The 70,499-nt window shown below is 48.5% G+C and overlaps 3 protein-coding genes across 3 annotated transcripts; 1 reads left to right on the top strand and 2 right to left on the bottom strand.

Moving 5' to 3' along the window:
- Positions 1-14,534: 14,534 nt before the first annotated feature.
- Positions 14,535-21,356, bottom strand: Rsad1 (radical S-adenosyl methionine domain containing 1). Its single transcript, XM_038326380.1, has 9 exons — positions 21,113-21,356; positions 20,562-20,695; positions 20,254-20,458; positions 17,760-18,125; positions 17,495-17,558; positions 16,939-17,086; positions 16,540-16,594; positions 15,581-15,684; positions 14,535-15,356 (listed from the first exon to the last, which is right to left on the bottom strand). Exons 1-9 carry the CDS (start codon positions 21,245-21,247, stop codon positions 15,239-15,241), a joined length of 1,329 nt encoding a protein of 442 aa, XP_038182308.1. The 5' UTR covers positions 21,248-21,356; the 3' UTR covers positions 14,535-15,238.
- Positions 21,357-27,026: 5,670 nt separating this feature from the next.
- Positions 27,027-68,330, bottom strand: Acsf2 (acyl-CoA synthetase family member 2). Its single transcript, XM_038325171.1, has 16 exons — positions 68,087-68,330; positions 41,104-41,299; positions 40,637-40,765; positions 40,353-40,406; positions 39,891-40,009; positions 39,600-39,765; positions 38,957-39,052; positions 38,657-38,814; positions 38,309-38,400; positions 37,564-37,640; positions 31,396-31,503; positions 30,189-30,340; positions 28,534-28,675; positions 27,779-27,889; positions 27,563-27,631; positions 27,027-27,291 (listed from the first exon to the last, which is right to left on the bottom strand). Exons 1-16 carry the CDS (start codon positions 68,212-68,214, stop codon positions 27,241-27,243), a joined length of 1,848 nt encoding a protein of 615 aa, XP_038181099.1. The 5' UTR covers positions 68,215-68,330; the 3' UTR covers positions 27,027-27,240.
- Positions 33,626-36,624, top strand: Chad (chondroadherin). The gene is made up of 3 exons (XM_038325172.1): positions 33,626-34,396; positions 36,086-36,249; positions 36,483-36,624. The coding sequence occupies exons 1-3, from the start codon at positions 33,626-33,628 to the stop codon at positions 36,622-36,624; spliced, it is 1,077 nt and encodes a 358-aa protein (XP_038181100.1).
- Positions 68,331-70,499: the final 2,169 nt, after the last annotated feature.

Below are 70,499 nucleotides of genomic sequence, written 5' to 3'. Positions count from 1 at the left end.
GTTTCCAGCGTGGACTTACTCCGGCCTCAGAGCTGACACAGTGGCCACTACTCCCGGGCTCAAATTCCTTTTCTCCCTCCCCCCCCCCCCCCCCTCCCTCTCTCTCTCTCTCTCTCTCTCTCTCTCTCTCTCTCTCTCTCTCTCTCTCTCTTAAACAAGCTTTTACTATGTAGCTCCAGGTTGATTCTGAACTAGCCTTGTAGTCCAGGCTGGCCTCAAACCCAAACCCCAGGTGACTCTGGCTTAACTTCCTCAGAACTGGGATTACAGATAAGAGCCACCATGCAGAATCCTTTTGGGGGACCACCTAGAATGAGTGTGAGGCTCATGGATTGCCTGTCCATACCTGAGCTATCATCTTTAGAGCTGGGGACATTGTCCACCCCAAGATTGCTGTCCCCTCCTATTCCACCCCATGGGTCAGTTCTGTTCGCTTATCACATGCCCTTCCACAGGTCCCATCTCCTTCCACAGCGGCAGATGTGCCAGGGAACGGGGCCCTGCTTTCAGATGCAGTGTAACCTAGTTCCTGGAATAGGATGGCACACAAAGACCATCATGGTGGGTGGGGTGGGGGAGAGGTGCTCAGAGAGGCATGGGAAGGTTCCATGGCAGCTTCCCCTGGCATCTGTGGGATCTGTGGGGCCGGGAGAGCTCTTCTCCCACGCAGTAGTAGCACCCAAGGCAAAATCATAAACCACACTGGAGTGATTATGAGATTCTCACTAAGCCTTTTCTAAGAAGAGAGTGCTCCAGGCAAACAGGGTTCCAGCCTCAGCTGCTGTGGAGGACATGCCCCAGACAGATGGACACTAAGTTCTGGGGCTCTGTGCCAAGGATATCCACAAAAAAAAAGCTTCTCTGCCCACATCCCACCCTCCACCCTCCTAGTTTCAGGACTGTCTGCTAAGGACACGTCTAGGCCATAGGAACAGGCTCACTTTGGGAAGCTTTGTCCTGAGGGGTTCCCCCCTGATGCGGGCACCAAAGGCACCAAGAGCACATTGTTCTCAAAGAGAAGGTCTGGGAACTGTGGGTGGGGAAGAAGCCTTGGCTGTCATTCCTGAGCTGCACAAAGCTGGCTGTGGTCTTAGCACTGTTGTTCGCGGCTGCATAATGAGTTCGAGACTAGCCTGGGCTACACGAGACCCCGTCTCAGAATTGAATACATAAAAAAGTCTTGGAGACAGGGAGATGGCAGTGTGTAAAGGCAGGTGCTGCCACACTCCCTGGAATCCACACGGTGAAAGGAGAGAACTGGCCACTGCACATCACCCTCGGCTCTCCTGGTGTCTAAGCAGCACACACAATGAATCGATGAAACTCATAAAAGGTATATTTTTTTAGAAATAAAAAAACGAGCCGGGCATGGTGCCATACACCTTTAAACCCAGCACTTGGGAGGTAGAGACAAGAGAATTTCTGTGAGTTCCAGGCTAGCCTGACCTATACAGTGAGATCCTGCTCAAAATAAATAAGTAAATATTTAGAGAAAATGAAATAATGAAAGCTCTGAACCTGAGCCTCTCTGCGTCTGTGTGACCTGGCCCAGTGTGTCCCCTGGGTGCTACTCCCTGTCTTACAGTGTAGGCTCAGTACTTATTTCATTGAGTTCCCAGGATCAGTTCAAGGAGAGGAAAAAAGGGTCACACAGAAGGACTCTAAACCCCGTACAGATGAAAAGGATTACAGCTAAGACCCAGCACACTCAGCCCCACTAGAACACGGCTCTCTTAAGCAGCCTGTGGACTTCCCAGAGATGCGCCTGTCTTAACTGCAGGAAGCTGTGAATGTGTTCCCTTGTACGGCAGAAGGGACTTGTCGGGTGTGATTAAGGATCCTGAGATCTGGAGATTATCCCAGATTATCCACCGACCCTTTTAATCACAAACTCATTAGAGAAGGAGAGAGAAGAGTCAGGGCCAGAGAGGGTGGGGCGGTGATGCCAGCACGCTGTGGTCGCCCAGGGCCAGGAAAAGCCACAGACTGAAGTTGAAGAAGGCCAGAACAGATTCTTCCTAGAGCCCCAGGAGGAACACAGCTCTGTTGGCAACTTGAGTTAACCACTGCAGACCTTTGACCTCTGGTTGCTAGATAAGCCATTGTGTTGTCTTAAGCCATAGTTCGTGGGCATTTGTTACAGCAGTAGCAAGAACTACAGTAAAAACGCCAGGCAAGGTGCTGCCGGCCTGTAATCCTAGCTCTTGGGTGGCAGCGACAGGAGGATCAGGGTTTCAAAGTCATTCTCAACTATATAACCAGTTTGAGGCCGACTTGGATCACATGAACCCTTGTCTCAAAATCAATAAGATAAAATAATCTTAGGCCTGGAGAGATGGCTCATGAGTTAAGAGCACTTACTGCTGTTAAAGAGGAGCTGGTTCCCAGCATCCATGTGGCAGCTCACAAACATCTTTAACTCCAGTTCCAGGGGATCTGACACCCTCTCCTGGCCTCCTACCCTAGGCACACATGCACATAGACATACGCAGGCAAATATACACATAAAACATGTAAATAAAAAATTTAAAATAATAGTAAAATAGTCTCTAAAGGCCACACCCTATTTTAATGTTTCTTTGTCTCTCTCTAGACTAGCCCATGGGTCTAGAGGAGTTCACACCAAATGGCTAACATTTCCTAGGGTTACCATGGACTCAGTGGTCTTATAGCACTTGATGTGCACTGATTCCCTTTTTTTAAAAAAAAACTGGATAATTTACAAATATTTTAGCTTCACCATTTTAAGAGTACAGTCCAGTATTTTTTTAGTTCATTCATGAGGTTGATGATCACCACTGCTATCCAGTTCTAGAGCATTCCCATCGCCTCCAAAGGAAACCTTATACCCATTAGTCACTCCCTAGCCTTCTTCCAACCTACTCTCCCCAAACCACTAATCTGTCTCTGTGAATATGCCTATTCTAGACATTCCATATATATGAAATCATACATATGTGACCTGTTTTGTCTTTGTAATGTGTTCAAGGTCCATCCACAAAGTATGTACTTCATCTATCGTTCTTTAAATTGCATTTGTGTGTGTGTGTGTGTGTGTGTGTGTGTGTGTGTGTACATTCCACAGCCACATGTGGAGGTCAAAGAAAAATTTGCAGGAGTTAGCTCTCTCCTTCCTTCTACCATGTGGGTCCCAGGGCTTGAACTCAGGTCATCAGGCTTGGTGGCAAGTGCCTTTCCCATCTAAGCCATCTCAAAGGCACTATTTTATCTCTTTTTATTGCTAAATGATATTCCATTATATGAATTCATTACATTTTATTATTTGTCCATTCATTAGTTGAGGACATGTGGCTATCACAACAATATTGTTGTGAACATTTGTGCACAAGTCTGTGTGTGATTGTGTGTTTTCATTCTCTTGGGTGTATGTCCAGAAATAAAATTGTGAGTTCTTATTGTAATTATAAGTTTAACTTCACTCATCCATCCATCCATCCATCCATCCATCCATCCATCCATCATCCATCCATCCATCATCCATGAATTCATCCATCCATCCAAGACAGGGTCTCAAATGTAGCTTAGACTGACCTTGAACTCATTATGTGATCAAGAATGACCCTGAACTTCTTCTCCTCTTGCCTGCACCTCCCCAGCGCTTGACTCACAGGTGCTGGGGTTTGAACTTAGAGCCCTAAGCATACTAGGTATGTACTCTATAAACTGAGCTACTTCCCCAGCCCTAGGCTTAACTTTCTGAGGAAATGCAAGACTGCTTCCCACTGCAGCTGCCCCTTCTCCAGGAGATTGTGTTGCCCCAGTTCCTCTCCATCATTAATTTTCCTTTTCCATATGTGGCTGTGTTCTCCCACTAAGTTAAATCCTCAGATCTCATTTTCCTTGTTTCTGGTTTTGGTTGTTCAAGACAGGGTTTCTCAGTAGCTATGGAGCCTGTTCTGGAACTTGCTCTGTAGACCAGGCTGGCCTCAAACTCACAGAGATCCACCTGCCTCTGCCTCCCGAGTGCTGGGATTAAAGGTGTGCAACCACTGCCCAGCTTGTCTGACTCTTTAGAGACAAAGTTTAACTGTTGAACCCTGGTTGGCATGGTATTCTCTATATCGTTTTTCCTGACCTCAAAAACTCCTACTTTTCTTGGCTTCCTATCTTTTTTTAAAAATTTATTTTATTTTTAATTAAGTGTTGGGGTAGTGATGATGTACTTGTGAGTGCAGATGCCCGTGGAGGCCAGAGGAGGGTGTCAGATCCCCTGGACTGGAGTTACAGGCAGTTGTAAATCACCAGATGAGGGTGCTGGGAGTGGAACTCAGGCCCCTGGAAGAGCAGTATGTACTCTCAACAAAGGAGCCATCTCTCCTGCCCCTACTGTTCATTATTATTAATCTGAAGGTGATTGGGAAAAGGGGGATTTCCATGACAACTTCCTTAATGACAAAAAGCTGAGACCCCGCCCACCTTTAAGCCCTCATCAGTGCTGCTAGAGTCCAGGGTTCTGGAGTTTTAATTACAAGAAAGCTCAGCAAAACACTCAGGCATGTGTGAGTTGGGCGGGTTCCAAGGCTGTTGTCAGTCTTTCTTGTCAGACTTTGGGAGCCGCCAGACCCCACATAATGACACGGAGACTTCTTATTAATTATGAAAGCTTGGCTGTAGCTTAGGCTGTTTCCAACTAGCTCTTAAAACTTAATTTAACCAGCTTCTATTAATATACATTTTGCCTCATGGCTCCTTATCTCTCCTTCATTCTGTACACTGGATTTGCTCTAGTCTCGCTGGTGAAATCTGCCTGGAGTTCCTAGCTCTGCTGGAAGTCCCGCCTAACCTCTCCTGCCTAGCTATTGGCCATTCAACTCTTTATTAAACCAATCAGAATAAAACAGTGACACATTTTCACACAGTATGATCAAATATCCCGAAACAGAGGGCCACCCCAGGCTGAGTTAGAAAGACCTGAAGTCTCTAGGAGGGAACCAACAGAGACAAAATCCAGAGATTCAGTAAAGGGAAGGCATGTCTTGAGGCATCAGAGGTCTGGGAGGCAGACGGGGTGGTCCCTGCCTGGATTGATCTGCCACCAGAGAAATGGGTCCACTCCTGTCAGACCTGTTGGGGGAAGGGAAGGACACAAATGTGAGGAGTCACACAGGCAGGTGCCCTGTGCCTAGAGGCTGCCCGTCACCTGGTGGCACACACCCTTTCAGATACCTAGGATACAACAAGTTCTCCACTGAGCCAGGAAGAAAATTTTTCCAGGTGTCCTGGGTCCCGGGTGACAGGGAAATGACAGATCTGTGTGTTGTCAGACACCAGGAATTCCAGCTGTAGCCCTGCATTCCCTAAGGCCACTATGCCCGAATACAGTGAGTAAGTGATTAACAGGCTGCCCTCAAATCTCTGGCATCTTGACTGTTTTCATTTAAAGACCTCTGAAAACCAACAGGTGCAAGATCACTTTGACCTCCCTTGTTCTTTTAAAATTTCTTTTCTTTTTTCTTTCTTTCTTTCTTTTTTGTTTGTTTGTTTGTTTGTTTCTCTGTGTAACAGCTTTGATTGTTCTAGAACTCACTTAGTAGGCCAGGCTGGCTTTGAAGTCACAGAGATCCACCTGCCTCTGCCTCCCAAGTGCCGGGATTAAAGGTGTACAACCTTCCTTGCTCTTAAAAGTAGCAGGTGAGGAATTAGCTCAGCGGTAGGCTGTTTGGCTAGCACGCGTGAGACCTGAGGCTCATCCTTAGTACTAGGAAGAAAAGGAAAAACAACAGTTAAAATTCCTGTGTGAGTCAGGCATAGTGACATACACTTGAACAGCACTCCAGAGACTGAGGCAGGAGGATTGCTCATCCAAGGCTACACAGCGAGACCTTGTCTTTAAAGGATAGTCCCTCTGTCGCAGAAGGGTCATTCTCACCCTCTAGGCTGGGAATGTGGGTCCCAAGGAAACCTGTGCAAACCTCCGCCCAGCTCACGCTTAGCATCCTCATTGCTTCCCCACCCAGCTCACTCTTCCAAGCCATGCTCCTTAGCCCTATCAGGTTTTCCTAATTTACTACTTTGGTCTAATTCAATCCTGGGTCTTCGGGCCTTCGGGTTCTTAGGCATTCTCCCGTGCCACGTTAAGCTGGTATTACTTTGTCTGCCTTCTCCTATTATCCTGCCTTATGTCAGTTTAATTCTCAGACCCAGCCCACAGACCTCAGGACAGTCTTTTCCTGTGCTACAGCTGTAAACACTGACAGTGGTGTCCTTCCTCCGCACGTGAGCCATGCCCATTTACACAAGGAACAGCTCCGGGCTCTTTCCACCCACCCATCCATCACTGTCACCCTTGCAACAGCTTTGGAGGAAGGTCCTGTCCCTGCTTCCACCAGTGAGCACAACCAGACTCACAGGATGAGTGTCTTCCCCAAGAGGACCCAGTTGCTGAGTAACTGGCCTCCCTCAGGAGTGTGGCTGTGGCAGTCCCCAGGACTGCTGGGGAGGCAGTGATCAGGGATGCTTCTCAGGCTGGATTCCAAGCAGGGGCTCTGACAAAGAGGAAGAGACAGGGCTACCAGCTCCTGGAGCCTAGCAGTCATGGCTGCCGGCTGCTCTCACTGACTACTCCTAGCCTGGGCAGGAAGCCATTGAAGATCCTGGCTTCTTGTGACTGTGTGGAAGGCTGGATTCTTGGGATCTGATGGAGCAGACGCGAAAGCACATCTTATGGAAGCCCCTGGTGCATAGACAAATTGGAGGACCTGGGGCTGCTCCAACTCCTTCACTAGTCAGGAAACCCGGAATTCAGAGTGAAGAACCCTTCCTAGGTACATAGGTGGGAAACGACAGAAGGGAATTCAGACCCAGCTGAACCTATCCATCAACAGCAGTCTTTCCTGGGAAGAGAGAGCCAACTGCCTTATCCTTAGAGGTAGAATGGACATATGAGCCTGAGAATGGCAGAAAAAGTCAGAAGGCAACAACAGATGGACTCAATTATATAAATATAGTTGAAATTTCTAGAAAACCCACTTCCAAAAGAGTAAGAATTTATGAGGGATAAAAAGAGTATCATGAAGACAAGCAAGACTATAAATTCCAGCTCTTGGGAGGCAGAGGCGGGAGGATCTTGAGTTTAATGTCAGCCTCAGCAACACAGTAAGACTCTGTCTCCAAACATACAAATGAAACAATATTGCAGCATATTGGAAGCAATATTGCAACAAACAAAGCAGAGTTAATATATTTGTAATTGTCTATCTGCCTACCATTGTCTATCTAGCTAGATATTCCGCCCAGCTTCATCAAGAAGGCATAGCTTAGGGCTGAGGATGGAGCCCAGCTGATGGTGTGCTTACCTTTACACAAGCCTTGATGTATAGCCACCAAGCATAGACGAAGCCTTGGGGCTCAGATGATCTTTGGTACCACATAAACCAGGCATGGTGGCCACGCCTATAATCCCAGCACTGCGGAGGCGGAGACCTAAGAATTAGAAATCCAAGACCGTCCTCAGCTACATAGCTAGTTGGATACTACACTGGATTGCATGAGACCCTGTCTCAAAACCAGCCCACCAGGTCCAGTGATAGTGGTGCACGCCTTTAGTCCCAGCACTTGGGAGGCAGAGGCAGGCGGATCTCAGTGAGTTCGAGGCCAGCCTGGTCAACGGAGTGATGAGTTCCAGGGCAGCCAGGACTGTTACACAGAGAAACCCTGTCTCAGAAAAGAAAAAAAGAAAAAAAGAATCAAAACACAACACAACAACAAAAACAAACGAACAAACAAACAAAAAAAACCCTACCAACCCCAAAACAAAACAGACAAAAAGGCTCAGTTCTTCTGCTGTTCTTGTCTTTCTTCGCTTCCAGAAACACAGCCACTCATGTCGCTGTCTCTGATGTGTCACCAGAGTGTCCAATGAAATGACAATACCCAACCGTCAGCACCAGAGAAAGGTAAAGAAACAGAACAAGAACGCCATCCGGAAGGACGGCATGGCGACACAGGGCAGATCGTGGATGCCCACCCCGCCACAGCACCTTTGTCAAGAGGCAGCCAGACCAGGATGTCATCACAGTCTCCATGATGCAGCCTACAAGATTAAGGACAACAAGAAATAGGACTTGGTGCTCACCTTTTGGCCCCCTGAGAATGTTAAGACCAAAATGGTCAATTCAGCCATCAAAGAGAATCTGGGGTGATGTGGGAGGGTCTTCTGTTTGAGTTGATTTCATTGGTTAATAAAGAAAACTGCCTGGCTCATTTGATTGGCCAGCCCTTAGGTGGGCCGAATAGACAGAACAGAATGCTGGGAAGTTAGTCAGATGCCATGCCTCTCCTCTCTGAGACAGCCGCGATGAAGCTCCGGCCCAAGATGGATGTACGCTAGAATCTTCCCGGTAAGGCACCACTTCGTGGTGCTACACAGATTATTAGATATGGGTTAATCAAGATGTGAGTAAGAGGTTGAAACTAATGGGCCAGGCAGTGTTTAAAAGAATACAGTTTCCGTGTATTATTTCGGGTAAAGCTAGCCGGGTGGCGGGAAGTGGCCCACTGGCCTCCTCACTACACTGGGGGAGTCTGGAGAGGTGGCACAACGATTAAGAGCAGGCACTACTTTTGCAGGACTCAAGCTGGTTCCCAGCACTCACATCGGGTGGCTCACAAGTGCCTGGAATTCCGGGTCCAGGGGTTCTGTGTCCTCCAGGGGCATCTGCACTCGTGTGCACATACCCACACGCAGACACACAGGTATACATAATTAAAAATAAATATGAAGAATGGAAAGGAAGAGGAGGAGAAGGAGGAGGTGGTGAGGGGTGGTGATGGTGCTGGCAGCGGCGGCAGCAGCAACACACAGACCTCAAACGTGACTTCCAAATGAACTGCATCCAGACCCATCCAGACCTGCCCTCTTCTCGCTAGACCAGAGAGGCTGAGGAAAGGGATCCTACAGGGAGTGGAGGGGGCAACCGCTTGATCCCAGTTGCCAAACTGTCCCTCCTACCCCCTGTACTGTCTTCAGCGAGCAAGAGTGAGCTCTACTCTAAATGGCCTTGTCTTCTAATTCCTCTTGGTTTGGAGCCAACCGTGGCTCCCTTAAGGTACCCAACTGGGGGTGGCTGGATTTTCTAAGGGTACCCTACTGCCCATCCTCTGTCCCCCTTGTCCTCCACTATTATCTTAACCTCAATAATGGCTTTGTGCCTGTCTGTTCAGTTCTGTGTGTAAGCTGATGCTGTGGAAACCCACCTCTCCCCAGTTTTCCTCTTCTCGTGGCTCATGGAGGCGCTAGGAGGCAGGAACAGTGAGGGATCCTCACTTTTTAAAAAAAAGGTACAATAAGAAAGCTAATTAAAAACAAACAAAAATATGTTCTTATACTATTTTGTATAAGCATCTGTTTTGGAGATTCAAAGAATTTTGCTCAAGCACCACTCCCCAATGCCCCCCCCTACTCTCCCATCCCCTCTCCCCCAACTCCCCCTCTCTGGTCATGTGACCTTGGGCAATTTCTTTGAGTCTACGACTTTGTGAAAGGGACACCTTCTCTCACTGGGTCTTGTTGAGCCTCAACAACTAAACTCGGGCAAAATCGTTGGCACGGTGTCTGGTTTATAGCAATTCCTCACTTCATTGTGCCAGCACCCAGGCACAGCTGCTCAAAGAACCAACTAGAAAAATCCAGAACATGTTCAGTTGAAAAAAGGAAAGAAGGAAAGGAAGGAAGGAAGGAAGGAAGGAAGGAAGGAAGGAAGGAAAAAGAAAGAAAAACACGTGTACAAAACTGGCATAGGAATATGATCCCTTTTGTTTAAAAATTATTTTTATCTCTCCATCTACTTATATATCTATGCAACACGAGCTGTCTGGAACAATCAGCATCCGAATGTTGTAGAAATTTCTGTAGTATAATTTTTTGCTTTTCCTTTATGTGGTTGAAAAAAAAGATGTGTATTTTTTTCTCAGCAGATTTTTTTTTTCTTTTTTAGGAAAACCCTTTGGAAAACAATTCATGCCAAGGGTCGCTAAAGCATTTATAACCTTCAGCCCCGCCATCTCCTGGGACACTGACTAGAGGAAACAATCCAAACAAAGGAAGCAATGATATCCATAAAACCACACTGCAGCGGTACTCATCATGGGGAAAACAGCGTAACCATGTAAGTGATCTACATTAGGGGAATGATTAGTAAATGGCTCACTCACCGGAACACTGTACAACAATTAAGAAGAGGAAGATGATGACCGTGACGCTTGTGAAAAATGAGATGCTAAAGCGGCAGGGTACAAAATTAGACCCGGGCCTGGATACTCAGCAAAAATATGGCTTTGCCCTGGACAAGCGCAGGAAGGACACGTGGGCAAATAAAACCAGTGAGAACATTACTGGGGGTTTTGATTTCCATTTACAATTCTGCCTAATGTTTCCATTGTATTGCTCGTTTATAATAGTTTAAAAGTTGGCTTTAAAGTTCCCATCAGGGAAAAGAAAGACAGGAGAACTAGAGATCTGGGAGTCTTTTACTGGGTTCTAGGCAACTATGCATGTACATTTAGTATTTATATAAGGTGCAGTGTAAACTCTGGTTAAAAAAAGAATCAGCTCACTCAATGGAATTTGGATGCCTAGAGTTTGGAGTTCCATACAGCCCATGGCATCCTCCAAAATGCTATATAGCTAAAGCTGACCCTGAACTCCTGGTTCCTGCCTTCATTTCCCGAGTGCAAGGACTCCAGGTGTCGGACAGCTGCCAGGCTTATTCCATGTTGGAGATTGCACCAGTGTATGCTAGGCAAGCCTCTCACGCCTGAGCTATATCCCCATCGTATCCACAGAAGCATAACAGTGGTAATCTTCATCCTCTCAGCACTGGATATGGAACTCAAGGCTGCCAAATGCTGGGCAAGCACCGTACCATTGAGCCACATGGCCACACCCACACCCAGCCTAGTAACCATTAATGTCTGAATGCTGGGACCACCAATTGCATCTGACAGCTTAGTCTCAACTGTGCTGTGCTAACTATCTGAAAATATACTAGCAACACAGCAAATGCTAATTTCTTTCTGCTTCTCTCTTATGTCCAGCTGCTCCTCTGCCCGCCACTGGCTCTACTCTGAGACCGGACTGCCACAAGGGTCTCTCTGTCTGAACAGTGCAGATCCCTGTCCCAGAGGGACACACAGGCAGTGGTCCACCCATCACTTCTTACAGTGGGGGCTGGGCACTGCCCCTTCTCAGGTCTCTAGGATCTCTCATACTCCAAGGAATAGTAGCAAAGGCTGAGCAGTTATACAACTCAGTCATCTCGCTCTGTGGCTTTCTCTGCTGAATCAAGCAAAAGAGAATGTGCTTCTACCCCAGGAAATGGGTGATGCCACAGAGCAGGGCCAGAGTAAAATGGACCTTCATCATTAAAGCTGCTCAAAGACGGGGTACTCAAGTGGTGTATCTGTGGGTTCACTATCTGCAGATTCAAGAAATTCCCAAAGGAGAATTTTCAGGGAGAAACTGCTTCTGTACTGAACACCTATATATTTTCTTCCTTGTCATTATGCTCTAAACATTATGCCCTAATATATATGTGTGTATGTATATATACATATTTTTTAAGTTAAAAATTATCTTTGAAAAAATGTTTGAGTGTTTGCTTGCTTGTATGTGTACCACATGTACGCCTAGTGCCTGCAGAGGCCAGAAGAGGGCGCCAGATCCTCCCCCAGAACTTGGCGAACAAACCATGATGAGGGTGCTGGGAAGTGAACCCAAGTCCTCTGCGAAAGTACCTACTGCTCTTAACCGATGAGCTATTGCCCCAGCAACACTCCCCGCAACACACACCTTCTTAAAAATTACATGTATTTATTTGGGGTGTCTGTGCATACCATGATACTCTGGGGGGGGGGGTTAGTCAACAACTTGCAGGAGGTAGCTCTTTCCTACCATGTAGGAAACTGGGGATCAAACTAGGATTGTCAGGCTTGCTGACAAGTGCCCACTGAGTCATCTTGACAGCCCTATTTACAGATTTATACTGCATTAGGCATTACATGTAACCGAAGATGATTTATATATATAGGAGAAGAGGCCAGGCATGGTGGGACATGCCTGTAAATGCTAGCATCTGGGTGGCGGCAGCGGCAGAATCAGAAGTTAAAGGTTACTTTCAGCCAAGGCCAGATGACATGAGACGCTGTCTGAAAACACGAAACAGTGCGGAGAAGACAACAGCTAAAGTCCCCAAATGGAAGACTCGATGGACCAGCCATGGGAGGCTCCCACTCCCACTTTGCCATGTCAGGAAGTAGCCACTTTCCTGTCCCCACCCCAGGACACAAGGTGGGAGAAGACAGTCTCTGGGCCCGAGTTTGGAGCCTTGAGGAAACATTCAACAGCTTGATGCCTGGGCCCCACTTCTGGGAGGTTCTGATTCATCTGGAAGGGCGGGATGAGGCTGAGTCATGGGAGGTGATTGGGGCCACCCTGATCTCCCTGGCTCCCATCCAGCCCCTGCACAGGCTCCCTGAGGTGCCTCAACAGGGAGGACCCAGACATCTCAGGTGGCACAAGTCCTGGCAGTTAGGAGAAACCCGAGTGGCCTCGGTTTATCTGATGGAACACCTGCCTCAGGGTTGTGCTAGCTTCTTGAATATCAAGATGAGGGGAAGGTTGGGGCAGGGACCCTTGAGCAGCAAAGGCCACCCACCAGCTGCTCCGTAGGCTGTCCAGGGCCCTAGGGGTATTAAGAATTGGTAAGAAAAACAAAACTTCCTTCCTTCCTCTCAGACCCTCAAAACCAAATGCCCTTAGGCTCCCTTAGCTATCTGTAACACCTTAACCAACAGCCCCGGGTTTATCTCTCTGAACATCTGTCAACATGGCATCAAGCTCCCTAAGAGCACAGACAGGTCTTATTCTATTCCTCTGTTCATGCCCAGTACAGCGCCTGGCATACCACTGATGCTAGAAGACTAGCTCATGAATAAAGGAGAGGGAGTAACAGTTACCACAAGGTCAAAGAAGGCCTGGCACTCACAACCACCAGCACATGGAAAATACACTCGCTTACCCCTGAGAGGTGGGGGGGAACCCCATCCTTCATCAATCATCCACTGGAGACGGAGCCCAGCATGAAACCCAGCATCTGCAGGGTTTCTAAATCATTATGGCACCCTGGGACCCTTTGCCATGATAAGGAGTCAGTTACAGCGCCTTACGTTGAGGATGTAGCTCAGTGATGGGGGATTGCACAACATCAGGAGGGCCTGAGGTCCAGTACCAGCACAACAAAACAAACCACACACACACACACACACACACACACACACACGCACGCACGCACGCACGCACACAGATACACACACACGGCATACAGCAAAACAAATCATGTGCATGCATGCACACACACATACAAACACACTCATGCATGGCTTACAGCCAAACAAACCATACACACACAGACATACACATGCATGGCATACAGTGAAACAAACCGTGTGTGTGTGTGTGTGTGTGTGCGCACACACACACACACACACACACACACACCATACAATTCCCAAGAAAAGAGTGAATGGCTGGGAGTGGCTCAAGCGGGGTAGGGGGAGACATGGGACACTTAGGTTTGTCTTTAAGACAAAGAGTAAGAGATTTACTAAAAGAGGAAGAGATTTATTAAAAGAAGTATTAATGCGACAGATACACAAACAGGCAGCAGCACAGTGTGGACTCTGAGGAGCACTCAGGCCCCAGTGCTATGGGCACGTGGATAACATGGCTGGGGCTCTGACGATAATTCAAGTTCTGCAAGGCAAAGTTGGGGGGGGGGGTCCCTTCCTCTAGGCTTCGGAGGAAGAGGGCCTTCCTCTGGGCTGTCTCTGATTCCCCTGCAGGCAGTAGGGAAGAAGGAGGGTGTTGTATTGCCAGGAAGGAATAAGCCACTTTGAAGAGGAGGGTGCCTAGTTGAGGCAAACCCATTATGACAGCCCTCCCATGTCCAGGGAGCATGACAAGGTGGGGACTATAGGGTGGGACATCGAGGAGCCCGCTAAGGGCTAGGGATTCACAGCCTGGCATTTCTAGCATAGACCGAGGAGGATGCTGCAGGTGAGCATGGCCTAAGCAGCAGTCTGGTCTGGATACTAACACTGAGGGTCGCTCAATTAAAAAGAAAGAAAGAAAGAAAGAAAGAAAGAAAGAAAGAAAGAAAGAAAGAAAGAAAGAAAGAAAGAAAGAAAGAAAGAAGGAAGGAAGGAAGGAAGGAAGGAAGGAAAGAAACTGAGGCTTAGTTCAGCAACAGAACAATTGTCCGACTTGAGCAAGGCCATAGGTTTGGCCCTAACATTACAACAATAACAAAGGAAAGTTTTTTCCTATGTTATGGCAATCCCAGCACTTGAGTTCAGTGAGTTTGAGGCCAGCCTGGTCTACAAAATGAGTTCTAGGACAATCAGGACTATAACACGGAGAAACCTGGTCTTGAAAAAGAAAAGAAAACAATAAGATGATCAGATAAACCCAGAGTATGGGACCCATTCTGTACAACAAATAGCCTTGACCAAAAATATCAAATATGCTTTTTTAGAAAAGATTTATTTTTATTTTATACATATGAGTGTTTTGCCTGAATGAATGTCCATGTACCACATGTGTACCTGGTATCTGCAGAGGTCAGAAGAGGGTTCTTGTTCCCCTAGAATGGGCGTCACAGTTGGTTGAGAGCCACCACATGGCTGCTGGGAACTGAACCCTGGTCCTCTGGAAGAGCAGTGCTCTAACTACTGAACCATCTCTCCAGCCTCTCAAATGGTTCTGTAAATATCCCATTCTTATGTTTTTTTCCTTGTTTAAGATACCTGGAGGGGATTTAGTTCTACTGATTCATACACGCCAACTCAGGGCTTTACTCCAGAATGAGGGAGACTTCTCCAACAGACACAATTCCCTGCAGAATAACTTCCAAATATCACTTGTTAATTAGTGTCCAAAAGCGCCAACAAAAGCCAGTGCATGACGAGTACCTCCTAGGCTCACATGGGAACACAGGCTGATCTGTGGCCCCTGAGATGTTGGTGAGCACCAGCTCCAAGACCAGAGATGCTCTTTCTCCCAGTTCACTGTAGCCATCTCCGTGGGGGAAATCAGAGCCAAGCAATAACAACTTAAAGCAGAGAGGCAGGCACCTTAAAGCAGGCAGAGGAGAGGTATCCACCATGCCAGCCCAACCTTGGAAGTCCAGCTGGTGTTGCCCTGTGATGCGGGAGCAGCTGGTCATCCTCCTGACACAGGTGAGGGTGTCTTGTGCTGCCAGGCTTCTTGGAGTTGAGGCAGGAGGATCAGCAACAGTGAGTCCAGCACAGCTAGCCCCTCCCACGAACACCGGAGACCCCTGGGAAACCGAGAGACCGGGGCATGACTCTTCCTTTACCGCTTTAAGGCCCATTCCTGCCCTGCACCCCTGGGACCCCACAGACCCTTCGCTACTGGTCTTTCTTGTTTCCGCCACTTTGAAGAGGGGCGCATGCGTTATGGCAGCCCCCCACCCCTGCGCCCTTGCCTTTATCTGTAGTCAGGGCTCCCAGGGTCCCCTTAGCCCCCTCTGCACCAACACACCTGTAGTCCAACAGCAACAGACCCTGCACTCGAAGCTCCTCCACCTCCCTGCTTCCTCCGAACACGTCCCACAGGGTCAGCTGGGGCTCGAACTGCTGCCAGTGCTGGGAACCAGAAGAGCTAGGGCAATGGGCTGGCTGAGAGCCAGGCGGCCGGATCCAGGAAGGGGTCAGGGAAAGTCCAGCATGGTGTCTGAGCAATGATGCTCATGAACGCCAGGCAGGACAGGTCAATGGTCAGAGAGAAAGCAGGCACTTTCATTCTTAGTGCATGTGGAGACCCAAATCCAGCATGGGGCGGGGGGGGGGGGGGGTAAGGCGGGGAGTCTCTTCTGCTCTCTCCTGTTGTCCCCTCGAATGGGCAGTGCCAGTGCCAGGGCTTTATAGCCCAAACGTCATCCACAGTAACCCTCAATCTAATTAGTCATTATCTATTTTTTTGGTTTGTTTGTTTGTTTGTTTGTTTGTTTTTTCGAGACAGGGTTTCTCTATAGCTTTAGTGCCTATCCTGGAACTAGCTCTTGTAGACCGGGCTGGCCTGGAACTCACAGAGATCTGCCTGCCTCTGCCTCCCGAGTGCTGGGATTAAAGGCGTGCGCCACAGCTGCTCCAGTCGTTATCTATTATCCTTCCCATCTGAAGTTTCAGGGTACTTGAGAGTACCTGGGTGACAGGTATGGTGGTACACGCTTTTAATCCCAGCACTTGGGAGGCAGAGGCAGGTGGATCTTTGTGAGTTCGAAGCCAGCCTGATCTACAGCTTGAGTTTCAACACTGCCAGGGTTACACAGAGAAACCCTGCCTTGAAAAACCCAAACCAGTACTCAGGCCTAGTCTAAGGTTCTGACCATTATACAACACTGCCTACTGATTCTGCCGTCAGGCGTCGGCTAGCCAGGCCCATCCTCCAGCTGTCAACCCAGAGCTGAGCTGATGCACCTAAGAACCCCAGTCCCTTACCTGATGAGTGACCCCCACATCAGTGCGCAGCCCCATAGCCAAAACCTCCTCCAGCCTGAAAGAAAATCACATGGGATCTTAGGGGAAAGCTCTCACATTCTTTTTTTTTTTTTTTTTTTTTTTTTTTTTTTTTTTTTTTTTTTTTTTTTTTTTTCGAGACAGGGTTTCTCTGTAGCTTTGGAGCCTGTCCTGGAACTAGCTCTTGTAGACCAGGCTGAGCTCTCACATTCTTTAAGCCCAATGCCGGAACGTGATGACGTGATGTTATGCTTAGAACTCACGCAGTATAGTCAGAGCGGGAGAGGCAAGGCAGGCAATAATGATGTAAAAGCATGGAGGGGCTTCTGGGGTGCAGGAGGCCCTTGGTGAAGGACGAGCCCTGGGCGCTGAGGTACTCACTCCTCCAGCTTGCTCAGGGGGACACACTTCCGGGTCCCATGACCAAACAGCGACACCTCTTTCATCCAGTTGTCTGGCTCCAGCGTCTGGATCCGAGCTTCCCGGATGTGACCTCCAGCTCCCTGGGACACAAATCGTCCATGGGCTCCTGACAATATCAACAACCATCCCCCACATACACATTAACAGAAGTTAACATGGTGAATTATCAGATTTAAATCAGGGGCTTTCCCAAGGGTGATCCCCGAAGCGACCACTATAAATGTAAATCCTCAGGTTCTGCTCCAGCTCTGCCCATGAGAAGTCCTGCAGGGAGGGCCCAGCCAGCATTCTTGGTTGCAACAAGCCCCCAGGGGCTTCTGATCTACACCAACTCAGAACTAGGGCACCAGGCTGCAAAGGCCTGGAGATTCCCATTCCGCGGTTCCACAGAGAGGTTTTGTGTACTTTGCATAAGGAAATGCAGGCTCTGGGTGGTTAAATGAGCAGTCCAAGTTCACACAACCAGAATGCTCCTCTCCTGAATCATGCTTTCGGGTGTTCACAATCGACTCACCAGGCCCAATGCCAAGGTACTGACCGCACTGCCAGTAAGTCAGGTTGTGGGTACTGAGCGCCCCCTGTGGGAAAGGAGGGAATTGTCCGCACTGAAAGAGGCGACGCTGGCCTTTCCGTTTAGGTCAGCGGCCTCTGATGAGAACATCCCACCAACTCAGGTCTGAACGCACCCAACGGGAACCCCTCTCCTCAGAAGGTTTTGTTCTCCCGGTCACATCTCAGCCCACTGATTTTGCATCTCCGGTTATCAGCCCAGCACTCACGTTCCGTGCAAAGTTGGAGACCTCATACTGGCGAAAGCCAGCGTCTCGAAGGACCGTCCTGCCCTCCTGGTACATCTCAGCAGCCAGGTCGGGGTCAGGGGCTGGGAGGGTGCCCTGCTGCACCTGGGCAAAGAGTGAGGTGCCCCTTTCCAGGGTCAGTTGGTAGAGGGAGAGGTGGTCATCGCAGTGGTGCAGCAGTCTCCGGAGCTGTTGAAGCCACGGCGCCATCTTTTGTGCCGGCAGCCCCAGCATCAGATCCACCGATACTCTGCCAGGGAATAGGCGCCTGGCTTCTGCCAGAGTCTGCAAACCGTCGCTGGCCGAGTGAGTCCGTCCCAGCAGCTGCAGCTCTGTGTCATCCAGGGACTGGGGAGAGAGGGCCGGGTGTAACAAGGGAGGCAGCAACACTCAGCCTTATTTGGGGCACAGATGTGAGGGACACACAAAGACAGACGGGGGTGACCATGTAGGTGGTCAAGGCAGTACCCAGAGCTACTCCTCAGTGAAGGGTGTATTTAATCTCTATAACTCTCTCTCTCTCTCTCTCTCTCTCTCTCTCTCTCTCTCTCTCTCTCTCTCTCTCTCTCTCTCTCTCTCTCGTTTTTTGTTGCCTTTTGAGACAGGGTTTCACTAAAGAGCTCTGGCTGGTTTTGAACTCATGGTAATCCTCCTGCTTCAGCCTCCTGTGTAGGGAGGTGACAACTGTGTACCACCACACCTATACCCAAGGGTTTCTTAATTTAGATTTCCCTGATGTTTCCTCATAATTAGAAGTCAGGGGTGGTGTAATCCCACATCTGTAATCCCAATACCTGGGGAGGTGGAGGCAAGAGGATCAAGACTTCAAAACTGGCCTCAGCTACATGACACATTTAAGGCCAGAGTGGGCTATAAAACCTTGTCTTCACCAGGCGGTGGTGGCACACGCCTTTAATCCCAGCACTCGGGGAGGCAGAGGCAGGCGGATCTCTGTGAGTTCAAGGCTAGCCTGGTCTACAAGAGCTAGTTCCAGGCCAGGCTCTAAAACAGAGAAACCCTGTCTTGAAAAACAAAAAACAAAACAAAACAAAAAACTTGTCTTCAAAAAAAGGGGGGGAAAACAAGCATTTTGAGCAGAAACATCCAGACATGATGTATCAGACTATCCTGTGACCCCAAACTCTAAGTGAAGTGGTCTACCCTGTGGTAAATGGGGGATACAGAAACATCAGAGGTCAACCTGGCAGAGATTTTTCCTGACTTCAGAAACACACCTTCAGAGGCTCCACCATGGGAGAAACCCCAAACTCCCGCAAGAGCTGAAGGCTCTCAGTCCTGTTCGGCAGCCTTGTCCCCAGTCATAGGGGATGACACAGCTTCCCCCAAAACATGCAACGTCCTTCCACATCCTGTGCCCTTTCCTCCCACACCCCCTTACTGGGTGAACACCTGCTCTGTCTCACTCATGTATCACTTCCTCCAGGAAGGCTTCCAGGATTTCATCAGGTTGGGTGCCCCTTAGGCAGTATTTACCAGGTCATGATCTGGCTGCTGGCCTGTCTCTGTCCCGCCCTGTTTTTATCCTTTCTTGTCTGAATGTGTGTAGCATGCCTGTGTGTATATGTGTTCACATGTGTGTGAGGGTGAGGGCAAGTGTGTGTGTGTGGGTGTGTGTGTGTGTGTGTAAGCCTAAGGTTGACACTGGGAGTTTCCTTAAATCTTGGCTACCATATTCACTGAGCCAAAATCACAGGTAGCTGATACGGTGAAGTCTGGCTAGCCACCCCTAAGCGAGGGGGATGGGACCCCTTTATCTGTGTCTCCAAGTGCTGGGACTACAGCAGGCTGACATACCCACTTGGCGTTTGTGTGGATGCTGGGGATCCAAACTCTGGTTCCCACGTGCTAGGATTCTAACCACTGACCCATCCACACCCGTGCAGCATCTACTATGCAGCAGGTATCATGTTAAGCGCGTGGAATACAAAAGGGTAAACTAGCTGGGTGTGGTGCCTCTAATCCCAGTATTTGGAAGGCTGAGGCAGGGAGACTGCTGCAAGGCCAACCTGAGCTACAGTGTCAGTTGTGATATCAAAGTAACAATGATATTAATAAGGGCAGGGGATAAAGCTCAGTTTGCACAATGCTTGCCCCTCCTCATACCTGTGTTGGATCCCCAGCACTAAGTAAAGTGGACGTGGCTGCACTGGAATCCCAATACTAAGAAGATGGAGGCAGAAGAAGGTCATCCTTGGCTACATATCAAATTTGAGGCTAGCCTGAGCTACAGGGTACAGTGTTGCAAAACAGCAACAACAATACAATGATGATGTTCCTGCCTCAGGAAACATATAGGCCAGTATAGCAACAGACAGAACGGTTAAAAAAAAAAAAAAAAAAAGGTATTGCTTCACAGTCTACCGTGTACTAGACCTGGTACCCGGAAATGTTTTCCCAGTGGCTGGATGCCACCTTAGGGTCTGGGTGCACTGGGATAGTGGATGAAATGGGTCACCTGCAGACCAATGGACAACCTGTTGACTCCTGCTGCTCCAAAAGCTGCCAGCCTGGAACCTGGGGCTGAAGCGGGGTTAGCCTCCAATGTGACTTCCGAATCTGCAGGCAAATGGGCTTCCTGTGCCACGGCCTCCAGGACAGCAGCCACAGTGTGAGGACTGGCCAGACTCGGGGTTCCCCCACCAAAGAACACAGACTCCACCCTGGAGGAAGAGGATGGAGCCGTAAAAACTGGAAAAGCCCCAAGGGACGTCCATCTATCGTGTCCTCTCTCCCAAGACCTCGTCTACTGGCCTGAACACCGACCTTTGCACCCCGCTGAGCCGCAGCAGCGTCCGTGCTTCCGTCACCAGGCAGTTCCGCAGGGCTCCCTCCTCCACGCCGCGGGGAATGTACTTATTGAAGTTGCAGTAGCTACAGCGCTTCTCACAATAGGGCCACTGGGGACGGGGGTGGGGGGTGCATTGCGAGCTGAGGTGGGACTCTGGGCTGCCCAGGCTATTTCCAGGGTTTATCTCACACATTCCCGTTCCCTTTCTATGGTTGGTCGGCCGTGGCTGCGACAACTAAGCCACTCTGCGCCCCTAGGCAGGTGGCGCTGAGATTACTATGCCCGCTCTGGTAGGACAAGGTTCCAAAGGGTCACCCAGCTGATGAGCACCAAAAAAAAAAAAAAAAAAAAAAAAAAAAAAAAAAAAAAAAAAAAAAAAAAGTCTTTGGCCCAAGACTTTTTCCGGTGGGGTAGAACGTGGGGGACGGATGCTATGCCAGGTATGATTGATGTTGGAGCACGGAAACTAACAACAGCGGGACAGGCGCCAACCAGGGCCTCCCTCTGCCCTCCCCCGCCCACTCACGTGCACGTAAAGCGCGGCGCGCGTGCTCGTGGACTCGGGACTCTGAGGCTGTCCCACGCTGTCCACACGGGGGCGCCTCTGGGCCGCCCTGGCTGCTGCCACCCATCTCCCGATCCGGACCCGGGAGGAAACCATGGCAAGGCAGGGTTCCGAGACCTCGACAAAGCGCCCAGGGCGCAAGGGTTTGCCCTAGGCTGGGCCGCGTGGGTCGCCCCGGCGGAAGTCCGAGGAGCTGTGTGACCTCGTTTTGCCTCTCCCGGCGCGGCTAGAGAGCCCTGGGCCTCGGATCTGCGGCGCCACCTGCAGGACCCTGCCATACTCACAGCCTAGTCTTTCCCGAGGGCGCGTCTGTCCTTTCCCAAGGACGTGGAGTGAGTGGGCCGTGGGCCTCTTGGCAACCTGCATCAGGGCGACTTTCATGACCCGTGCAGCAACTCTTAGTTCTTTTAGTCAATTACTTATAATGTGTACCTGGCTCCAATCTGAACGCTGGGAGACGTAGGTCACTGAATTGAATCTTGACTTGGTTTGTCTCTCTGGTTAGACTATGACCTGATTTTAGGCGCCCATGTCCCGTCCCCCTACTGGGTGCTCAGAGTCTGTCTCAAAGAAACAGCAAAAGAGGGGACAGACATCATGGCCCAGTAAGGAACTGACAGCTGCCCTGCTCACCTGAATGGTCACTGGAACTCACAAATATGGGGCAGGAGAGAACTTTGCTCTGCAGAGTGGTCTTTTGACTTCCACAGGTGCCTCCTACCAAACTCATGTGCACACACAACACACACACACACACATGTATGCACACACAATAATAATAAAATAACTATAGCATGCATGCAATACACAACACAAGCATGCAGGCAAAATACTCCATCATATTCTTTTTAATTAAGTAAAAATTTTGCTTAAAAGAAGAAAGAAAAGAAAGCCATGTGTGGCAGTACATCCCTATAATCCTAAAACTTTGGAGGGAAAGGCAGGAGAATCAGGAATTCAAGATCTTCTTTGACTATCTAGGGAGCTTGAACCCAGGCTGGGCTACATGGGGCGATGTTTCAAGAAAAGAAAAAGGGTCTGGAGAGGTGGTGCAGCCACTATCTGCTCTTCCAGAGAACCCAGCACCCACACTGTGGCTAATAACCATCTGTAACTCCAGTTCCAACTTCCTCCAGCACTTCATGCATGTGGTGCACAGATAAATGCAGGCAAACTACCCATACGCGTGATATGAAAATATTTGAAGGAGACAGGGAGGGAAAGGCAGAAAAGAGAAAAAGAATTCTTTTCCACAGAGTATTGGCTTGGCCAGGAGAGTGAGCTGTGGCCTCTGAGTCATGCCAGTCCTGGCATCTGAGGGAAGAGGTGGAGGAGATGGTGTGTGCGAGAAGGTCAGGACACACACGAGAGGCTTGGAGGGACTGTTCACCAGAGTGGAAAGATCTGGAGGGCTTTGGAGTCACTCGTTTCTAAAAGCAATTCTCACCTTTCCTCGGTCCTCAGGAAGCTAAGGTTCTGGGTATACAGCATCTAGGAGGAACAGGACAGAATGGGCCAAACTCTCTGTCCTTTTCCCCTCTAGAAACAGGGTATCTTTCAGTGGTTTAGCCCAACAGTATGTGACCCTAAAGCACACAAGTCAGGGAAGGCTGCTTTTCTATCCTTTGGCTGCAGTGCGAGTGGAACACACACAGATGAGACTCCATCCACACCAGGCAGCTCTTCTGACCCTGGGGTATCAGGCTTCAGTGAGTCCAGCCTTTTCTCCCTTGCTGTCTCTAAGTATTGCACATGCTTCATGTAATGTGACTGAATGTTCCGTCTACAGGAGCCAGGCAAATTGATGACCAGTGCAAAATGAACCTGTTTCAGACAGCTGGGTCTAGAAGATTGACATCTTTTGTCAATGAAACTAATGGCTCAGGAGACAGAGAGCATCGGAAGAAGAAAGCTAGCTTGAGAAATGACGGTTCAAAATCTCTTAGCTGCCATCTTGCTATTAAGCCTACTTGTGGGCCTTTTATGCATTTTTCACTTATTCGTGTGTGCATGTGTATGGATATTCACACTACAGGGCTTCTGTGAAGATCAGAGGACAACCCAAGGGAGTCAGCTCCCTGCCTCCACTCTCTGGGTCCCAGAGATCAAACTCAGTGCATGAGCTTTGGTGACAAGTGTCTTTTGCTCACTCATCCCCTTTCATGCATTTTTGAAAGCAGAAAGGGGTGCAAACCAGAGAAGGGTGGACACTAAGAATTATTAATCTTCCTTTAGCCAAAGTCAGCAATCGCATCAACTATGTGAATCTAAAACAAAACGGATATGTTCATAAACTCTGCTTTTCCATGGTCAGGGTTGATTTTTGTTGTTGTTTTGGGGGGATTTTATTGTTCTTGTTTTTCTAAGACAGGGTCTCACTATGTAGCCCTGGCTGGCCTGGAACTCACTAAGTAGACCAGGCTGGCCTCAGACTCAGAGATCACTAGATAACGTTGGTGTCTGGCTCAACGACAGGAAGAACATAACATTTGCCAGGAACAGAGACATGCAACTGTAATCTCAGCGTTTGGGAGGTTGAGGCAGGAGGATTACCAAGAATAAAAGGGAGAAAGAGGAGAGGATCAGAGAGAAATACAAGTCAGGGAGAACTGACATTGTGCTGGGGAAATTTTCTTAACCCACCAGGTGGCTTCATGTCCTTGGGTAAGAAAGTAGATCTCCCTGTTTCGGGGTCACCTCTGTGGAGTGGATGGATGCTTACTTAATGGGGCTGCCGGGAAGCTTTCAAGAGAAGATGCTGTGAAGGCATCTGGAGCGGTGCCTGGTCCTTAAGAGGAACTTAAACATAACACTCAGCTCCTCAACAGTACAGAGGTGCTGATGCTGGGGCAGCCGTGCAGGGAGCTCAGGGCTGCAGAAGGGGGGCAGTCCCATGAGAGGGAGCTCAGGGCTGCAGACAGAGGTATTTCTGTCTCTTCCAAGTGGGAACTGAAGTTGAGAGAAAATCAGACTTCACTTGATTTTAGTTGCCTGGATTTACTCAACTTTAAAATCATTTAACCGTGGGCCAGCAAGACGGCTCAGAGGGTAAAAATGCTTGCCACCCAATGATGTGAGCCTCATGTCTTGACCCCCAGAACGCACATGAAGGTGGAGAGGACTCCAGAAGGTGGGGCTCCACCCTGTACATGTGTGCTGTGCCATCCTCACCTACCCCCACACCCATTAAGCACATATTTAAAAATTAATAAAAACAATAAGTCGATCATTGGGAGCCCTGTATAGTGGCACACACCTGTCACGGTAGCACTTGGGAAGTGGAGGCAAGAGGATCCAGAGTTTAAGCAGCCAACCTAAGCTCCACAAGGAGATTAAGACTAGGTTACTACATGAGACCTTGCCTCAAATAAAAAGTCAATTAGACTGATGATGTAGCTAGGACAGAGCCTAAGCAAGCTTGAGGCCCTGGGTCCCATCCCCACTACAGAGGGGAAAAAAATCCCATTAAGTTTTGGGGTCACACAACCAAGTAATATTAGTCACTCATTCCCCAATAACTTTGCAATAGATAGCACTCTGAAAAGGGTCACTGTAGTCTACATTACTTTTCTGGGGCCTGAGGTTTACCTTTATGAAATATTTATTTGACTTTTTATTTTGGTCTATTCAAGTATCCAGTGGCTTTGGACATCAGAGGACAGAACACTCTACCCTAAGATCATGCTAATGGCACCATTGACCTGCCAAGAGTCATGAAGATTAGCTACTTGCTGGCAGGCCACTGACCGTCAGCCCCAGTCTCGCTCCATGTTCTAAATCGTTCTACTTTTTTTTAATTGCTGTTTTGGTTTTATGAGGCAGACTCTGTTCATTAGAGAAATCCCAGCTTCACTAATCAAAAATTATAGAAAAAAATAAAAAGTGGGTAGGTTGGAAAAGATAAAAAATGATAAACATAAGTTTTCCCTTTCTTCCTTCTGACTTGTTATTCTGCTGTTTTGCTTTTTGAGACAGGTCATGATGTAGCCCAGGCTAGCTTCGAACTTGCAGCAATCGCCTTGCTTCTGCCTTCAAAGTAGTGGAATTACAAACGTGAACCTCGGAACCCAGTAAGAGCACAGTAGTGTATTGGGAGCAGGAGAGATGGTTCTGTGGTTCAGGGCACTGCTGCTCGTGCCAAGGACCTGGATTCAGCTTCCAGCACCCACCTGGAGGGTCATAACCATCTGGAACTCGTGTTTCAGGAGAGCCACCTTCTTCTGACCTCTGAGGGCACCAGGCAGGCAGGAGGCACACTAACATATGTGCAAGCCAAACACCCGTACACATAAAATAAAAACAGATCAAACGATTTCATATAGACAAGTGTTTTTTTTTTTTTTTTTTTTTTTTTTTTGTTTTTTTTTTTTTTTTTGGGTTTTTCGAGACAGGGTTTCCCTGTCTGTTTCTAGAGCCTGTCCTGGAACTAGCTCTTGTAGACCAGGCTGGCCTCGAACTCAGAGATCCGCCTGCCTCTGCCTCCCGAGTACTGGGATTAAAGGCGTGCGCCACCACCGCCCGGCTTTAGACAAGTGTTTTTGCTTGTATGAGTCTGTACGTTGTGTGCACACCAGGTAGCCCACCGACGTCAGACGAGGACGCTGTATTTCCTGCAACTGGAATTACAGATGTTTGTGAGATGCCACGTGGGTGCTGGGAAACAAACCCAGGTCCTCTGCAAGAGCAGCTAGTGCTCTTAGCCCTGATCCATCTCTCCAGCCCCTACAGAGTCTCTTAGGAGGCGACAGCAATGGTTAAAGTTGGCTTTGGAGACAGTTAAACTGATATCCAGACATAAAAATGGTGGGGAAAACATGCTTTAAAGTGGGTGAGCTGGATACTATGTGAGCTATAGCTCAATAAAGCTGTTATTTGACAGATTTGTTTTTATTTATCTGCATGTGTCTGTGTAAGTATATAGCACGTATTGGGGTGTGTGTGGGGTGGGGTGCCCTCAGAGGCCAGAAGAGGGCATGCAATCCTGTGGAGCTGGAGTCGAAGGTGGTTGTGAGCTGCCAAATGTGGGTGTTGAGAATCAAACTCAAACCGCCTGGAAGAAGAGCAAGTCCTCTCAGCCACCGAGTCATCTCTCCGCCCACACATTTCTTTCTTTATGTTATTTTTTAAAAACTGAAAAATTATTGGGCTGGGAGCGTATACCAGCAGACAAGTCCTTATCTAGCATGTGAGGGTCTTTAAGATTCTCAGCAATGGGGGAAGAAACACAACACTACTTATTCCTGAACTAATCTGTGGTGATAATTTGGAAAACAATTACATGAGTAAAACTTAAAAAAACAAGGGGCTAGAGAGATGGCTCAGAGGTTAAGAGCATTGCCTGCTCTTCCAAAGGTCCTGAGTTTAACTCCCAGCAACCACATGGTGGCTCACAACCATCTGTAATGGGGTCTGGTGCCCTCTTCTGGCATGCAGAAATACACACGGACAGAATATTGTATACATAATAAATAAATAAATATTTAAAAAAAACTTTAAAAAAACAAAAACGAAGGCAGGCATGGAGGCACACGACTTTGTTCTCAGCACTCCAGTGGCAGAAACAATGAGATCTTTGTAAGTTCAAATCCAGCCTGGTCTACATAGTGAATAGCAGTACCACCAGGACTACACAGTGAGATCCTGTCTCATATGAACATTCTTGCACATACACCACACACACACACACACACACACACACACACACACACACACAAGGACTTGGCATTTCAGGGAGACAGGATGAGGCTTAGATTAAGTAGGATAATAGACAGCATAAGGACCTGCAGGACAAGGTCTGAAGAGCCAGCTCCTTCCCTGCCTCCTCCCTTCTCCACCCCACAGGAGCTGCAGAGAGCACACCAACCAGACACCGGCCTAACAGAAAACTCTTTATGCCAAGTCACAAAGATGACAAGGGACACGGGGAGGGCTCAGAAGAGCCCGAGAGGGCTGGGAGGATCCTCCTTTCTGTGGGAGGATGGAGGAGAAGCCTGGGCAGGCTGAGGAGGGCCTGGGCTGGCTGAGGAGAGCCAGGAGGGTTCTCCGATGCGTGGGAAGGCTGAGGGGCTCTGGGAGGACCCTTCTTTGCGTCACAGTTTTAGACGTTGCTCCATCTGCTCTCGGAGTCTGAATTTCTGGATCTAGAAGAAAGACAAGAGTGAGAGTCTGCTGCTCTGGTGCCATGGTAACCAGGCATCCTTGGTCTGCCTGGGAATGACAGTGGGGGAAGGGAGCGAGTACTAAACCCAAGAAAGCCCAGGGCGAACAAGATGAAGTAACTTTTCAACCCTCTTAACTGTCTGCCAGCTCATTACTGAGGGAGGAACAGGTGGAACCACTTGGCCTTCTGCTAGGAGGCCCAGCAGACCCCGCATTGTCCTGTCCCTCTCCAGTCTCCCCCGCCTTACACACCTTTCCTGAGATGGTGAGAGGATAGTTGTCGACGAACACGATGTATCGGGGAATCTTAAAGTGGGAGATCTGCAGAGCAGAAGGGGGGATGTGTGAGGCTGAGCAAGGTCAGAGCGCCCCCTGGGCTGGGGAACTGGGTCCATCAGGCAACACCCCCCCACATCCCTACCAGGGCTGATCGACAGGTGAGGGAGGGTGGTTGGGGCAGGGTCCTACCTTTCCTTTGCAGAAAGCTTTGATCTCCTCCTCTGTGGTGGTTTCCCCACTCTTCAGCCGGATGCAAGCACAGATTTCCTCCCCCATTCGATCGTCCTTCACCCCTACCACCTAGCCAAGGTCAAACAAAGACAAATACCGCACTGCCACCCTGGGCTGGCTAACTTTTAATGTCAGCTTGACTTCAGGAGAGTAAGAAAATGCCCCCACTAGGTTGGCCTTTGGGCAAGTCTATTTTTTTTAAATATTTATTTACTTGTTTATATTCTGTCTGCCATGTATGCCTGCAGGCCAGAAGAAGGCACCAGACCTCATTACAGATGGTTGTAAGCCACCATGTGGTTGCTGGGAATTGAACTCAGGACCTTTGGAAGAGCAGGCAATGCTCTTAACCGCTGAGCCATCTCTCCAGCTCCTGGGCAAGCTTATGTTGCATTTTCTTGGTTGTTGATTGACGTGGGAGAAGACAGTCCATTGTGGGTGGGGCCACCCCTAGGCTGAGCAAGCCATGGGGAGCAAGCCAGTAAGCAGCACTCCTTCAGTTCCTGCTTCCAGGTTCCTGCCTTGAATCCCAGCCCCAACTTCCCTTTGATGACGGACTGTGGTGTGGAAGCATGAAGATGAAATAAACCCTGTCCTCCCCAAGTCGCTTCTGGTCATGGTGTTTCATCACAGCAATAGAAACCTAAGGCAAAACCCCCTTCCTAGTCACTGGCTAATCCTGGGGTACCAGCGCCCGATTCACGGTGCCTCACCTGCACTTCTTGCACCTGTGGGTGTTTGTGGAAGAAGTCCTCCAGCTCTGCAGGGTAGATGTTCTCACCGCCCCGGATGATCATGTCCTTAGAGCGGCCTACGATCTTGCAGAAGCCCTGTTCATCCATCGTGGCAATGTCTCTGTAAGGAGACACCCAGCGGCGTCTCACCTCTGTTTTATGGGGCTTGCCCACTAGCTCACGCCTTCACTCGGTCACCAAACCTTTACTGAGCATCTACTGTGTCCCCCGCTGCTCTAGACTCTAGGAGTCCCAGCAGGAACAAAAAACACCTTTGAAGCCTATAGCCTAGGCTGGAAGAAGCGGGGTAAAGTCAGTACAGCACCTACCCCATTCTCTCTGCCTTCCTATTTATATATTGGCTTGTCTTTATGGATGGCTTCTTTTTTAATCATTTAGATCTCAGCTCAAATGTTTCCAGTGGCCTTCTCTGACCTTGCTCTAAGAAAATCCTCTTTCTCCTCCACAGCCACTTCCTCTCCTGTGACCCCGTTTGACTTTTTGATGTCTGAAATTATCTGTCTTCTTCCGCCAGACACGTGGGAAGAAGCAGGCCCGGTCTCATCTTCTTTCCCACTGACCCCTCGGGTTGAGAACAGCACTGGCACACGGCAGGTGTGGGTACTGCGAGTGTGCGGATCTAATAAAGGACACACGCATGGCTGGGGATTTAGCTCAGTTAGAGTACTTGCCTTGCAAGGCCTTGGGTTCAGTCCTCAGCTTCAGACAAAAGAAAAGCGAGAGGAAGGAAGGGAGGAAGGAAAGAAGGGAGGGAGGGAGGAAGGGAGGGAGGGACTGGAGAGATGTCTCAATGTTAAGAGCTCTGGATGCTTTTGTAGAGGTCCCTGTGTTTGATTAATAAACAACTCACTGAAAACTGACTCAGATTCTGGGGGTGCAAGTGTCATGTGATGTCCTGGTGTCTTATCACTGTGAGAAGTAGGTCCACCCCCATGACACACATTTTGATTTAGGAAAATTGTTTTGGTTGTTGTTTGTTTTGAGACAGGGTCACATGAGAGTGACCTTGAACACCTAATACTCTTGCTTCTACCACCCAAGCAGTAGGGTTACAAACATACGCACTACCATGCTGGGGTGATGTGACCCCACAGGGAGAGCCCAGGGACTGTGCAAGCTAGACGAGCAAGCACTCTCCCCGCTGACCTGCATCCACAATCCATTCTGTTTTCCATCACTGGACATAAGGTGTCATGTAGCTCAGGCTGGCTCTTAACTCACTACGTAGCTAAAGATGACCCTGCACTCTGCCAAGAGCTGGGATTACAGCCGTGGGCATTATGCCAGTTCAGGTGGCGCTGAAGACTGAACCCAGTACTTCACACGCGCTAAACAAGGACACTAGAAACTAAGGTACATCTCCAGTAAGCCTTGGAGGTGTTTTTTTTTCCCTCCTCCCACACCCCCACAATACTGGGGTTCAATCTGTGACCTCACACACGGCATCCAAGAGCTCTACCACTAAACTGCAAACCCAGGCAAATTTTGGAAGGCAAGTCTCCAGGACAAGAGGAACCCATGTCCTGCATGTGCTGGTTTAGTTTACAGAGCTCAGCCTCGGAACCCCAGCCCCACTTGGTAGCCACAACGTCCATATCGTCGCGCCATCTCACCCTGTCCGATACCACTTGTCTTGTCCAATTGCTTCAAAGGTCTTCTGTGGCTCATCCCAGTAGCCCTGCATGACGCAGTACCCTCGTATGTACAGCTCTCCCGGCATGTTCAGCTTGCTCAGCTCCCCTGTCTCCAAGTTCACGATCTGGGCCTGAGACAGCAAGTGAGTTTCCAGCTTGAGCCTCCCACTCTCTTGCTTTCCTGGGGTTGGGGTGGGGAGCTTTGCTTTCTTTCCCCCTACCCTCCCAGAAATGAAGCTGCTGGATCTGCTCATCCCATTCCAGGGAAAGGAAAAATAGGCTAGAATAGACCTGTCACCATGCAGAGACCCACACCGGGCCTGGACCATGGGGAGGGTGGGTGTGTGCTTACACAGGCTGCTGAGGACAGGGTTGGGTAGTGAGCAGCTTTGAAGGATGCCTGAAGGATGCCAGGCAGATGCTGAGTTATAAGCTATGTAGAAGAGAAGGCTATTGTCTCCCCTCACTTTCCACAAAGCAGCAAAGACACTGAAGATGACCGCATGGCTCCGCCATGTGGTCAGCAGAGGAAGAAGCCGAAATCCTGGTAGACAAAGAGCCACAGGCAATGCACCAAGGAAGACTGGGTCTGGGCACTTCCATGTCTGCACTTTGGGGATGGGGAGAAAGTATATCTCCCTGAAAACCCCCAGGGTGCATCCCAAAGAGGCACAGAAACTCAGTAATATCTGAATAAAGCTACATAGTTGGAGCCAGAGAAGAGTCATAGCTAGGAGTCTGAGACTGAGGAGTATCCTGGGGCCTCTGAAGTGGAAGGGACATTCAAGGGACAGATAGTTTGGGAAAAGAAGAGTTTAGGCTCAGACAAAAGAAGAGCAAGAGGCAGGGGCCTGGGGGAAGAAAGAGCTGTGTAAAGAAAAAAAAATCTCTGTTCTGGCTCATTTTTGAGACTGGTCTAGCTGCCCCAAGACAGACAGTGGGCTTGGCAAAAACACACCTCAGACAGGAAGGGTGGCTGAGGAGAGGTTCAGCTGGCGGCTGCTCAGGGCTGCTGTTCCAGCTCTTCCCCTTCCTTGCTTCAACCCACAAAGCCGGGCCAGGTCCAGCAAGCCCCCGTTGCTGGGGCCCTCTATATTTGAGTGAGCTGTTTGGATGTCTGATGGAAAGCCCCAACTGTTCTCAAGCAGTGTGAGGTGGGCTCTGAGGGCATCTGTCGGGGGCTCACCTCCGTGTGAGGCATAACTCGGCCCACACTCTCAGCCTTCTCCTCCAGGGTGTCCTCGGGGTAGTTCATGAAGGTCACGGGACTGTTCTCTGTGGTTCCATAAACAACCTAGGGGGGGTCAAAAAGACTGCTTGGAGGGGACTGAGTGGCAATAGAGGGCTGAGATGACCTACCCTAGGTAGCTGAACGGTGACAACTGGGGTGAGGAAACTAGAGGCAGAGGTCAGGAGCCAGAAGTGCAGATCTCGGCAAAAGCCCCTGATCTGCAACAAAACTGAGAACGAAGCCAGTCTCTGATGGCCAGGGCTCTGTCACTCCCTTGTGGCGCCTGTGGCTTCTGGCATCACCAGTACCCATACTTCTTTCCTCCCATCTCCAGGTTGATTCAGACCTACCTTCTTGATTCCGGGCTACAACATCCTCTGTCCTTCTCCTCCTCTAGCCAAAGGCCCCATAAACTTGATGAGAAAGCCAGCCTGCCTTGCTTGATCTAGCTGGGCGTGGTACAGACACACAGACACAACTCCCCTCCAACCTGGGGCAAGTGTTAGGGTGGGTGCCCCGCAAGCTTTGGAGACTTTCCTATGCATTTATTTTCATCAAAACAAAAAAATACAGCCAGAGCAGGAATTTAAAAGGCCCTGTGGCAGCTCCAGTGGTCAGAACATCCTGTGCGACAGAAAAACTAGCAGCCAGCCTAAATACCATCAGAGAATGCTCTAGGCCAAGAATGACCCACACACCCCCAATTCTAGAGGCAGGGGGTCAGAGAGGTATGGGGAAGAGCAGGCCTGGGGACCAACCCCCCCACAACTATGTATTGGGTGTCATGAGATCTAGATACCTTGGACTCTATCAGGTCTCTCTTGGTGGCCTCCATTCCTGTGTATCAGGTGGTGTGGTTCTGGCATAGTTGGGGTATGGTTCCTCCCCCACCTCCCCAAACAGACAGCATCTCTTGCCAGGCAACCCAGAGCTCACCCTGGGCCAAAGCTGTAACCTGCCTGCTCACCCTCCCTTCTTCACAGGGCTCCAGACACTGTGGCTGGCAAGTGAACAGAAGCTGGGTCCACTAGGGCGGGACTGCCCACAACCCAGCATCTGGCCTGGGGTTGGTCGCCTGTAGCCAGCCCCCCCCACCACCACCTCCCACCAGCTCACACAGCCCTGGGGTCATTGCCCACGTCTGGCCTCTGCCAAGTACACATTGGCGCCACTAGGCCGCCACTCTGAGACCCCCTTAGGGGTGGGTCCTAACCGCGGAGGAGAGGAGGATCCAGAGATGGGGATATTTGGGGGAGATTAAGGAGGGGAATGTGCAACTGTGCTTGTTCAGTGGCCTGTGGTCTCCAGGTGTGCTGCCAGTCCTGCGGTTCACTACCCCCTCCCACCCCCACACAACAGTTTCCACTTTTCCATTTAGCTTTCAGCCCCAGAAAAGGGGAATGCGGGTGCAAAGGGCAGAATGAGAAACCTGGAACTGATAGAGAGGGGTCATGGGAAAGCCCATATCCGTGGGTGCCGCGGCTCGGAGAAGGGGCAGGGGCAAAGGCACCATTGCTAATCAGCATCATCAACCAGCTCTCCCATCTCCTTGGGGGGAACTGAGAAGGGTCTACCTAGAATCTGGAGCCTGACCCACAGCGGCTCTCACGCTTCGCCTGCTGGGCACAACAGACCCATTAAAGCGCCGCTGGCTGGCTGACCGCGGTGAGACGCATCCGGCTGTCGGGCCCCACTTCCTCCCTCTCCGAATCCAGGGTGACCTGTCTGCCAAGGGTGTATGGGGGAAGGGGACGTGGAGACTCAAACTTGAGCAAATAAATAAGTTCTGGGAACGCCTCCCTCTGCCCAGTGGAAATTCAGAGGTCCTCAACACACCTATTATCCTCCCCCCAGGGTGGGGGTCCAGGTAGAGGAGAATAGAGAGAGGTGCAGCATAGAGTCTGCCAGTAGGAAGCAAGGGGCTGGGGCTCAGGGGAAAGGTCCCCAACACTAGGCATGGTCACCTGCTGTGAAAAGAGACCCTAGCCATCGAAGACAGGGGCTCATTTCTGGGCGGGAGGGGGTTAAATCAGTGGCTTCGATGCTCCACGTAGTAGCTGGCTCCCCTGCCAAATGCGGTCAGGGCGGCCCTATAAATGGGCCGGGTAGACACAAGAATCGAGGACTTGCTGCTGCCAGCGCCCCGCAGCTGCAGCCCCCAGCCCTGGCTCCAGGCATCCCTGCCATGGCCCGAGTGCTCTTTCTCAGTCTGGTCCTATTTGCTATCCTCCTGCCGGTGCTGGCCGCCTGCCCCCAGAACTGCCACTGCCATGGCGACCTGCAGCATGTCATCTGTGACAAGGTGGGGTTGCAGAAGATCCCCAAGGTGTCAGAGACAACCAAACTGCTCAACCTGCAGCGCAACAACTTCCCAGTGCTGGCTGCCAACTCCTTTCGGACCATGCCGAACCTGGTCTCCCTGCACCTGCAGCACTGCAACATCCGGGAGGTGGCGGCTGGTGCCTTCCGAGGCCTGAAGCAGCTCATCTATCTGTACCTGTCCCACAATGACATCCGGGTGCTGCGAGCCGGAGCCTTCGACGACCTGACTGAACTCACTTACCTCTATCTAGACCACAACAAAGTGTCGGAGCTGCCCAAGGGGCTGCTCTCCCCTCTGGTCAACCTCTTCATCTTACAGCTCAACAACAATAAAATCCGAGAGCTGCGGGCTGGAGCCTTCCAGGGTGCCAAGGACCTGCGCTGGCTCTACCTGTCGGAAAACGCCCTCAGTTCCTTGCAGCCTGGTGCCCTAGATGATGTGGAGAACCTCGCCAAGTTCCACCTGGACAAGAACCAGCTGTCCAGCTACCCCTCTGCTGCCCTGAGCAAACTTCGGGTGGTGGAGGAGCTGAAGCTATCCCACAACCCCCTGAAGAGCATTCCAGACAATGCCTTCCAGTCCTTCGGCAGATACCTGGAGACACTCTGGCTAGACAACACCAACCTGGAGAAGGTGAGTGCCCTGGCAGCAGAATTCTCCTGGCTCCTCTGCAGGGAGGCCAACCTAGTCCCTCCTTCTCCTGGACTCCTTGCCCCCGACTATCACCAAAGCAAGGAGCCCTGCTACCACTCTCTCAGCTTTGACACATCAGCCCATCCCTCTCTCCCTCACCTAGTCACTATGCTTCTCAGCAATACTCTCTCTGGACTCGTCCTTTAAGAGATGGGCTGTTCTGGTCTCACCAAGGGCCTCTGCCCCAAACCCCACAGTGAGCAGTAAGCACCTCTTCCTGTTGAGTTTTCCACCCCTCCTCTGCCGTCTTCCCAGTCTCCAGTAAGCCTGCCATCCCATAAAGGAAGGTTTGTCTGCTGAGGCACCTTACAGAGAGGCTGAGTGACTCAGATTCACAAAGAGACCCTGTTTCTGGCGGGGACTGGCCAGTGCGCTAAGGTAAAATGAGATGTTGAAGGTTAAATGGGGGTGGGAGCAAATGCCTTTAGGAGACTTCTTCTAGACACTTGGTGACCCTGATGGATGCCCCCATCCCCTCTGTGGGTTCAAACACCCAGTTTTACTCAACCTCAGGTCCATTTCAACTGAGTAGGGAAACCAAGACAGCGAGACCAAATGCTCCACCAAGACGCAGGTTTGGTGTTCAAGGGGCCAGTGAAGGAACACATGTGATCCTCGGCACAAGTCCCCGAGCGTCTCCTCACAGAACAGACTATCTCACTGCCTTCCCCTCACCCCCAGTCATTAGACCCCTGCCACCTCCTCAGTCCTTCCTCGATCAGTCTGGCCAGCTGGGGCTATGCAGGAGCAGAACCCCTTTCTTGGAACTAGAAAAATCATTCTGGCCCACAGTTTCAGCCAGAAGGTCTGGGCAGGGACCAGAGCAAGATAAAGGGCAGTTTTGTCATATCCCAACCTGGGCTGTGAGAGCGGTCACAAACAGGGGGCTGAGGGTGGAAGCTAACCTGGGCAGAAGCCAACCTTGTCTGGGTAGACAGAGCCTTCTGAGTGGGTCTTCTTCAGCCTGGCCTCACTCCAGCTGAAGGCAGACCACCCTAGTGCCGGAGTGGGGGGCAGTAGAACAACATATGGGGGCTTGTTTGGAATGGGAGGCCCAGAAAGGACCTGTGGCACTAGGGCTCAGATGAGGGCACCAATACATTTCCTCTGAAACTGTCCATCCTGTCCAACGTTCCCACCAAGGTAAACATAAATAGCATCTGGCAGAGGACAGAGGAGCAATGAGGACAGTATTGGGAAAAATCCTGGGACCCTAGGGATGCGGGGATCCTGGGCTCACTGCCCATTCCACCAAACACTGACCAGGTTCACTGTGTGCCAGTCTGGGCTCTCCAAGCCAAGCTCTAGCTGCTCCACAGACCCATGTTTGTGTAGGGAGGTGGGGGGCAGGGCGTGGTCCTGCAGCTACTGTTTACTGGCTAGGTGACCCTGGCTAAAGGACTGGACATTTTCCACCTTCATATTGGAAAGGATACCTTCCATCTCAAAAAAAAAAAAAAAGGTGTGGTGGATTACATCATCTAGACAACTTGGTCTTTCTGCTTGGAAAATCGCAGCTCCTCAACAGGCGAGGGCTTGTGTCTAGGCCGCTGGCCTCTGAGGGGAGAACTAGGAAAGCCTGGACACTGGAATTGAGATTCTCTCACTTCTGCCTTCCTTACCCCCCAGTTCTCAGATGGTGCCTTCCTGGGTGTGACCACACTGAAACACGTCCACCTGGAGAACAATCGCCTGAACCAATTGCCCTCCACCTTCCCCTTTGACAACCTGGAAACCCTCACTCTCACCAACAACCCATGGAAATGCACCTGCCAGCTCCGCGGCCTTCGGCGGTGAGCATATTCTTTCCATATAACCCCAGTTTCTCGTTCACATGAGGTTCTCGCAGTAGGGCAACATGGATGGCTACCTAGTAGGTCTGGGACTGAGAGGCTCAGTTTTCCCACTTGTCAAATGAAGATGACAGCTTCGGATTTTTCTAGGGCCAGATGCATCCTGGTCACCGTCCCTTCCCCAAGCATTCCCACTCAGCTTCCCTGAACCCAGCGATTCTTTGTCTCTGCAGGTGGTTAGAAGCCAAGACTTCTCGACCAGATGCTACCTGCTCCTCCCCTGCCAAGTTCAAGGGTCAGCGTATCCGTGACACAGATGCCCTCCGCAGCTGCAAATCCCCCACCAAGAGGTCCAAGAAAGCTGGCCGACATTAAACAGGTGGGGGGCTGGGCAGGGAGGCCACCATTGTCTGCCCTTGGAGATTCCAGCCAGGGTGCTGCTGTCTCCCATGATGTCATCTCTGGAGGGGTGATCAGATCCTCTGCTTACAGGAAAAGGAGGGGAGAACTGGGTCTCCCCCTCCAAGGGCTTGGCCTAGGACTTCCGCCATTCTCCTCGATGCCGTCTGGGTGACTGAAGACCTAACAACCATCCTTCCCTCACTGCAGGTCCCGTCCCAGCCAGTCCTGGTGACTGCCTTCTGCTGGAGTGACTACTGACTCCCCCCTACCATGCACACCTTCTTCCACAGCCTTTGCTGATGCACAGAGCTGCCTACACTTAGACACATCCTGGCAGGGGGCACTGGACTCTCTGTTACCACCCCAGCTCCACCTAATGGGATCCAAGGGAGGACACGGAGCCTCCCCCAGAGCCACTGTGTCTGGACCCTGCCATGGCTCCTCTCAAAGAAGCTATTGCTCTGAGTACATCAGAGCCAAAATGCAGTGGTCACTGGGAAGGCCACACGCCTCTAACCACCATCCTCAGTTCCTTCCTTCCCGGCCATTTGGAAACAAACATCAGGTCCTTGTCCCACCTGTATTGCCATAAAGGATTTTAAGCCCATGTCCCCAGTCCCCGCCTGCCAGGACGTGCTACCAGTGCTTGGCTGCACATCCTCCCACGCTGCATTTCTGCCCCAGACTTCCATAAACATAAATTTATGTGTGTCTAACATTCACTTCCCTCTCACCGTTCCCTACACCTTACCAGGTGTTAGGTAATAAGCGCACAGTTTTGCCTCAGCTCTGCTCCAGGGAGCAGAGACTACCTGGAGGTTGACCTTTCGTCTTTCTGGTCTGGGTCGCCAGTCCCTACTCACTACAGGTCAGGCCTTTCCCAGACATACCCTGGCTCTGACAATCACTCACCACCAGCTCCTTCATGTTCATCCTGCGGATGATGGCTCGGATCAACTCGGGGGGTGCTGGGGACCCAGCAATCACACCTGGATCAGGAAGAAAGGATGATGGGATTGGTGGTCCAGGCCTGTAATGCCAGCAACCTGGGAGGCTGAGGCAGGAGAAATGCAAGTTCTCAGAGTCTCACTAGGATACAGAGTGAGTTCAAGGTCAGCTTGGGTAGCTTAGTGAGCTCCTGTCTTAAAAACAGTCAGTAAAGGGCCAGGGATACAGTTCTGTCATAGAACACTTGCCTGGTATGCAGGAGGCCCTGGGTTCAATCCTCAGTATCACAGACAAATAGAAGACAAATATCACATTTCCCCATTTTTTTTTTTTTTTTTCGAGACAGGTTTTCTCTGTGGCTTTGGAACCTGTCCTGGAGCTAGCTCTTGTAGACCAGGCTGGCCTCAAACTCACAGAGATCCGCCTGCCTCTGCCTCCCGAGTGCTGGGATTAAAGGCATGCATTTCCCCATTCTTTAGCCCAGTAGAGCCCCTTCACTTCCTCATGTAAGGGGTGAGACCCTGAGCCTTCGTACAACACATGAAAGCGGAGGTTAGCCTGGCATCCAGGGATACTTGGGAGTTACCCTCCTCTCACCCAGGTTTCTACAGTGCCCCTTTCTGCCTCCTACATAAAAAACTGGCCTCAGCAGGGTCAGGGAAGCAAAGCTGCCCCAAGCGTTGATGCCGTTGACTGCATTGCACCTCACCTCCACGCAGAGACGAGCAGTCGTATCTGGAGAAATCCGGCTGATTCAGAACATCCACAAACATCGTGGGGGTGCCATACAGGAGGGTGCCTCTGCACAAGGGAAGCTCTCGAGATTAGGTTTAGAAGTGAGAGGGAACCCCTTCCCTCGCCACCATGAACTCTCAGTACAGATCAAAGATGTGGGGAACAGGAAGAAGCTCAAGGGGGGACTTGGTTTTCTAACCCCCACCCCCTCCAAGGTCTCCTGGCTGGAGGAAGAAAGCATCTCAGAAGAGGGGAGTGGGTTCAGGAGTGGGGATTTGGAGGGTCTCATTAGCCCACAGGTGGTTTGTCCACCAATGCCCACTTCTCTCTGCTGATGGCTTCCAACGCCTTCTTGCCATTGAAGCTTGCAGAAGACAGGAGGAGGGTGACACCGTGCACTATAGACACCATTGTGCCCCCCACGGAGCCCAGGCAGTGGTACAGGGGGCTGGGCAGCACCAACCGCAACTCTTCTGCATTCTGGAGATGGAGAACAGGGGCTGGGTCTATCATGCAGTCAGTTCTTCCAACCAGCAGGGGGAGCCCACCAAGCTGCCCCAATCCTGACCCAGCTGCTCCCGGCAGCCTGAATAAACCTGCCCAGCGCCCATCCCCACCTCACCTTTGTGGGCATCTTCAGACGCTGGCCAATCAGGATGGCATTGTTTACAATGTTGTGGTGAGAAAGAGTGGCCCCCTTGGGGCTGCCAGTAGTCCCCTAAGAAGATAAGCAAATGACAGCTTGGCCTTTTTCTCCATGTTTCTTTCCTATCCTATCTCAGAGGAGCCAGAGGGGCTGAGTCATTAGGAGTAGGATATGGCTGTCCTGAATCCAACTCTTCCTTTTGTTTATGCACAGTAAGCTGTGCAGGGCCAGATGTTAGGATGCAGAAATGCAAAAGAGAACACAATACCGCTGGCTTTGTCCTGTTTATATGTCATATAAGGTGGCTCAGCAGGTTCTGACACTAATTAGCTGCACGGATTTGGAGAAGCTCCCTCTCTGAGCCTGACTCCCCTTGATGGGTTCCATGAACTCTGCCTCTCCAAGCCCTGGAGACTCTTCTCTGTTCTGGAAGCAACAGGACCCAGAAGGGGCAAGTAACAAAAACACCAGTTGTTCCGGAGGCAGAGAGGAAGGCTGGAGGCCAGAATCAGGAGAGAGTGTTGCTCTCCTGACTTTCTCTACCATCTCCCCATCCCAGAGGCCACATAGGCAGGGCACAGGGTTCATCTAGGCTTGGGACTGGAGACCACCGTCCTACCGAGGTAAACTGGATGTTGATGGGATCGTGACAGGACAAGAATTGCTGGTGGTAGCGCAGCTGGGCCAGATTCTGCTCCTTGCTACCAGCTGCCACCACGTCATCCAGAAGCAGGGCCCCTGGCAAAGCGGCATCCGCTGAGATGACTGTGGTCAGATCTGGGAGCCTGGGAGAGAGAGAGGATGGTGACAAGTGGCTGGAAGACAGCCCAGGTAGACATCAACTCCACCTTGGGTAGGAGGTAGGAGTCGAGATGTCACTTGATAGCCCCCAAACCCAGGATATACCCACCTCTTACTCTTCAAGGCCCCTGGCTGGGCCTTTTCCAGCTCGGGACAGATATGCTTCAGGATGTCGTAGTATTGCTGGGTTTTGAATTGCTTAGGGAACACAATGGCTTTGCAGCCTACCTGTGGGAAAAAAGTCCCCCTACCTGTGATCAGCGGGAAGCCCCAGACTTAGAAGCCCTCACTAATGTCTTGCTCTCTATCTCATATACCTCAATAGCTATCCTGACACACCCATGTAGCAACACACACACACTACCCTGGCCCACACAGTCTACCCCCAACACCCATATCAGCCTTATGACTGACCCACATCCTCTCTGTGGAGCCCAAACCTCCTCCCAACCATATGGAGCCTGAAGAGAGACCCTCGGTGATGTTATCCACTGAGCATGTCCTTTCTCACCCCATCAGCCTCTATCAAACCTCACGAGAAACACCCTTCCCCACCAGGAGCAAGCGGTACCTTTCGAAGGACATATTCCAGTTCTGTGGACTGGTAGGCTGGGTTCACAGACACCTGCGGGAACAAAGAGGCATGTCAGTGTCCTGGGAAGGCACCCCATTCTCTCACTGCTCCCCTCAGAAAGGGCAAGGCGGCATCTACACTCTGCCAGGGCTCTTTGGTGAACCTTGAGTGACACCAAGCTGGAAGCCAAACAGACACAAGTTTGGTCCTGTATCTAAGAGGTTTCCCCTTGAATGACATTCCTCCACATGCCCAGTTGTGCCAGGTAAACCCCTTCTCACCAGGATGATGCCTGCCTGGGCAGTGGCCAACTGCATAAGCACCCATGCATAGGAGTTGGGCCCCCACATGCCCAGCCGATCACCCCTGCGGAGACCAATGCTCAGGAGACCAGAAGCAGCTTTGTCCACCTGGTACAGACAGATGGGGAACAACAGGTGAGGTGAGAACAAGCAGGAGGGACCCCTGACACCCACACTCTATCTTAGCCCAGGAGTCACTAAGAACAAATGGATTGTCAAGCCTCGGTGGACTCGAGGCAATGAAGGTAGGATGTCAACATAAGAGACGAATATTCCAGGACCCCCTGAGACAGGAGGTATCTAGGTCACTTCCACCTCTCTCCTAATGCCAACAGTGGGGCCCTGAGCAGTCCCCAGCACACTGCCCCATGGGCATGTGCCCACTCTACAGCTCTAACAACCGGGGACCAGCAGCCGCTCCTGGAAGGTTCAAGGTCAGCACTCACCTCCTCTTTGAGCTGTGCAAAGTTCAGCCTGATGTTTTCATGGAGGATTACCAAGGCCTCTCTGTTGGGGAACCTCTGTGCTGTGGCATCCAGGCACTCACCCACAGTTGAGTTGACAAGGTGGGAACTGGTGTGGCCCTGAACGTAACTGAGGCCTCCGATGGGCAAGGGGTTGGTGAGATTCACCATTCCAGAACTGTGGAGAGAGGAACCACGGACTGGACTGGTGCCAGGCTGGGCCTCCCTGTCACCAACATTCTGGCACACCCAGCTAGTAAGCAGTTCAGTTGTTTACAATATGTTGGTATATTGAGGACCAAAAGGTTTTCTCTGTTGTTTTTTTTTAAGTAATAAGGTCTAATGTATCCCAGGCGGGTCTCAAATTCACTGACTTAGCAGAGGATGGCCTTGAACCTCTGCTGGGGTTACAAACCTGCACTAGCACATCCAGCTTCATTCTCTGCTGGGGACCGAACTACATCCTCGGGCCCTCTCCCCATCTGGTAAACTTACTATCCCCACTTGCTTTCTTTTCCTAACCTCCAAGCAGCAGGAGAGGGTCAAGGCCATCCTAAGCTGGGAGCAAAAGCCTTGTGCACCTTCCTGGAAGCGATAAAAGAGGTTCCCGGGGATCCTGATGCAGGGATAGACAGGGATCACAAAAGCTATCGCACCTGCACCTCAGTCCCTGCCTCCTGGAGGGTGACAGTCATTGTGATTCTTCCTGGGGACGCAGTGAAGCCCATGGTGGAACCCAGAGTTGGGAACCAATGCCTTGGGTTTCTTGGCTCCTCAATGGGCCAGTTTATCTCTTCTGGATCCAAAGATCAAAGACAGAACAGGCAAGGGGTTTAAGAACTGGATGGTGGCACTAAGAAAGACGGGTGAAAGGTGTGTGCCTTGGGAATGGAGAGTCCCATGCCCCGTAGGCAGAGCCCCCAGGCTCCCACTTCCAGATGCTGTGCAAAGGCAGAGGCTATTGCATCAGAAGAGGACGGCGGTGTCTGAACCACACGGTGACCTCAAGCACCACAGGGCCACAGGTGAAGAGAAGCCGGTGCCCCCGTAAGGATGTCCTACATCAGCCAAGACAAGCTGCCCCTGGAAAAGCAGCTCCATCTCCTTCCATCCCCCTCAGAAAGCAGGTTTCTTTAGCACACACCTGTAATCCCAGCCAGCCCCAACCTTAAAGTATGGATGAGAACCAAGATCACCCATTCTCGAGGCAAGGAGGCTGATGTGCAAAGATGTCAAGGGTCAAAAAGGCTGGGAACAGCTAGATTGGAATGGACGCCGGTCGCACCGCCGCGTGTAAGCCAAGCCTGCTCTCCTTGCCCTTTCTCCTCTGCCTTCATCCCAAGGTCCACCTTTAGAGAGTGTCTAACGTCCGTGTTACTTTTTTCCATACTTCTACCAAGTGACATGGGAGGGTAGGGCAGTATTTAAGCAGGGGCTGGCAGTTTCTCCAAAGAATTAATAGTTCTAGGAGCCGGGCGGTGGTGGCGCACGCCTTTAATCCCAGCACTCTGGAGGCAGAGGCAGGCGGATCTCTGTGAGTTCGAGGCCAGCCTGGTCTACAAGAGCTAGTTCCAGGACAGGCTCTGAAAAAGCTACAGAGAAACCCTGTCTCGAAAAACCAAAAAAAAAAAAAAAAAAAAAAAATAGTTCTAGGAACTCAGGGCTGGAGAGATGGCTCAGCAGTTAAAAGCACCTGGCTGCCCCTTCAGAAGTCCTGGTTCAATTCCCGGCGCCCATACAGCGGCTCACAATTGTCTGTATCCCCAGTTCCAGGGTGTGGTATTCTGAAAGAAAACAGCCCCCAAAGGGAGTGACATTTGTGGAGGTGTGGCCTTGTTGGAGGAAGTGTGTTACTGGTGGGGGTGTGGGGTGTGGGGCTGTGGAGTGGGGTGGGGGGGGTAGGGGAGTGGGTAGTGGGTGTTAAGGTCTTCTATGCTTAAACTGTGTTCAAGTCACTTCCTGCTGCCTGTGGATCAAGACGTAGAACTCTCAGTTCCTTCTCTAGTACCATGTCTGCCCACATGCCACCATGTCCCTTTGAACTGTAAGCAAGTCAGTCCAATTGAACGTTTTCCTAAGAGTTCCTGTGTTATGGTGTCTCTTCACAGATGTAGAAACCCCAAGACACATGAGATCACACGTCCTCTTCTGGCCACCACCGGCATTGCATGCATATCATTTATAGATGACCATGCAGGCAAAAACACACAAAACATAACAATCAAAAACATAAAATAATAAATAGATGAAATGCTTTAAAAAAGGAGTTGTAGAAACTCATACCAGTATCATTTGCTCATAAACACAGGAACCACCCCAGCCATTTAGTCACTTCAAAGGCCTGAGCATTTTACTCCTCAGCACACACCCTGAACACCTGGACCCACAGGGTAGCCGCGAAATGTATGCTTCTCACTGCGCATGGGAGAAGCTGGAAAAGTTGGAGAAGGGCCAGTAGAGCCGACAAGTCTCAATAACTAGAGAGAAGTAACTCTGCAGCTTCAACTGCGGATTGCAAAACCCAAGGCCCTCTGTGGCCAGGACTGAAGTCACATAGGAAGTAGTATGAGGGACAAGAGACAGAACGCAACGTCACCTAAAGGTGCCCTTAGAGGGTTAGTATGTGGGACTTCGAGTCTAGATCTATTTTCATAAGAGAAGTTGAAAACAAGGAAGTTAAAGAAAAAAAACAACATTCTTTTCTTGTCTCAATGTTGGCAACTCGTGTTCACACTGCGTGTGCAGCCTGAGTGTCTGGAACGTGTGGGATACCCCCAGCAAACAGCCTGTTGAACATGGACAAAGGCGCCGAGGGCCTCGGCTTGTGGAAGACCATTTTCCTGATGTATATGAGACCCTGGGTTCAATTCTCAGCACTGGTCTGCACATTCATCTTTGCAGCAAGCAAACAGCATGCAAACCAAAACTACTACCCTCTCTGAGGGGCTTTGGGGATAATTCAGGGCATTGCTTACTACACAAGCATGAACACCCCAGTTTGGTTCTTAGAACCTATGTAAAAAGCTGGGCATGCTGGTGGAGCACAACTTTAATCCCAGCACGTGGGAGGTAGAGAAAGGAGGATCTCTCCGAGTTCAAACCTGATCTCCAGAGCGAGTCTGAGGACAGCCAAGACACACAGAGAAATCCTGTCTAAAAAAAAACAAAACAAAACAAAAACAAAAACAAAAAACAACAGCCTGGTCTATAGAACAAGTTCCAGTACAGCCAGAGCTGTTATACAGAGAAACCCTGTTTTGAAAAAAACAAAAAAAACAAAAACAAAAACAAAACAAACAAACAAAAAACCAAGCAAGCAAACAAAAAGCAGGACTTCATGGTGTATACTTGAAATTCCTACCCTGGAGAGGTAGAGACAAGATGATTCTTAGGCCCACAGGCCAGCCAGAGAGCAGCAGACCAATGAAAGACTCTGTCTTAAAAACCAAAGTAGACAGCTGAGGGGGAATGATACTTGGGGCCATCTGGCCTCCACACGCATGTTCACGCACATCTGTAGCACAAACATGTGCACCCTTGCACACATGAACGTGTGTATGCACACACACACAATTATTATGAGATATGGTTCATTTTTACTGAGAAAGTAGAAGGTAGAAAACAAACAAACAAAAAACCCGAGTAAGTGATTGGAAGCGTCACTGACGATCTGCAGAAACCGGAGTCCTCGTCCATTGCTTGGTGAGAGTGTAAAAGGGTTCCATCCTGGGAAGTAGGGTGTGGTCTTCCAAAAGTGAAACACGGGATAGCCATGTGGCCCCCCAATTCCACCTATAGGAATATACCGCCTGAAAGACTCAAAACAAGTGTGTTCCAACTGCTCAGTTAAAGCGGCAGGAGCCTGGATTGGGGAAACAGCTCTGCCGACAAAGTTCTTGCCATGCAAGAATGAGGACAGGGGTTTGGAACCTCAGCAGCCACGTAAAAAGCTGGCACTGTAGCTGGTGACTGTAAAATCAGCACTGGGGGAGGGGAGTCAGCTAAACCATTCAAATCTATGGAGCCCCAGATTGAGCGAGAGAGCCAGCCTCAGAAAGAGGAGGTGGCTCAGCTGGCTGCCAAGTCCACTGATCTGAGTCGAATCCCTAGAATCTGCGTGGTGGAGAGAACTAACTCCCACAAGCTGTGTACACACACACACACACACAAACCTGACATGAAAAAACAAGGTGAAAGCAATTTAAGACACTCAAGTTGACCTCTCCCCTACTTCAACATGCATATACACACCACACACTAAACGTCAGCCATACCCCACCACACCCCACCCCACCACACCCAGCCCCATCCCACCCCACCCCACCCCACCCCTACAACAAATTACAGGAGATTCTGGTATGGAGCTAGGTGCTTGCCCTGGGCTCTGGCAAATGAGACCAAAAATTAAGATGAAGTCACTCTGTCTAAAGCTCCCAGCTATCAAATAAAACTCAGCTATTACCCTGATCATTTAAAAAGCCAGAAAAAGGAGATAATAGCTTTATTTTCTAAACAGGTCTGCTTCAGTCTACATGATAACAAAGTCCTCTCTGTCTTAACACACACACACACACACACACAGTCTCACACACACACAACCACACATACACAGTCATAGACACACATGGTCACACAACATACATGTTCACACACACACGCATACACACACAGAGTCACACACATACATGGTCACACACATGGCCACACACACTACATGATCACACACACATACAGTCACACACACATATACATGGTCACACACACATCACACACAGACTCACACACACATGACCACACACACACATGACCACACACACATACATGGTCTCACAGACACACACAGTCACAGACACACATGGTCACAGACACACACGGTCACACACACATACAGTCACATACATGGTCACAGATATACGATCACACACAGACAAACACGTGTCCTTCGGGACAGGCATAGAGCTCCATAGTAGAGAGCTTCTATGCATAAGGCTTTGAGTCCGATTCCTAAGGGTGGGGGCGGGAGCAACCTCCAGTAAACCGAAATTAACTAATCAGCTATTTTCCCATAGTTCTGTCTCTGTCCAACTTTACAAAAGAAAAGGCCGATTTGCAAAGCTCACTGTGTTCTTTGTTTTTATTTTAGTTAGGTGTCTCCCCCCACCCCCATTTACACAGCCAGCCCCTTCACCCAGCCCGTCACTCTTCTCTGTTTTATGGAACGTGGTATTCTAGATAAGAAAACAGGTGCTTGAGATGGTTAGGTGACTGATTAAGGCTGCGGTTCTGTGGGTAGACAGGACATGCAGGAAGCCCTAGGTTTGATCACCAGAAGGCACACAAACAAGACCTAGAGGCTCAGGCCAATAACTCCAACCCTGGGGAAATAAAAGAAAAGGAAGGACCATCCTCTCCAAGGTCATCCTAGGCTAGGCTGGGAGTTTGAGGCCAGACTGGGGCTTCATGAGATCTTATCTCATTAAAAAAAAAAATTAAGACAGCATTGCAAAAATTTTGGTTTTGTTTTAGGTTTTTTTCTTTTTATCTTTAAGCATATGAGTGTTTTACCTACATGTATGTATGTGCATCGCACGCATGCTCAGTGTCCAAGGAGGTTAGAAGAGAGTGACAGATCCCCTGGAACTGAGTTACAAATGTTGTTAGCCCGCCATGCAGGTGCTGGGAACCGAACCCAAGGCTTCAGCCAGAGCAGCAAGCGCTCTTAACTGCTGAGTCATCTTCAGACCCTAACTTGGTTCTTTGATAGAACGAAAACTTGGACATGAATATTTATAGCAACATTATTCTTAATCGCCGAAAGGTTTCTCCAAGTACCTAGTAGCAGAGGAACAGGCAAGTAAAGCATGATACTCCATTTATACACAGAACGTTGTGGGTCATGAAAGGAAAGGACTCTGGGGCTGGGGAATTAGCTCAGTTAATAGAGAACTTGCTCGGCACACATAAGACCCTGAGTTCAAGCTCCCAGTACTTAATAATCCAGGCATAGTGTGTGGATCAGAAGGCAGAAGCAGAAGGCCCCTCAGACACACAGGGAAACTGAAGACAATGGAAACTACAGGAGTTCCTATTAAGAAAGGGGGTGGGGGAAGAGGAAGAAAAGGATGGCTCAGCAGTTAAGAGCACTGGCTGTTCTTCCAGAGGACCCGGATGTAATGCAGGCTGGGGAGATCTTCCTGGTAGGAACAAGAAAGTGTGACAAGAGGCATGGGAACCTAGTTCATAGTGTGTGCGTGGCCCCAGTACAGAAAGAAAGGGAGGGAGGGAGGGAGGAAGGGAAGGAGGATGCCAAGAGCTTAACAGAGTTTCCCTGCTCTGAGATCTTGATGAAATGACCGTGGAGCTTGGCCCAAACAGAACTGCTGTGTCTGGACAAGATATAGGTCAACCTGACTGAGGTCTGAACATGGGACACGTCGGGCCAGACCACATGATGTGGTGCATGCCTGCAGGGAAGCTACAACTGCCCTCGGTGTCCTTCTTCTTCACTGAAGAACCAACAACTGCAGCTAGAAAACCCTTGAAAAGGCTGGGAATGGTGGTGCAGGCCTGGAATCCTAGCACCTGGGGCAAGGGGATGGCTGTGAATTTAGTGCCAACCTGGCTTACAGAGTGAGACCCTATCTCAGACAAACACACAACAAAAACCAACTTCTCAAAAAAAAATTGAAAAAAATTCCAGAAACATCTAAAAAACATAAAACCAAGGGACTGGAGATTTGTCTCAGTTACTAAGAGCCCTGACTGAGCTGGGCAGTGGTGGTACACGCCTTTAGTCCCAGCACTCAGAAGGCAGAGGCAGGCGGACCTCAGTGTGTTCAAGACCAGGCTGGTCTACAGAGTGAGTTCTAGGACAGCCTAGGCTGTTAGAACAAATAAGCAAACAAACCACTGTCTGCTCTTCCAGAGTCCCTGGGGTTCAATTCTTGGCTCCACACAGTGGCTGACAACTGTCTGTCTGTAACTCCAGCCCCAAAGCATCTAATACCGTCTTCTGGCCTCTGGCAAAGCAGACACACATCCAGGCAAAATATCCAAACAGATAAAATGAAACTAAATAAAGACCTCGAAAAAAAAAGAAGAGGAAAATCACTGATACAGTAAGGTATTCCAATAATCACACAAGGGCTGGGGCGTGGCTTATTGCACAACACTTGCCTGACCTTCATGAAGTCTGGAGTTAGCTACCAGCATCTGAGGGAGGGAGGGGAGAGCACTTACTAAGTAATTAATTTACTGTTATTTGTTATGTGGGTGACAGACCTTGGCTGTGGTTAAAAACTGGAGCCTGTACTTCCTTCTCTGGTTCTATTTCCTTAAAATCCTCCTTAGTGACTCATTGACTTAACCACTGGCTTCCAGATGCACCGAGATCTGAATTTGACAGACACCTTGAGACTTTAAGTGATGGCAGAACTACTAGGATTGTCAACCCCTTCTCTGAAGATTGACAGCTCAAGTTGATACAGGACCCCACACACCCATGAGCCAATCTCCAAAGCCAGGTTGGGATATTTGTGCCACCTCCAATATGGAAACTGTCCAAATTCCCATCACCAGTAAGCAAGTTCAACAGTGAATTATTGCTGGTAGGTGGTTCATGAAGGAAGGACAGGAAAGGAACTAATGATGAAACCAGATAAGCTGAATGAGTCATAAAAATAATAATAAATAAAAGATAGCCGAGTCAAGTATGGTGGCATGCCTTAGTCCCAGAACACAGGCGGTACAAGGAAGTGAGGCAGGCTGGGAAAATAAAGGATCATGGGAAGAAAGGAACCCTGCCATCCAGGAGTACGGTTGAAATCTCTCCCTTGCTGAAAGTTAATTGCCAGCACAATTAACAAAATGCATAGTGTAGATTGCCCACATAGAGAAAATATTCGTTTTTTGTAGAGGTATTTGAAATATGAATGATAAAGCAGCTAGATCCATGTCTGAAATTGCTGGAGATTGCTCTCAAAGACTCAGGAGCGAAGTTATGAAACTTGTCGGCAGTAAAAATGTGTCTGACTCTCCTGTGGTGTAGCAGATGCCCTAGACTTTGTAACCCATGGAACCGTCCTCTGACCTCATCTTCAAAAAGGTTCAAAGAAACAAAGATCCTTGGAAAGCCTTCGAGAAATGTCATTCCGAGTCCCCAGAATCTTGCCTGAAACCCCAGAGAAAAGGAAGTGGAAGCCAGAAAAGCGGTCGAGATCCTCTTCAGCCACATAGCAACCGTGATGCCAGCCTGGGACACAAGAGACTCTGTCACAAATATGCTTTAATAAATGTAACTCATGGACCACAACAGAGCGCAAGGCCAACTTGGGTTACAAAGTAAGTTCAGGCACAGAACCAAAAACACACAAAGTTAAAAGAAAGGCAAATTAAAATAAAAAGCAGTGCTGGAGAGAAGTCTTAGGGGTTAAGAGTGCTTAATGTTCTTGTAGAGAGGGTGGGGTTTGATTTCCCACAGAGAAAATGAAGGGAAAGGAGAGAAAGAGGAGGAGGGAGGCAGGAGCCCGTAGAGCATGGGGAGTAGTAGCACACACCTATAAGCTGTAAAAGGTATTTAGAAGGTGCCTTTGCTAAAGATCATTGACTCCAGCCCACAAGAAAGCCTGGCACCTCTGCCTGCATTTTGCAACTGCCCCCTTTACTTTGCAGCACCCACTTATCTCTGCACCTACAGAAGTGTCTCCCTAGAAAGCAGAGAGAACTATCCTACCTCCCTTCAAGGTTGAAGGCACTCATCCTTCTAAACTTGCAGTCACCTAGAACCACTTAAGACAAGCATACTCTAGGGCTGCGGAGATGGTGAACGGGTAAGAACACTGCCCAAGAGCCTGACAGTCTTGAAGTCTTGAGTTCAACCCCCAAACCCACTTAAAGGTAGAAGGAGAGAACAAGCTCCACAAAATTGTCCTCTCCCTGCCCCCTGTGTGACCTGACACTCAGGTGAATCCCCTCTCCACACTGCAATAATAATAATAAATAAATAAAAATTAAAAAGCATACTTTTCTGGTCCTTTAGTATACGTCAATATAAAGTTTTTTTAAAAAAATCTATATGGCCGGGCGGTGGTGGTGCACACCTTTAATCCCAGCACTCGGGAGGCAGAGGCAGGTGGATCTCTGAGTTCGAGGCCAGCCTGGTCTACAAGAGCTAGTTCCAGGACAGGCTCTAGAAACTACAGGGAAACCCTGTCTCGAAAAAACCAAAAAAAAAAAAAAAATCTTTATGGGGGCTGGAGAGATGGCTCAGAGGTTAAGAGCATTGCCTGCTCTTCCAAAGGTCCTGAGTTCAATTCTAGACAACCACATAGTGGCTCACAACCATCTGTAATTAGGTCTGGTGCCCTCTTCTGGCCTGCAAGAATACATGCAGATAGAATATTGTATACATAATAAATAAATATTTTTTTTAAAAAAAATCTTTGTAAGAACTAAGCTGCCACTGATACAGTCATAACCAATAAACAGCAGATTGCTGGATCTACTTGCCGTTCTTTATTTTTTTCAAGCAGCATGAATTAACGTCTGTGCGAAATATGTACATACATCAGTAAATAATGCCAGGCAAGCCAAGAAAACACATCTGTTGGTGGTTTCTAGCTTCGCAATTCCTCCGGAAAAGAAGTTCTGTTCTAAACATATTAGGCTCTTGCTTCTGGGGGTTCCAGTAAACAAGACGGGAGTCTGTGCTTTCTGCAGAGTTCCTCGCTCGCTGTGACTGCACCCTGCAGCCCGGCTCGGACCTGGATCTGCATGCTGCAGGAACAGGGCTGAGAGCTTATTACCATTGCTAATTGTTAGGATAAGGTTTCCCGGATGCCAAGCTTTGGTCCAGAAGGTAAGACGGGGATAGCGCTCCAGAGAGAAACGAGAATTCACCCAGATGACCAGCTTCACGATGCAATTTCTCAGAAACTCAGCAGAGAGGCTTTAATGACAACTCAAGGAATTAATGATTCTGCTTTACGAGAAACGATAAGCAAGAGGCTGGGGGTGTAGCTCTGTTGGTAGAGTGCTTGCTGGGAGTTTCCCAGCATTCACATTGGGCAGCGCAGGACTCGGCTCTAGGGGATCTGACACCCTCTTCGGGCCTCTGCAGGCAATCATACTCAAGCATATACGCACACAAATACACACAAATCGAAAATAAAATGCAGTAAAATCTTTTTTATAAAAGCGTTCTTGTGAGCCAGGCAGTGGTGGCGCTCGCCCTTGATCCCAGCACTCGGGAGGCAGAGGCAGGAGGATCTCTGCGAGTTTGAGGCCAGCTTAGTCTACAGAATTAATTCCAGGTCAGCCAGGGCTACACAGAGAAGCCCTGTGCGGGGGAGGGGGGCATTCCTGGGAAAGACTGAGTGTTCTGCAGTGCTTCAGGCAGCAGCTCAAGTAAACGGCAGCTCCTCATGGGGCCTAAGTCAGGTGTTCTCGTTGACTGTGTGCAATCAGTATGATGACTCATACTAAAAAAGGCTAGAGACAGGACTGCAGGACGGAATTCAAAATCGCCTTAGGGAGTCTGGCTAGAGCTCAGCTGGTGGAGTAATTGCCCAGCATGCATGAAACCCTGGGGTTGATTTCCTAGCGCTGCATGAATGGGTTGTGGTGGTGCACATCTCTAATCCCAGCACTTGGAAGATAGAGGCAGGAAGATCAGAAGTTCAAGCTCAGCCTTGACTCTGTATTGACTCAAAGCCAACCAGGGGTACCGGTCTCAAAAAAAGAGAGAGACAAATTCTGGATGGTGATGCACGCCTTTAGTTCTAGCACTCGGGAGGCAGAGGCAGGTGGATCACTGAGTTTGAGGCCAGCCTGGTCTACAGAGCGAGTTCCAGGACAGTCAGGGCTACACAGAGAAACCCTTTCTTGAAAAACCAAGAGAAGGGGGTGGGGTGGGGCAGGCAGAGGGATGGTTAAGAGCACTTACTGCTCTTGCACAGAGGACCCGGGTTCAGTTCTCAACACCCACATGGCAGCTGACAGAGATCTGTAACTCCAGTTTCAGGTGATCTGATGTTCTTTTCTAGTCTTCCCAGGCATGTGAGCATGTGGTGCAATATATACATGTAAGCAAAAACATTCCCGAAACAAAACAAAAGCAACAGTAAAAGGATAGGCCTTAGGGTGGAGGGTAAAGGCCAGAGTGGAGCTTCTGCTTAGCACATCTAAGGCTTTGGTTCAACTTCCAGCACTGTACTAGAGGGAGTGGTATGTTAAAAAAGAAAAAAAAAAAAAAAACCTGCAAAGTAAATGGAATTTTCTTTGGGTCACCAGCTCACAAAAAAAAAAAAAAAAAAAAAAAAAAAAAAAAAAAAAAAAACCCACAAGACTTGGTATTAATTATGAAAGCTTGGCCTATAGCTTAGGCTTGTCCCACTAGCTCTTTTTTTAAAGATTTATTTATTTATTATGTATAAAGTGTTTTGCCTGCATGCATACATGCACCCCAGAAAAGGGCACCAGATCTCATTATGGATGGTTGTGAGCCACCATGCAGTTTCTGGGAATTGAACTCAGGACCTGTGGAAGAATAGTCAGTGCTCTTAACCACTGAGCAATTTCTCCAGCCCCCGACTAGCTCTTAAAACTTAAACTAACCCATTTATATTAACCTACATTTTGTTTCATGGCTTTTTACCTCTCTTCCATCTTGCACCTTCTGTTTCCTCTCTCATGTCCTCTGGCGTCTCTGCCATGACTAGATTTCTCTTCTCTTCTTCCTCTACCCAGCAATCCCACCTAACCTCTTTCTGCCTAGCTATTGGCCATTCAGCTCTTTATGAAACCAATCAAGGTGCCTTGGCAAAGACACATCTTCACAGAAAGATTATTCTGCAACACTGGAAAGGTTTTAACTCTAACATAGTAAAACTATTTACAATAAGAACACTTACCCAGGTAAGAATTACATTTGCAATGGCAAATTTGCATTTGGCAAATTCAGAGAAAATACTCCATTATTAATCCTATCTTGTAAAGTCCAAAGTTTTGTACCTAATTTACCTTCTATCATAACTAAGGAAAACTGCAACAGTAACTATCTAGTCTTCAACTCCACCAAAGACTCCAGATGGATACAATGTTACCAGAGTAAACAGCAAGTGCAGAGTAAGCAACTTCCAAAACTAAGAAACAACAGAGACATCTGGCTGCATGGACAGTTACCCAAGGTTCTTCTGTAATGTTGGGGCATCCATCTTCAGCCTTTGGACCTAAAATATCTGACAGACTTTTCCATGAAGCAGGAATTTTGAAGGATTGTGCTGTCTTGTCTTGGCAAAGTTCAGCAGTCACCTTCTTTTGTGTCCTACTTGTTCAATTTGGACAGCATACTGTTAATAATTGAGGCAAGGGCAGTTTCTTGCCCAAATGGCTAACTTTTGCCACAAAGAAAGCAAAATCCATATGGAGGTTCTTTGATGGCCATCATCCTTTTTTGAAGTAAAATGATGTTTCATTATCATGAAAGCCTTATGCTATTAAAACATTTTAAGTGCCATATTCTATAGATCTTTGAAGTATTTGAAGACTACCTGTCTATCTAAAATATATCGCTATTTGACTTTGAAAACATACATAACACGACAAGTTTGATTGCTAAAGGTGGTTAACTACTAACCTGCATTTCTTTATTATCCTAGATAGCTTATAATAATACCTTTCAAGGACTAGAAATTCACATTACATTGCAAAATGAGCTACAATATCTTAAGCAAGAGTAAAAATAGATGTGAAGTATGTTTTAACAAAAATAACCTTAAATTTGTATCAATATACAAAATTCTATACCAGTATTTGAGACTAGTGGTTATTCAAAAATAGACTCAACAATCTACTCTTTTATCCCATCATTTCTATACTATATGTCCCCTTTTCCCTTTTCAGAAAGAGATCCTTGAATCTAATCTCCTTTGTTTAGTTTTCTCCCTGACCATGCCCAATAACAATTTATAACCACCCCCCACAAATGATGACAAGCATTCATAACCCACCAAAAACCACCCATGTTGACTCTTGGAAATGTGAGCATTGTGTTTTCTAGACTGCTTCCTGTTGACTTGTGCAATGACATCTTTAGGGGACCCTGAGAAAACTGGGATAATAGTCAAGTCCTGGGAGAGCTAGGCATGACATTTGTTATACAGTCTGTGTGATGGGAAAGCGCAAGGTTTATTGGTAGTCCTGGCTAGAATAGTCTGTGAGGCTGAACCGTCTCAGCAAACAGCCTTGGAGCTGTTCTGGATGCAGAACTCTGAGGAAAGTACAACAGAGGCATCTGAGAGGCTGGATCACCTGGGCCACCTGTTTTCATTGGTGTCTGATCTCCTTGTCCCGAAAACACAAAACTTTCAAAGGTAACATACATATCTGTACTAATACATGTATAGACTGTGTGTGGTACAAAGGCCAGCCAAAGATGATTATTTTGTTTTATGTTAAAGCAGGTAAAATAAACATCAACTGTCTTGTAGTTTGTCTACGTTTATTTTATTTCTCTAAGTTTGTAGGCAGGATTTTCAGGGGTTCTTCCCTGATTATATCTGATCTTTATTAATTTTGAAGGAATTCATAGCTTCTTGTTTCCTGTGAAAAACAAAAGTATAACCTCTCCCCCAATGTAACATATTTCATGACCTCCATTCTGAAGTCAAGACATCTCTAATGTATATAGACTGGTTTACTTTAGCAGTCCCTTTCATAATCCAATGTCTCCTAGCAGCTCCAGTCTCTGTTCATTAGCATTTAAAAATTAAAAATTAATGAAGTATCCTGAAGTGGCATTTCAAGTGTATTTTAATAAATAAAGACTGCCTGAAGATCTGAAAGTAAAACAGTTCCACTGGTCAGCCTTATAGACCAGGATATGGTAACACACACCTTTAATCCCAGTGGTGCACGCCTTTAATCCCACCCCTAGAAAGGAATATAAAAGGGCAGGTGGTAGGGGAGACAGCGCTCAGACACAGTCTCATTCTGAGATTCCAGGAGGCAGGATCGCCATTTTAGACTGAGGTAGAGGTAAGAGCCAGTGGCTGACTGTTTTGCTTTTCAGATCTTCAGGCTGAACTTGAATTTCTGACCCTGAGTTTTTATTAATCGTGCTTCAGTGCCCTGTTTTATATTTTTCATGCTTACATGGCTTATTATTTTGTATCATTTTATTTTCTCTTTAAATACTTTATTATTGTTAAATTATTTTTTCTATGACTGTCTATATCCATTTTCTTTTTTTCTTCAGTATCTAAGCACATGCTTAAATATACTGTATCTTTTTAGAGTTTTTTTTTTTGTGTGTGTGTGTATCTGGACCTGACTTTACTAAGTATCTTCAGCATTTTCTGACCAGATGAGACAAATCTTAAACTGCTATGTCAGCTGTCCCACAGCTCAGCTTAGTGTGTGGCACTGGCAGCTGGCTCCAGGCTGCAGGCAATAGCCCATAGCCAAGTCTCTGTATGCTGCCAAGCCTATCCAAGAGAGTGCGGTCACTAGGAAGCTGCATTTGACTCCGTGTTCCAAACTTTTTTTCTTATGCTTTCTCGGGCCTTATGTGGAAATACATGGCTTCACATTGGGTGCCATTTGTAGACAGAATTTTCTTTAGGCTACCAGCTCACAAAAAAAGGAGACTTATTGTTAATTATGAAAGTTTGACCTATGCTCTTATAATTTAAGTTAATCCATTTATATTAAACTATGTTTTGTCTCATGGCTTTTTATCTCTCTTCCATTTTGCACCTCCTGTTTCCTCTCCATGTCTTCCAGCATCTCCCCACACCTAGATTCATCTCCTTCTTCCCAGAAGTCCCGCCTAACCTCTTCCTGCCTCGTTATTGACCATTCAGTTCTTTATTAAAGCAATCAGAAGGCTCCTTGATGAAGCCACATCTTCATAGTGTACAAAAAGATTATTCCATGACACCACTAGGTGGTGGCGGTGGCCCCATGCACACCTTTAATCCCAGCACTCAGAAGGCAGAGGCAGGTGGATCTCTGAATTCTTGTCTGGCCTGGTCTACAGAGCAAGTTCCAGGACAGCCAAGGCTACACAGAGAAACCCTATCTCAAAAACGAAGGAAAGAAAAGTTTAACTAAAGCTCCCCGACTAGAGGATTAATAAAAGAATGATTGATAATTCAGGGGAGTGACAATGGGTGCAGAAACCATGATGATTATGGCACGCACTTTGGCATCCCTCACCAAGGTGATGTCCTCAGCCCTAGCACTGAGAGTTTCTGGGAATTAGAGAAAGGGGGTGAGCTGCCAATCAAGAAGCACTGAGCTGTGTGTAGTGGTGCAGGCCAGTAATTCTAGCAACCAGAAGGCAAGAGGCAGTAGGATGAGGAAGTTTGAGGCCATGCCTGAGCTACATAAAGAAACATTGTTTGGAAATAAAAGAAGTGGCCACACCAAGATTAGGAGTTAAACACTGTCCTCAATTACACACTGAGCCTGTTCCACCTAAGACATTGTCTCAAACTGCAACAAAGTAACTCTTCTTTGAGAAAGCCCACTCCAGGACTCAGGGCTGTCCTGCTTTCTTTCCCAGCGCCCCTCTTTCTTTTAATTCTTGGGTTTAAGCCGGGCGGTGGTGGCGCACGCCTTTAATCCCAGCACTCGGGAGGCAGAGGCAGGCGGATATCTGTGAGTTCGAGACCAGCCTGGTCTACAAGAGCTAGTTCCAGGACAGGCTCCAAAGCCACAGAGAAACCCTGTCTCGAAAAAACCAAAAAAATAAAAAAAAAAATAAAAAAAAAATAATTCTTGGGTTTATAGTTGGTATTAAAATATCTTGGGGTTTGGAGCGCTCATTCTGCAATGAAGAGCACTAGCTGCTCTTCCAGATGACCCACATGGTGGCTCGTCACTCCAGTCCCTGGAGAGCTGACACTCTCCTGGCCTCCTGGACACCAGCATATCTATAACAGGGCAACGAGAAGGCTCAGCGGGTGCTTTCTGCTAAGCCTGATGACCTGAGTTTATCTCCACAAGGTGGAAGGAGAAAAGTGACTTTCACAAAGTGTCCTTTGTCCTTCAAATAGGTGCAGTGGGTCCATGTGTGTAGATGGATAGATGGAATAAACAAATTATATAAAAAGGCTTTTTAAAGGAACACTAACTCTATTAAAAAAATACCAAGAGGTTTGCTTCCTGAAGCAAACAGGCCCATGAGGAGAAACTGTTTGTTTTGCCTCCTGAAGTCATACCTATTGGGTATGGCTCTTGGAAGTTGAACCAGAGGTCAACAGATGCACCCTGCTGGAAACTTGAAGTGCCCCAGGCCCTGGGCAAGGCCTCTTGGTCTTTTCAGACACCATTAGAGAGGAAAGCTAGGCAGAGCCGATGCCAGGTGCCCAGAACTACAGGAGCATCTCCTAAATGAGGGTCAGCTAGTGAAAGTGTCATGCCAGTCACCAGCAAAGCTTTTAAAATGAAATCAAAAGCCATTGCCAATTAGAACCAAGTCATGAACTAACACTGACCTTTGTCCTTTTCTTTCTGGTATCTGATGCAAGGCCAGTGAACTAGCTAACTCAGCAGGCAGAACTGTTGGCTACCGGACTTGAGATCGATCCTTAAGCACAGATAAAACCAACTCCCACAAGTTGTCCTCTGACCTCCACATTCATGACATGGTACATACATCCTAAATGTAATTTATTTTTAGTTATTAATTTGATTAATTAATCTATTTATTTTGGGTTTTTGAGGCAGGGTCATTCTATATAACCCTGGCTATCCTGGAAACTCTCTATGTAGACCAGGCTGGCCTTGAACTCACAGAGATCCACCTGCCTCTGCTTCCCAAATGCTAGGATTAAAGTTGTGTGCCACCACATCCAGCATACATATGATTATTTTGTTTGGGGGTTGGTTTTTTTTTTTTTTTTAAAGATTTATTTATTACTTATACAGTGTTCTGCTTGCATGTATACTTGCTGACCAGAAGAGGGCACCAGACCTCATTACAAATGGTTGTGAGCCACCATGTGGTTGCTGGGAATTGAACTCAGAACCTCTGGAAGAGCAGTCAGTGCTCTTAACCTCTGAGCCATCTCTCCAGCCCTGGGGGTTGGTTTTTAATGGGGTTTCTCTGTGTAGCCCTGACTGTCCTGGACAGGCTGGACTCAAACTCATAGAGCTTCATACTCAGAGATCCTCCTGCCTCTGCCTCCCAAGTGCTGAGATTAAAGGTGTGTGTCAACACTGCCTGACTTGTTTTGTTTGTTTTTTTAAATAGGAAAAACATAGGGTGGGGGAGATGGCTCACTGGTTAAGAGCAAGTACTGCTATAACAGAATTTGGTTCCCAGCACCTAAATCAGGCAGCTCATTAACTGCCTGTTGTTCCAGGTCCGATAAATCCAACTTCCTCTTCAGGTTGCAAAGGGAACCTGCACTCACACACACAAACCTTCCCCTCATGCATAATTAAAAATAACATATCAAAAATGTAAATGATCAATAAGACTAAGACAACCAAGTGGGCCAAGCGTGGTGGTTCATGCATGGAACCTCAGCACACTTGGGAGGCGAAGGCAGGCAGGCGGATCTGGCGTTGAATGAAGGTCATCCTTAACTACATAGTGAATCTGAGGTTAGCCTGAGCTACATGAGAGCCCATCTCAATGAAACACAACCCAGGACATTGTCTGCCCATAAACTAACTTCTCAATAACCACAGACTAGTGCTGTTGTGTTGTCAGCTTAGGCTGCAGCTTTGGTCAATAGTGAGTGCGGAGATCTACTACTGGTCAAAGTACAGAGACTAAATGACTGCTGAATGCCTGTCCATAGATATCTAATCTATAGACATCTATACCATCCATTCCAAGGTTCAGGGAGCATCTCAAAAAAGCTGAGGGAAGGTAGAGGAGATGTACCAAATACTGAATTTTCTGAGAAGTTGTGATTACCAGTACACAATTTAGTTGAGATTGGGTTTGTCAAAATCCTGTCATGGGAGGAGAAGGGGCTTATGAATATCTCACCCTAGGAGACTTACATAAAAATAAGTTGATGGTGGGAGGTGAGGAACATTTTCTTCAGTGGTGTAGCCACTGGTAAGATGTCCATAATCCTGTAAAAGTCACATTTCTGCTCCTGTAAACAAGCTTAATGTAACTCACACACACACACACACACATACACACACACCATGAAACTAGAAAGGGGACTCAATGTAACTCACACACCACACACACACACACACACACACACACACACCATGAAACTAGAAAGGGGATTCACTGGGAGCAGAAAGAGGATATGAGAAAATACAGGATGTATATGATTTCATACATTATGTGTATGCATGACAATGTCATAAAGAAACCCATTTTTGGCAAGGACAAATAATCTACCACAATAAATAAGAAAATAATTTGAATGGAAGAGTCACAGGAGCCATGGACAGCAAATATTCCACATGACAAATGCACGTATAGCCATGGGCATGTAAATTTAAAACCACAGCAGAGTGGCCCAGAAAGTGCTTCAAAGTCTGACCACTCTATGTATTGGCAGCAACATAGGAAAACAGCAAGATTTGGATAACAATCCAAAACAGCAAGACTGCTGGGAGTCACAGGAGCACAGATCTTCCCGGGCAGTACCCTGAAAAGCTGCAGTGTCAGCTTCCCCACTCGGCAACCCTACTGTTGCACAGGACACTCATGCCACGGATGGCTGCACGAGGGAAAGCCAAGAATCCAGACCCCCAGGCACCAGCACGAGCAGACATCTGCTGTTGAGAGAACTAAAGAGCTAGTTTTGTTCACAACGGTATAATATGTATCCCATATGAATAAAAAAAAGAAAAAAAGTTCACATTTTATAGGTCTAACAAATGTAGGTTGTATACACCAAATGATACACTATAAACCAGGTAATGGTGAAGCTCCTGTGTCAGAGAATGCTTAGGATACACAAAGCACAGCATTCAATCTCGGTATAAAGAAACAAAGTAATAGACACGATCTGATACAACCTAATTAGGTTTATGACAGGGAAGGTACACAGGAGACATCAGGGTGGAAGGTATGGCTCAGCAGTTCAGAGCTCTGGCTGCTCTTCCAGAGGACCAGGGTTGGATTCCCAGCACCCACATGGTCGCACACAATCCTTGACTCAAATCCTCTGTAATTCCAGTTAGAGGGAATCTGACTCCCTCTTCTGGTCTCCATGGCACTGCATGCACATGTCTGCAGACATACATGCAGGCAGAACACCCATACACATGAAACTGGAGAGGGGACTTCAGTTTTATCTGTAATGGTTTGTTTCTTCCACGGATAACTTCCTAAAATTAAGTATGGCTGTGTTTTATTTCTGAGTGATGGAGACACAGGTGTTTGCTATTCTGTCATGTGTTACGTTATGTCTTGCCTATTTCTCATTTGAAATTTTGTTTCACCTTTTTCTGAAAATTTATAAAAAAAAAAAACTGATCACATTTATTTGCTTAGAGAATGTGTGCATGTGTGCGTGCGTGCACACGCAAGAGCACGCCATGGCATATGTGTGGAGGTCAAAGGACAATTGTTTGAAGTTTGTTCTCTCCTACCATGTAGGTCCTGGGGATTAAATTAAGTTATCAGGTTTGGTGTCAAATGCCTTTTCCCCACTGAACAATCTTCCCTAATTTATATATATTAAACAAAATGTCCTGCGTTATGTAGCCCAGGCTAGCCTAAAACCCAAAATATTGCTGAGATTGTCATTAGATAATCTTACCTCCACACCCCAAGTGCTGAAATGACAGGCATATGCCACCATATATGGATTTTTATTATTTGAATATAATTAAGAGGAGTAAAGGAAAATGTGTCAGACATGATGATACTAATTATTGTTCTAATCATTTGGGAAGCTGAGGTTGGAGAATCAGTTAAACCCAGGACTAAGAAACCAACATGGGCTAGCAAAACTATCTCCTCAAAAAAAAAAAAAAAATCCTAGGGCTAGAGAGATGGCTCAGTGGTTGAGAGCACTTTCTCTTCTTCCAGAGGTCCCAATTCAGTTCATAGCACCAACATCAATCCACTCACAACCGTCACTCCAGCTCCAGGGGAATCCAACACCTTCTTTTGGCTTCTACGGGCACCCACACACACGTGCCATACACTCACATAAATATACACAGGTACATATAAATCAAATCAAATAAGTAAAATTAAAAAAAAAAGTAAGGCCAGAGCAAGGTAGAGCAGCTCCTGCCTGTGACTTCTGTGCTCACAGGCTAAGGGAGAAGGATTACTGTGAGTTTGAGGCTAACCTGGGCTCCATAGTAAGTTCCAGCTCAGCCTGGGCTAGTCAGATCCTGCCTCAAAAATAGAAAAAAGTCCAGAGCGTTAATGCCTCCTTCTTAAGTAGGGTACCTAAAATAATCACATGATGGGAGGACTTGCTGGCACCAACAGGGGACTCAAAATCAGGCTCTTTTCTCCCATCTTCCTTGCATACCACCCCAAGATTGATTGTCCCAATATATCACTCCCTCGGGTTATCTGCCATCAGTCATTAGCAGCTTAGAGGATTTGCTGTTCTAAGTTTTAGACACAGGTGTAGTGATTGACCGTCTAGTTGCCTTGGTTGGCAGAAAGGACAACCCCTGACACTGGGTTTGAACCTGCAAACCTGGTGTTTTATAATCATCCTGTCTCCACATCTCGTGTTGAAGGTGCAGGTGTGTACCGCCACATGTAGCTCTTTATCATATTAATCTGGGAGTGTATGTTTGAGGCTACTTGTCCTGAAATAAAATTACAACTTTTGTTTTGTTATTATTTTGTTGGGGGTAGGGCACTGCTGCAGGACAATTGTCTATAGTCTGTCAATTATGTTTTAAATAAACACTGATTGGCCAATAACCAGGCAGGAAGTATAGGTGAGACAACCAGACAGAAAGTAGAGGTGGGTCAATGAGAACAGGAGAATTCTGGGAAGAGGGAAACTCCCTTTACAGTAGTGTCCAGACACAAAAGAAGCAAGATGTGACTATGCCACTAAAAAAGGTACTGAGCCATGTGGCTACCACAGATAAGAATAATGGGCTAATGTAAGTTATAAGAGTTAATAAGAAGCCTGAGCTAATGAGCCAATCAGTTTATGATTAATGTAGACCTCTGTGTGATTTCTTGGGACTTAACGACTGCGGGAACCGGGCAGGACAAAAACCTCAGACAACAGGGCACAGAGTCTCATGCATGCTTGATGAACACGGCACCACAAAGCTACCCCTCCAGCCATGAAGTTCTGGTGTTCATCTGCTGCACATAGGATAATATACTTACACCAGCTACCAACCTGCAACTATTACTCCAGAAAACCAACATGTACTTGTGACAAAATCCAAAAACGAGAGCATCAATAAGTCATCATTTTCTTAACCCATGGCCATTTAGACAGTGGCCACTAAACACAAAAATAACGTGATGTTCTTAAAAGGTCCTCAGAGAGCAAGCATGGTGGTGTGCACATACAATCCTACCACACAAGAGAATGAGGCAGGAAGTCTACCATGAGTCGCTATAGAGTTCCAGGCCAACCTGGCTACAGAGTGAGTGAGAACTTGGCCTATGGTTTTCAATTCATGTTTATAATTCAGAATTTCCAAGACTGAGGCAGGAGAGGTATTACGAGTTTGAGGCTAACCTGGGCTATAGCATGAGATCCTGTCTCCATAAAAAACAAACTAACAAACACAAACGCTTCTCCCTAAAAGTAGTCCTCAGAGACAGCAACGGTGAGATGACTCAGCAGTTTAAGGTCCTTTCGGCCAATCCTGAAGAAGTCCTGAGTTCAGGCCCTAGGACCCACATGGTGGAAGAAGATTGTCAAGCATGGACAAACACACACAAATAAATAAATACTTCTGAAAATGTTTAAAAGCCCTCAGCAGGGGGAAAAATGAACTCTGACCAAGTTGAACATCATATGTAAATTAAAACAAAACAAAACAAAAAACCCTTAAACCTGAGGGTGTTGAAACCAACTCAGTGGCTGAGCACTTACATAAACATGTGCAAGGCCCTGGGTCTGAAAACCAGAGCTCATGCGCGCGCACACACACACACACACACACACACACACACACTCACACACACACACACACACTGTTTGGTTAATCATGTTACAATTGACTGGATTTGGAATCACAGAGACTGGAGTGGGTCTTTAAGTGTGTTTCCAAAGAGGCTTAACGGAGAGAGGCAGAGCTAACCTGGGTGTGAGCGGCGCCATCTGGATCCCGGACTGTAGAGAAAGGAGAAAGAGGGCTGAGTGCCAGCATTCATTTCTCTTTATTTCCTGACTGTGGACACAATATAACCAGCTAGCTGCTTCACGCTCCTGCCACCAGAGCTCATGCCGCCATGCCTTCCCTGCCGTGATGGACTTTACCCTCAAACCTTGAGCCGACATTTATTTAAGTAAAGAAAGGGAACCCACATAAATGAGAAGGAAGAAATAAAAAGGAGAGCTGGGTGTGGGAGCTCATAGCTGTAATTCCAGCATTGGGAGGTTGAGGCCAGGGGATTGCTGTGAGTCTGTGGCCTCTCTCCAAAGACAGAACAACACGGAGCTAAAGTGATGTCTCAACAAGGAAAAACACTGGCTGTTTTTCTAGAGGACTCATGCTTGATGAACATGGCACCATCAAGCTACCCCTCCAGCCAGAAAGCTCTGGTGTTCATCTGCTGCACACAGGGTAATATACTTACACCAGCTACCAACCTGCAACTATTATTCCAGAAAACCAACATGTACTTGTGACAAAATCCAAATGAGAACATTAATTAAGTACCACCCACATGGTAGCTCACAACCATCTTGAATTCCAGTTCCAAGGGACCTGATGCCCTCTTCTGGCCTCTGAGGACACCAGGCAAGCCTGCAGTACACAGACATACACACAGATAAGACATCCATGTGCATAAAAGTAAATTTTTAAAAATTATAAAATAAAATAAATAAAAGAAGAAAGGAAGGGAGAAGCCAGGGAGTGGTGACGCACACCTTTAATCCCAGTATTCTAAAGGCAGAGGCAGGAGGATTCCTGTGAGTTCGAGGCCAGCATAGTCTACAGAGTGAGTTCCAGGTAAGGCTCCAAAGCGAGAGCGAGAGAGAAAGAGAAAGAGAGAGGGAGAGAGAGAGAGAGAGAGCGAGAGAGAGTAACCTTTGGATCATGAAGCCTCTGCACTTGGGAATGGAGTAACTCAGTCCTGCTTTTGTGAATTAATGGGTTATAGAGGGAGTAGCTTTTCTTTGAAAGGACTCTCCCTGGCATGTGTTCAGGGTCTCACCACGTGATGCCCTGAGCCATGTCATGACCCAGCAGGATGGCCCTCACCAGTGCCAAGCAGATGCTAGTGGCACCAGGTTCTTGGACTCCCATCATCCTTCAGAACTCAGAGCTAAATGAACCTCTGAAGGGAGGCTTACAAATTGCTCTGTTCTCTGGCGTTCAGTTATAGCAATAGAAAACAAACCATTAAAATTCATCGAGCAGTACATTTAAGATCTATGCAATTTACCATATGTAATTATACCATAAAGTCCTATGATCACTCAATATAACCTCCCTTAAAGGAACCTACAACCTACAAAGAACTCCATAGGAGTCAGAGCCGCAATAAAGTCTTAGAACACAGTATTCGACTGGTGGAACACTCACTCTCAGCATCCTGAATGGAGCGGCTGGTAGAAGTGCCTTTGTGGGTATAAAGGGAAAGCACACGGACAATTGTTATTTGAAGACAACAAACTCTTCCTACAAAACAAGTGAACAGAGGATGCCATTTGCATAACATGTACAAGATTCTGTGTTTGATTCCGGTACTGCCAATAAAAAGACGGAAGGAAGGGAGGGAGAGAGGGAGAGAGGGAGGAAGAAGGAAGGAAAAAAAAAATGATGGGAGACATTTCCAAAGCCTGAATCACTTAAGGTTCAGGCATCCATGCCAAAGACTTTCCCCTGGAGGCCATTGTGCAAAGCCCCAGCTGTCAAGGGTCAGGGTTGGGGTCAGGGATGGGGGCTGGTTCAATACTCCTGCCTTTTGATGGGACTGCAAAGGTCCAATCAAGTCTAAATCTTAGCTATCCACGGTCAGCTCCACCTCAAAGGAAAGGCAGAAAGTAACTGCAAGCTTCTACGGATCCACCCACAGCCAGCCTGCAGGTAAGCATTCATTAGCAACAAACTAACCACCCTAAGTAACACATGTTACTTAGGTAGGTAGCATTGCCTGGGCAGAGGATCCAGTTGTATCTATGTAGAGCAGCCAAGACAAGCTTGATTCAAATTCTTGTTCTTTCCTGTTTGGCAAAACCAGCAACTTGAGCAGGGCTTGACGATACAGGCCTCCCAAGACTGAGGCAGGAAGATTGATGGCTTCAAGTAGCAGGTCAGCCTGGGTTACACACTAAGACACTGCCCCCAAAACACAAACACAACCCAAATAAGGACCTGGGGTGAGTGACCTGGTGTGCTGGGTAGCAGCAAAGCCTGCTTCTAACCTCATCAGAGAAGGGGGGGGGAGACAACAGTTTCCCACACACCATCATGCCTGGAACACCATCGAGCTGTTGCTCCCCTTTGGTTCCCTTCGTCCTAAAACCAGTTGTTCTGGTCGGAGTGCTGAGGCCGAGGTGCTAGGCACAGGGAGGGAATACCCTGAGAGAGATGTGAGCTGAATATTTGAGATAGCTGAGGGAAGTCTTCTGCAGGGGAGAATAGGGGACAAACCAGACAAAAGCGCCCACAGAGAGCAAGGAAGGATGCAAATATGAGAGGAAGGGGAAGAATCTGGAACCAATGAGCAGAAAATCTTTTTTCCCTCTCTTGGATAAATAGGTCTCTTCTGGACACAGTTTCTCTGAGGCCTGACTTAGAAAGCCTCACAGGTCACAGGCCTGAGGCAAGTAAGTGACCTGCTTTGTTTACACAGGAAAATGTCAGCGGTCAGGAATGTTGGGGCTAGGGAAATGGTTCAGTCAGCAAAGTGTCTGCTGTGCAGGCAGAAGGAACTGAGTTCGGATCGCCTGCACTCGCACAAAAGCTGGGCACAGTGGCTCAGCTATCTGTAACCTCTCAGTGCTAGGCAGAGGGGGACAGAGAAGGAAAGAGCCCTAGAAGACATTGGCTAGCCAGCCTAGGCAAATCAGTGAGCTCCAGGCTCAGTCAAAGACCCTAAGCTCAAAACAGTGAGGTAGAGAGAGGAGAGCACGCGGCAATGAGCAGTCGCCTTCACCCACACTTAAAACACATGTGCATGGACACACATGTGCACTGGTATGTATATACACGTCCACATGAACCACACACACACAAATCAAAGCGCAGTTATGTAACACTGGATCTGATTTAGTAGCAACAACTATATGCACTTTGGGGAGTCACTTCTCAGAGTCCTAACAGCTTGCAGGGATACTCAGGAGTTCAAAGGTAAGACAGGTCAACTAGGGACGGGGAAGGGTCAAGTTAGCCTAGGGAGACAATAGAGAGGAGAGGTGGGAGAACCTCCTTTAAAAAGTGACCCCCATCCCTCCAGTGGACCCCATTTCACTACCCAGCCGTAAAAATCCCCTAGGTCTCCTGAGGAAATGAGATGTTAAAGGGTTTCACAGGGGTTGGGCATAGTCCTCAGTGGGAGAGTGCCTATTTAGCACCTCTCTCTCTCTCTCTCTCTCTCTCTCTCTCACACACACACACACACACACACACACACACACACACACCACTGCTTGCTTCTTAGTTTTCAGAAGGTCGTAATCTGAAAGTTCCAGTCAAAAAGGCATCTTCCAACGTATCTGTCCAACTCCTTCTCAGGAATGTCTCTTTTATTGGGGGCAGGGAGTTGGAGACAAGGCTTCTTTGTGTTGCCCTGGTTGTTCTGGAACTGGCTCTGTAGACCAGGCTGGCCTCAAACTCAGAGATCTGCCTGCCTCTGCCTTAGAGGCACATGCCACTGCCTTGTGGCCTTAGTAGTATCTTTTAAACCTATTTTGCAGAGATATATCCCTCTCTTGACTGAGTCTCCACTTCTCCTGCCCACACCCACAGTCGGAATAGTATGGACAACAGGCTTGCTAGCTTGCCAAATTGTGTGGCAGAGCATGTTCAGCTATGTGCAGGCCAAATTGTGTGGCAGAGCGTGTTCAGCTATGTGCAGGCCAAATTGTGTGGCAGAGCGTGTTCAGCTATGAGCAGGCCTTTCCCCTGCTGGATGCTGAAGAAACCACCACTCAACCTTTTGGCACAGGCAGCTCTCCCAACCTTGGCTCTTCCCACGGCAATCTCCCTTCAGTGCCTGGCCACATTAGCTTTATTCAGTCAACCCTCTCCTGCCAACCCCTTCCCGGCACTTGCACCGAGGACTGATGAAAACAAACCCAGAAGTATGTGGCAATGATTGAAAACAGGGGGAAGAAGCCGGGCGGAAGAAGCAGGAGGATCGCTGTGAGTTCGAGGCCGGCCTGGTCTACAGCGAGTGTTCCAGGATAGCCAGGGCTACACATAGAAACCCTGTCTTGAAAAAGAAAAAAGGAAGAAAAGAAAACAGAGAAAAGAAGGGACTGCTATACTCAGTGCCCTGAGGACCCCTAAACAGTCCCGAGTTTTTCACTGAAGCGGATACAGCTAAGAGTGTCCTGGCAGCTTTCAACTTGTTCCTCGGGTGTACTATTAAAAGTCCTGGCTTTGTGTGCTATACGGGACGCATACAGAATCCTGATTTAGAATTTGAGCTTAGTCTAGGACTACTGCAGCTATCAGCAGCAGTCCCAGACCCCAGCCGGGCCCGCTATTCCCTTTGCCTAGGTGGTAGGGTAGTGTAAGTAAGGGCCACGCAGAGTGGGGTCAATCCCTGCCATGCTCTGCAGAACTCCCAAGTTCCCTCCTCCTGGGGACCGCCCAGCCCCCTCTCTTTTCAGGGAGCTGCTCGGGGTACCTGAGAGGGCGGACACAGTGCCATTTCGAGTTCTGCCAAGGCCGAGAGAACAGCGTCCGGGGTCCCTGCGCCCCCAGGCTCGCGATATACAGCCTCCCGAGGCGCAGCATCCCGAGGTAGACAGTCATGGCTCTCTTCCGCCGCAGGTCCCGGCCCGGAATAAACTTTGAAAGTGAACGAGGCGGGGGCTAAAGAAGAAAACGGCGAGGAGGCGGGAGGGTCGCTCTGCCTATGGGGTGAGGAGGACTGGGTCCCCGCGGGGCGGGGCGGGGCGGGGCGAGGAGAGGCCGGGAAGTCCAGGGCCACCTTCGCGTGGGAACGGCAGTCCTCCAATCCCGCCCTGGAAGAGCCACCCCTGTTTCTCTTTGTTTTTGTTTTCGGGGATCCCAAATCTCGCTCTGCAGTACGATACAAGGCTTTCCCGCAAACATCACCCGGCTAAGATTGGAGGGTCGAGAAGTTTCACAAACAGGAAACCAATCAGGAGTCTATAATAAGCCAGATAGCAACTTCAAGGCTTGTGAGTCCCGGGTGCCCGGTAGATCGTAGGTCACGTGGGGACTTTACGGTGAAAATACAGAGCGAGTGACCCTGAGGCCTGCCAGCTGGAACAGAGGGCCTCTGGGAAGAGAAGAGGCCGTCGGAATTAACCGGTCTGTTGGGTGAGCCCCTCTGTACCCTGGAACCGGGGATCTAGTGTGGCCCAAGGCCAGGTATTGGCATTAGTTCAACCCTGCACCTCTTGTGGCGTCCTCCCTTCTCTATATCGTGTCACTCCGAGAAGAATACCCGGTAGACAAGATCTGGTTGCATCAGAGACTGGAGTCTGTTGTATCCTGCCCTCATTTCTTCCCTAGCTTGGGGCCTGAAGCCTAATTTCCTTAGCTGCTCCCTTAAGCTCCAAAGGACCGAGACTTGCGAGAGACTCAACACTCCAGCTGTGCCCTCTGGGATATATTCTAGCTTGTAACACAGAAAGGATGTGCCTCAAGACTTAGAAGAAATGACCGCCAGTTTCTGGATCTGGGCACTGTGTTAACCAGACTGGTACAAAACTCCCACACCTTCTAGTCCCACGTTGTCTTGAACAATCTTCTCCGGAGGGAGAAGAAAGGTCCTGGTGGGTGGCTTCCTCTGTCTTGACTTGGAAACGAAGAAAGGCAGGCAGGGAGAAACGGTTGACTGAGGGCGGAGGTTGGCCTAGTGAACCTTTGCCTTTACCTGGGAATCCTGCTTCAGCTGTGGTCCTGTGAGTAATCCAGCCACTCCCTCTTTGATCTCCAGAGTGAACGCAGATCTATCTCTCTGGCAGCTTTTGGTGGGAGTGAGGAGATCTGTGTTCCACTGGAGAACCGGTCAAGACCAGAGACTTTGAAGAGCTGGCTTGAAAGGGTGTGTCCTCCAAATTAAGTTCGTACCCCGGCTTCTGAAGGTCCAGCTCACAGAATGAGAGGTACTGACAGTTGTCCCAAATTCCAGATCCAAGCCCTACCTGGGCCAATCATTGACCCCTTTTGGATAAATGATTGCCCTGGCAAAGTGAAGGGTACATTCTGGTCCCTAGGACCCTTTCACTTTCTGCCTACTCTGAGTGAGACTTGGGCAGGTGTGTGTAGGGGGGGGGGGAGTAAAGAGATGAGTTTTCTGTCATTCTGTCTGTGCTATGAGCTAGCCTGGGGAAGCGAAGGTTTTGTTCCCTTCCCTTTGCTAATATCTCTTCCTTCTTTACTTCAAAAGTGGACTCACAGACAAGCAGGGTGTCAACCACCACAAGCACCGTGTCAACCACCGGTGATCCAGCCAAGGAGATAGAGGCAGGGTGGATTGGGAACTCAGGGTCATCTTCAGCTACACAGAGGGGGTCTGAGGCCAGCCTGAGGCAGAAGGGGGGGCTCATAACGTCAACATGAAGTAGCATTTTTTTGAGACAGGGTCTTGTATAGCTCAGGCTGACCTCATTTTATATATGTATATATAAATTATGTAATATATATATATATATATATATATATATATATTAGGATGAATTTGAACTTTGATCCTCATGCCTCCTTTTGTCTCCCTTGGATTACAGACATGCACCACCACAGCTAATTTTATGTGATCTGTACATGTACACAAAGGGCATCAGAAGACAATTTATTGAAATTGATTCTTTCCTTCCACTTTGTGGGTCCAGGGAATTAAACTCAGGTCATCAATGTTAAGTTGGGAGCGTAGACCTCTGCCCCTCGCATCCATCCCAGCCCCCAGGCCTGAGAGTTGTATTGGTCTGGACTCCAAATCCCAGCATGCCAGGTCCTGACCCCTCCCTGGGTGGGTCAGAACCACTCCCACAGGGTATTTAAGTGAACGCCCCAAAGAGGGTCACGTGGTCTCTTTTCCTTCCTCTTGGTGGTGGTCGCTTTTGCAG

The sequence above is a fragment of the Arvicola amphibius genome, chromosome 4 (assembly GCF_903992535.2).
Source record: "Arvicola amphibius chromosome 4, mArvAmp1.2, whole genome shotgun sequence".
NCBI lineage: Eukaryota > Metazoa > Chordata > Mammalia > Rodentia > Cricetidae > Arvicola > Arvicola amphibius.
Note: the sequence above shows the minus strand (reverse complement) of the source record. Positions and strands in the feature narration are given on the sequence as shown.

Coding starts and splice junctions, on each gene's coding strand:
- Rsad1 (XM_038326380.1), bottom strand. CDS start 21,247: ATGGTTTCCTCCCGGGTCCGGATCGGGAGATGGGTGGCAGCAGCCAGG. Junction 20,696..21,112: donor GCGCCGCGCTTTACGTGCAC/GTGAGTGGGCGG, acceptor CCCCGTCCCCAG/TGGCCCTATTGTGAGAAGCG. Junction 15,685..16,539: donor ATGTGGGGGTCACTCATCAG/GTAAGGGACTGG, acceptor TCTGGTTCCCAG/CACTGGCAGCAGTTCGAGCC.
- Chad (XM_038325172.1), top strand. CDS start 33,626: ATGGCCCGAGTGCTCTTTCTCAGTCTGGTCCTATTTGCTATCCTCCTG. Junction 34,397..36,085: donor ACAACACCAACCTGGAGAAG/GTGAGTGCCCTG, acceptor CTTACCCCCCAG/TTCTCAGATGGTGCCTTCCT. Junction 36,250..36,482: donor CAGCTCCGCGGCCTTCGGCG/GTGAGCATATTC, acceptor TTGTCTCTGCAG/GTGGTTAGAAGCCAAGACTT.
- Acsf2 (XM_038325171.1), bottom strand. CDS start 68,214: ATGACTGTCTACCTCGGGATGCTGCGCCTCGGGAGGCTGTATATCGCG. Junction 39,053..39,599: donor TCAACATCCAGTTTACCTCG/GTAGGACGGTGG, acceptor TTATCTTCTTAG/GGGACTACTGGCAGCCCCAA. Junction 27,292..27,562: donor CTCTCACCATCTCAGGAAAG/GTGTGTAAGGCG, acceptor TCTTTCTTCTAG/ATCCAGAAATTCAGACTCCG.